This window comes from Capricornis sumatraensis, chromosome 7 (genome assembly GCF_032405125.1).
Source record: "Capricornis sumatraensis isolate serow.1 chromosome 7, serow.2, whole genome shotgun sequence".
In the NCBI taxonomy this organism is placed as follows: Eukaryota; Metazoa; Chordata; class Mammalia; order Artiodactyla; family Bovidae; genus Capricornis; species Capricornis sumatraensis.
The window spans coordinates 74,587,616-74,648,563 of NC_091075.1; the positions used below are offsets into that span (position 1 = coordinate 74,587,616).

Here is a 60,948-nt window from a genome sequence, read left to right on the forward strand (position 1 = left end):
TGCTTTTGAACTGTGGTGTTAGAGAAGACTCTTGAGAGTCCCTCAGCCTGCAAGGAGATCAAATCAGTCAATCCTAAAGGAAATCAGTCCTGAATATTCATTGGAAGGACTGATGGTGAAACTGAAGCTCCAATACTTTGGTCACCTGATGCAAAGAGCCAACTCATTAGAAAAGACCCTGATGCTGGGAAAGATTGAAGGCAGGAGGAGAAGGGGATGACAGAGGATGAGATGGTTGGATGGCATCACCAACTCAATGGACATGAGTTTGAGCAAGCTCCAGGAGATGGTGAAGGACAGGGAAGCCTGGCATGCTGCAGTCCATGGGGTTGCAAAGAGTCAGATACCACTGAGTGACTGAACAACAACATTAAGGTTGCTTGGTCATAGTCTGCTGTCTGAATACTGGGTGGGCCTAACTGCTAGTTGCAATTACTAAGTTTTCTTTCTAAAGTTAATCTTGGAAAATTAGTTAACTGCCGCAGTCAATAATAAAATAATCATAAAAGTAAACTTTTGAATTTTATTTAAAATGTAAAGATATTTCCAACAGGAACATTAATTAATTGTGGAAATGGAGATGGGGGAAATTTTGTTTAATAATTGAGATGTCACTAAACACTAAGACTTTGAAGCAGACTTCTAATGAAAGCTTCTGTATTATGATTCCTCCTCGGAAGAAAGATTGGTGTTCCCAGGATTTAGAATTTTTTTTTTTTTTTCGCGGTAAGAGGAATGGTTATTGGTTGCAGAGTTTAGGTAGGGTTTACTGTTCCTTTACCTTTCTGGTAGTAAGTAAGGCATTGATGAAATAGCCTTTGCTGAGTAATTCAGGAGAAGGGTGCTATCTGACATCTGGACTTTGATACGTCTTTCACGATGATGTGTGTGGACTCATGCCAAGTGATTACCCATATAACATGCAGCACAAAGTGCTAGGCTGATTGGTTTACAAACAGTCCTTAAATAGCCAGCTCTGCAGAACAAGTCACCCGAAGGGGGCCTTTCTGTGTTTGCATGAAGCCCACCAAGTTTTCTGAGCTAAGGCTTCCATAGCCTGGTGTCCTCTCCCAGACTGTTCACTTTCTGTCCTCCCCATCAATATGACCAATGCAGCCAATATTTTATATGGTGGCTGCCACCATTCAAGACACTGAGGCATTACCAAAGCCCTCATCAGCGTTCTTGCCTGACCATGTAGGCCAAGTCACCCATCAATTAAATAACCATTCAAGAAACTGTCATTTAATTTGCCTTTAATTATAGATAACTCCCTTGGTTCCAGCTCAATTGAACCCCATCAAATCCACCTTAACTTCAGAGCAAGGGATGACTTTTTTCCTATCAGTAAATTCTAAAAATCTTAAATTTTCTACTTAGCTTAAAAGCTTTATTTGTGGACCCAGGCATCATAACTGATATTTTTAGAACTCTACTATGGTCTTTTAGAAATGGCAACCTACTCCAGTATTCTTGCCTAGAGAATCCCAGGGACGGGGGAGCCTGGTGGGCTGCCGTCTCTGGGGTCGCGTAGAGTCGGACACGACTGAAGCGACTTAGCAGCATGGTCTTTTAGAATATTTCCAATTAGAAAACTTGAGGTTAGGTATTTCTACAGTGGGAAGAGAAGCAATTGATATAAAAGGAGAATTTTACCTCCCAAATAAATGAAATATAGCATAAATTGCTGTTTGACCATTTACTAATGCAGTCGACCTAGAAATTAGATGTGATGTCAGTTACATATTTTGAACCGTGGACAGTCATGGAGAAAGTACTGTACTCATTTATTTCATCAGGCAGTGCCAAAGACCAGTTATATAGTAATGTAATAATACTTGTGGCACCTTACAGAATGTTATTAGTTTAAATTTTTAAATTGACTCATTTTATATAGAGTCAATTCTTTTTTTAAAAAAAAAGTTTATTTTCGGCTTCCTTGGGTCCTAATTGTGGCATACGGGATCTTTTGTTGGGTCTCAAGTTTCTCTCCAGTTGCAGTATGTGGTCTTAGTTGTCCAGCAGCATGTGGGATCTCAGTTCCCTAGCAAGGGATCCCCCCCGGAATCCCCTGAATTGGAAGGTGGATTCTTAACCACCAAGGAAAACACATGAAGTCACTTCTTCTAACACTTACCTAATGTTCTGTGATGGTCTTCAAAATCTACTGATTATAATTTTTTAAATTAGCCATTGGAGACTTTACTGATGGAAACCAAAAGTAGGTTTGTGAAAATCTCTGACCTATATGCCTGAATAAACAATCACTGAAAACATTTTGAAATTAAACCCACCCATTTTTTTTGTTTTTACCATTTTAAAATAATGTTATCTCAGTTATATTGCACATTTCCTTGTCTTTTAAACAGTTTAACTCTTTTTGAGGACTACATGCCTAACAGTGCTTTATTTGCTATGTTATCAATCTCCTTTCCTTTTAAGGGGGATACAGTATGTTATTTCAGGGATCGATGAAGTTTGAAGGTGTGTTTGCATCTATACTAAGGATCCCAGACTGTTATCTTTTTGTAATTGGTAATTATTCTTTATGCTTCCCCACTTTCTCTCACCACTGCTTAGGGCAAAGTAGTTTAAACCACTTCTTCCTCACATCAGATTTTCTGTGAACTCTTAGTAAGGCCAGAACTGCAGATCACGAGAGGAAATGAGATGACCGTCTTGAACATCATTAGCCTTGTTTTGGGACACAGATCTCTGGACAGCAGAGGTCTGGGGACTTGATACCCAGATGAGGGCTCAGTCCTGTGTGCATTGTGCAGGTACTTTTCCATACATATGATGAACGTTCATCTCTCCTTTCCCCTCAAAGCTCCTGACTCCAGCTTTCAAGATATGTTTCCCATGACACAGACATGTAATTTCATCTCTCTGGGCTCAGGTTTCTCATCCAGAAAACAGAGATGTTTGCAGTATCTACTTCCCAGGTAGTTTTGAGGATAACTGAGGTAATATCTGTTAAGTTCTTACAGCAGTCATACGTGTGTCAAATACGTGCATGCTCAGTCATTCAGTCATGTCCGACTCTTTGCGACCCCGTGGACTATAGCCCACCAGACTCCTCTGTTCATGGAATTCTCCAGGCAAGAATACTGGAGTGGTTGCCACTTCTCTAGGGGATCTTCCCAACCCAGGGATCGAACCTGCATCTCCTGTGTCTCCCGCATTGCAGGCTGATTCTTTACCTGCTGAGCCAGCAGTCATACATAGAGAGGGTTAAATAATTAAAAAAAAAAAAAAAAAAGATTGGCCTCTGGATAAATGACTCTTTAAGCTTTTGAAAGGAGAGATCTGAGAGGAAGCTTCTGCTAGGAGAGGTTGATTTACACTTTCTCTTCTGGGGTGTAGGAGTGGAGAAATTTAGAGGAATTTGTATATGAAGGAGCAGAACTGAAAGGTATTACCTAAAATATCTGTAGAAAGTGCTGGCAGTAAGACTGGGTCCTGACTGGATCTAATAATATATGGAAAGATATTCATAACAGCTCCTCTGGGGCTCTTCATAGTATGTCTTAAAAGGAGACAAGAGGAATAAACTGCAAATATATGGGGATGGAGGGAATTGGGGGCAAAGCTTATGCCAAGAGTTAGCAGTTATCTTCTATTACCTAATAAAGGCTGAAAGAGAGTGATTCTCAGGGAAGATTATGTGTTTGTGTGTGTGTGTGTATAAGTTATATGTGTCTCTATCTTATCTATCTATATCTATATATAAAACCTTTTAACCACCTGTCTAACTTAGGTGTTTTTCTCAGCATCTCCCACGGAAAGGGGCCCCGGCCATCTGCTTTGTTAAAGAAAGCAGGCACTGGCGTCATGTAGCACACAGGGGATGCCCTGCTGGCCAGCATGAAGCTTGGAAGCCCTTGGTGGTGTCCGTGGGGCAGAAGACCCTGCCCAGGGGCACGTTGCCCCGGCAGCTGTGTGGCCCCGCTGCCTGAGGACCGTGCTGGCGCCGGGCCAGGTGGCTGTTGGCTCCGACGGCCGCCCTTTGCCCCGGCTCGCAGCCCCGGTCATAATTCGCTCTAGGCTCAGAGGTGCAGCCTTGTCCAGCTGCAGCGTGTTTATCTTGTAACCCACAGACAAGAAGAAAGGAGGCAAATTCCAGCCTTTTAAGAAGTTGTTCGGCAAAAGGAAAAAGAAAGGCACGTCGGTATCCCAGGAGGCGTCTGTGGGGCGCAAGTGTTGCTCTCCCCCAAGTGTCAGCAATGGAACCTTCTCTTCCGACGAGGAGACCCTGGAGAGCAGTCTGAGGTAATCACTCACACTTTTTACCCCCAGACCTTCTGCGGAGTTCCAGGGTGGGGAGTGGAGTCCCAAGGGAGGCAGGGCCACCTCACCCGGGTTCCACCTCTGGGAAGGTGGAGGAGTGGGGTGCATGGGGGGCTTGCTCTACGCAGACGCCTCGGGGAGCTGGCACTCGGGTCTCACTTGCCGGGAGAGCACCAGAGTCTAAGGCTCCCTCTTGCTGCCCTCGCCCTGAGGACAGTGGCAGCTCACTGCCTTAGCTCAACAAGCTTTCTTGGATTGAAGGAGACTGTGTCCCCTGTCCCACTGCCTGGCAAGGAGAAAGGTTTCACACCCATGTTGAGTACACAGACTGCTGGGGCACAGGATGTCACCCTCATGCCCCTGGCCATCTCTTGCAACTTCCAGAACCTGCCTCCCATGAGCTTTCAGTTTCTGCTCCTTGTTCTCTCTCCACCTGTCTCCCCTCTTCTCTCCTCTCCTCCATCCCTCCTCCCTCTCCTCCTCCTCTCTCTCCCCCTGTCTCTGCTCTCTCCTCCTTCTCTCTCCCTTTCTCCTCCTCTTAGAGCACAGGCACTATGTCTGGCTGTGACAGTGTCAAGGACTTAGACAAGCAGGGTCAGGCAGTACTTTCTCACCGGAGTGCTGGGAATTGAAGTCAGAGTCAGAGATGGTTAAGCTCTGCTCCTGACAGCTCTGAGGTCAGCTCCTCTGAGAAGCCCTTTCCCACTACCAGTTCTGGTTTGTTTGTCCTTGACAGCATTCCTCCAGCATCGGGAGCCTGGCTCCAGCAAAGAGCTTGTCGCTTTCTCTGGATGTTATTGATGGGCTTGTCTGTCTTTCTCACTCACCTGTCAGTTCTGTGAAGTCAGGGGCTTGGTTTTATTCAGCCTCATCTTGGGCTCTCAGAAAGTGTTTCCTGTGAATGCTTGGCAATGCATAAGTACGTGTTGATGGCATAGATGATGTAATCTGTGATATTCTTACTGTGTTTCAAGGACAAAAACAAAAACATCCTCAGTGGTCTGTCTGTGGGTATAGTGTTGTCAACTGCAGTTGAGCCCAGATTACAGAATCCTCAAGCAAGCCATCCACGTAAGCTTTACCGTGCCCACAACATCTGTTAGTTCCGAGTAATGCCAGCTCCTTTTCTCCACAGGCCCCTTATTTGTTTGCCATTGTCTTTAGTAAGGAAACTACTGACCAAAGGAAACGATCTCACTGAAAGAGAACACAGCTAGCACCAAACTAAACCCAATTGTTGGAATGTCAGTACTGATGTAGAATTGAGTATTGTTCAGCATGAATCAGTTTTGATTTTACCTCAGTTTCTTCCTTTGCAAAGTAAGACTGTGAAACTTTTTGCTTCACACATCAGAATGAGGTACAGATGCTAAAATATGACTGAGTAGCGGTTTAATGCAAAATCTGAGCTCAAGTCTGGAAAGTTCTCCTATAGAAGAACTGTCCTATGAAAGCACAACTTATCCTTTTCATAGCTCTGTCAAGTCTCTGATTTCTTGTTGAACTACATTAGACTCAGAAGACCCTAGACTCTGGTTCTCATCCCACTTAATTGGTATTCCAATTACCCTTTAGGTTTTTCCTTAAGGTTTAAAGTTTTACAAAGCCTTGGGGAAATCTACATTGAAGCTAACAGCTACATTTCCATTAAATATATGTAATGTTACCTGTTCTTATTAATAAACCTATATTTATGAAATATATGCTGTATTTTAATTGTTTAACACATTTGTAGAATACAGGAAGCTAGAAGGATAAACTTGGGCCAGTGAGTTTTAAAATGGCTCATTAAATATCTTTAAAATTAAAAAAATAGGAAAATAGAAGTTTCTTAAAATATATATATTCCTGTTTTCATCTCAGAAATTTTTTTTAAATTATTAAATTATTTATATATTTATTGCTGCTTTGGATCGTCATTGCTGCAGGCAGGCTTTTTCTAGCTGTGGCCAGCAGGGGCTGCTCTTTGTTGCGGTGCCCAGGTTTCTCATTGCGGTGACTTCTCTTGCTGCAAAGCACAAGCTCTAGGTGCTCGGGCTTCAGTAGGTGTAGGCACATGGGCTTAGTTGCTCTGGGGCATGTAGAATCTTCCCAGACCAGGGACTGACCTCACCCCTGTGTTGGGAGGCATATTCTTATCCATTGTACTACCAGGGAAGTCCCAGAAATTTCCAATTGAAAAATAATTCCACCCATGAAGTAAATATTACATGCATCATTTACAGTATAGCTGAACTTCTGATTATCTGCCCTATTTACAGAAGGAGAAGATGAAAAATGCTGCTTCTAACAATTCTTATTTTCAGTTCACTGCTCAATTAACAGATACGTTGTATAGGATTCAAAAAGTATTTATATACGTAGTGTATTTTATTTGTTAATCTCCAAAACAGGCAGCTAGTACTAAAATACAAAGCTCAAAATTCTGTGAACGTGATCTCAGGTGGAGGCTGCAAGGAGGCAGACTTCAGCCCAGTGTGAAGGAGAATTTCATAATTACTAGAGCTGTTTAAAAATGGAGAGGCTGGGTGTACGCCAGGGGGATTGGAACTGATGAAGGGCAATTTCTGCACCGGGTAGGAATTAAAAGGAGCTGAACTTTAACATGCTGTCAAACTCCAAGAATCTGTAATTCTAGAAATGTCTCCATGGCCAAAAATAGCTCATTATTGATCTGCTCCTTCTGCCTGAAATTTCTCATTTCCTTTGGGTCTTAAAGCATTCTGTTCTTTCTCTAGGTTAGAAGCCTTATTTCTCCTAGGCTGCTACTTCTAAATTATACATGCCAGTGGGAAAAGCAAAACAGTAAAACATGATCAGTTTTTAACAGTTTAATATGACTTCCTTTATTAACTAAAGACAGCTAATACGGTGTTTCCCAAAGTGTGCTAAATAGATTTTAAATTTCAAAAGAGGGAGAGAGTCATTTTGACAAACAGCTCTGGGAAATCCTGGACCGAAACGAATTAAATAGAATTCTTTACATAGGTAAAGAATTTTTACCTATGTAAAAAGCTTTTACCAGGAGCTTTTACTCAGAGCTTTTACTATGCCATTGGACCCTGGGAATTTCCAAGAAGAGAGCTGTCGTTTGCAGCATTTCCAAGATTCCTTTAACCACAATTTTTTCCCCCTCAGAGAATATCCATTGGTGTATATTAAAGTTACCACGTGTTAAACTTAATGCAAATGTGTTTTACGTAGGTGAATTCGTGTAATATTTACCATGACTCTCTGAGATTGACATTATTCCTCCCATTTCAAAGATGAGAAAACTAGAGCTAGAGAATGACTTGCTGGTAAGTCGCTCAGGCACTATGCAAACAGTAGTGAGTGCACGCGGAACCATCCATTGCTCTGCCGGTCACTGGTAAGTCACTGAGGCACTATGCAAACAGTAGTGAGTGCACTCGGAACCATCCATTGTTCTGCCTCTGTCCTGCTGCAGCTGTGCTAGGAGCTAGTCACGTGGCCCCAGGTTGTCCTGCTGGCCCTGGGTCACTAAGCTCGGGTATCCTTTGGCCCTCGGCTGCCTGACGGAGGTTCTGCTACTTACAGGGACAGCATTTATCCTACTTCCAGTTTCTACTTAACACCTGGCATTGACTATATCACACACAGCTACAGCACTTTACAGTAAGTGCCAGCTGCGTTAAGAGCTGAAGGGGCTCCCTGGAGGGTGAGCTCACCCTGGGGCTGGAGCAGGACAGGAAGGGGCTCAGGCCTTGAGCTGTCATCTCCCAACAAGTGATAGGACTTGAAGTGGCTGAGAGACAAGGCATGGATGTTTCCAGTCAGAAATGGCATAAGCAGAGGCTTCCACTTGAGAATGAATGTGGCAAATAGGAGGAAACTTTCTAGCTCATTCTGTGAGGCCACTGTTACCTTAATACCAAAACCAGGCAAAGACATCACAGAAAAAGAAAATTACAGACCAATATCTCTAAGGAATCAAGACATAAAAATCCAAAACAAAATACTAGCAAACTGAACCTTAACAACATATAGAAGGGATTATACGGCATGACCTAATGGAATTTAAGCCAGAAATTCAAAGTTAGTTTTAGGTCCAAATCAATCAATATAATACACTATATTAAAATAAAGGACACAAACCACAACATCTCAGCTGATGGAGCTAAAAATAACAAAATCCAATACCCTTACATGATAAAAAACACTCAAAATTGGGAGTGGAAAGGAATTTCTTCAACTTGATAAAGGACAGTGATGAAAATCCACAGCCCTGGGATTTCTTTGGAGGGAATGATGCCAAAGGTGAAACTCCAGTACTTTGCCCACCTCATGCGAAGAGTGGACTTATTGGAAAAGACTCTGATGCTGGGAGGGATTGGAGGCAGGAGGAGAAGGGGATGGCAGAGGATGAGATGGCTGGATGGCATCACTGACTCCATGGACGTGAGTCTGAGTGAACTCCGGGAGTTGGTGATGGACAGGGAGGCCTGGCATGCTGCGATTCATGGGGTCACAAAGAGTCAGACACGACTGAGTGACTGAACTGAACTGAACTGAATATTTTGCTTAATGGTGAAAAAATGTGTTTCCCTTGAGATCAGGAAAAAGACAAGAATCACTTTTTAACACTGTACTTATTGTAGGTTGTAACTAGGACAGATAGGCAAGAAATAGAAGCTTTAATTTTGGAAAGGAAGAAATAAAGCTATCTATCTGCAGCTGCCATGATCTTATATATAGAAAATCCCAAGGAATCCACAAGAAAACCATTCAGCTAATAAAGTTGAGCAAGATTGCAGAATACAAAATTCAGGTTTTCTAAATGTCGATTGACAGAGGACTAGACACAGAAGATGTGGTGCAGATATACAGTGGAATATTACTCAGCCATTCAAAAGAATGAGATAATGCAATTTGCAGCATCTCTCTGGACCTAGAGAGTATCATTCTGAGTGAAGTAAGTTAGATAGAGAAGGAAAAAAATCATATGACATCCCTGATATGTGGGATCTAAAAAATGATACAAATGAACTTACTTACAAAACAGAAAGAGATTCACAGACTTAGAAAACAAATTTATGGTTGTGGGGTGGGGTTGGAGGGGGCTTGGGGGAAGGGATAGTTGGGTAGTTTGGGAAGGGCATGTACACACTGCTATATTTAAAATGGATAACCAACAAAGACCTAGGTATAGCACATGGAACTCTGCTTGGTGTTGTGTGCCAGCCTGGATGGGAGGGAGTATAGAGGGAGAATGTATACGTGTATGGCTGAGTCCCTTCAGTTTACCTGAAACTACCATAACATTGGCAATTGGCTAAACCCCAATACAAAATAAAACATTTAAAGTTTGGGGAAAAGAAGAAAAAAGATTAGGGTGTTATATTTCAGTGTGCCCACTACTCCTAAGAAAAAAGTCCAGGCTTCCCAAAGCCCTCCTGTTAGTCCCTCTGACTGGCCCTCCAACCAGCCACCGGGGCTCGTCTTCCCTGCATTGGACCCCAGGACTGGGGTACCCAGGATGTGGCTTGAACCCCTCACTGCCTAGGCAGGATCTCTGCCCATATAGTCTCCATTTCCTTCTGAGTCCTCTTCCTGGGGCACAGGTTCTGACCTGATCACTTCACATCCATTAGGAAGACTGTAGTAAAAAAGACAGAGAATAGTAAGCTTTGACAAGGATGTGAGAAAATGGAACCCTCCTACTTGCTGATAATGTAAAATGACGCAGCCACTTTGGAAAGCACTTGGACAGCTCCTCCAAATTGTTAAACATAGACTTACCATATGACTCCAACTCAGCTGGTTTTGCACATGGTGATTCTTTTGTCTGGAAGACCCCACCCCCCACCTCTACCTCCTTCCTCATCTAATTCCTCTTCATTCTGCAGTTTTCTGCACAAATGCATCTTCCTCCAGGGAGCGTTTTCTCTGACCCCCTGAGCCTAGATCAGCACCCCCGCCCTTGTTCTCACAACTTTCTTTACTTTTCCATAAAAGTAGGCCTGCACACCTTACCTTTCATCCGATTTCGAGCCTCTAGCACTGTGCCTAGCACATATCAGGCATTCAATAATTATTCATTGAATGAATGAATACATGAATCCTCCCCTTTTTACCATACTGACTCTTCCCACTCACTGTACCAGTCAGTATTCTTGTAATTCATCCTTCGGTTTCCCACCATGGTGAAGAGGATCTCTGTCCCTTTGACCTGCTGGAAAAGGAAAATTATACGGTTGGTGTAGTGAGACAGCATGTCACCAATGAAATTACAGTGAAGCTCAGTCTCTCTGATTACTGTGTGTGCTTCAGTTCCTTGGCCTTACTGCTTTTCAAAAGATGAAGTCAGAAAAGACTATTTTACTTGATCATTTATCCTCTATCCATGAGAACCTGGGATGTGCTAAAATTGAACAGAGAGTAGAGAAGAGGTGCAAAAAGCATTAAATGCATGAAAATTAGGACGAAGCAGGAGAACTCATAGGCCTGGGCTGAATAAGTCTAGGAGAAAGAAGGTTGATGATCAGTTTCAGTAATTATTAGAGTTAGAAAATGTGGAAGGGCAATAGATTGGAAGCCAAGATCCTCTTGTGAATCCAGGTGTTTTCAGAGCTGTGTGACCTTAACCAAGCCAGCCTCTTGATCTGTTAAATGGATATGCTGTCTTCCGGGATAATTATGAGGACAAAAAAATGCATGTGGGGGCTTCCCGTGTGGCTCAGTGGTAAAGAATGTGCCTGCCAATGCAGGAGACATGGGTTTGATCCCTGGTCTGGGAAGAACACACTTGCCGCTGAGCAGCTAAGCCTGTGAGCTGCAGCTGCTGAGCCCATGCGCAGCAATTGCTGAAGCCCATGTGCCTAGACCCTGTGCTCCACGACAGGAGAAGCCACTGCAGTGAGAAGCCTGAGTACCACAACAAAGAGTAGCCCTTGCTCACTGCAACTAGAGAAAAGCCCAAGCAGCAATGAAGACTCAGCACAGCTGAAAATAAATCAATCAAATAAAATTATTGTAAAAATTCATGGGACCTGACACTATTTGCTATAAAAAAGTACTTTCCAAATGCAGGGTAATATTACTACTGAGATGAACAGGATGTTGATAACTAGTTTTCTATTTCCAAAGCATAGACCAAGACTAAACTGATTCCCACGGTGGCTAGAGAGGTTTATGAAAAGACCTTACTCCAGGTGGGGCACCTGAAGAGTGGAACAGGTAGCGTGGAAGGCTGAGGAGTCCCTGCAGAATGTTAGAGGCAGGCTGGATGGTTGATTGTCCTACGTAGACCAGGGACTGAGCCTAGAGGCTGGAGTAGATGGTCCTTTGACTTCCAGTTCTCAGTGTCTGTGTTTTAAGACTCCAAACTTTCTTCCTCTTCCTTGAATTTTTTTATGACGTACCCTGTTGCTCCTGTAATTATAGGTGATTCAGTACCCTTTAGCCTATTGAGAACTATGTATTTTCACAGAATGTCAGAGTCCAGGATGAGTCTCCAAGATGTCACACAAAATGTAATCTGACTTCAGTCTCTTCCAGCAACTCTAGTTTGTTTGATGATGATAGTTAATTGCTCTTCAGCATTTCATTTAAATGAGACTCACGGCTCTGTTTAGGAAGAAAAGTGCTGATCAATTACAATTGCCCCTGTTGTCATGGAAACAAGCTGCAATTGGACTATAATTATATTTCCTTATTCCTGAAGTGAATCCCTAATCATTGCCATGGTAATTACCCAATATCTATGGTCCCAAATTACATGATGCTTGTCCAAAAAAGACAAAGGAGAAGGAGTAGGAGGGCTGGCCTGAGACATGTGTTAACTGTGCAGCTGCAGAGAGCCTTCTCCTTTTTTGGGTGGGGAGAATTTCCCTCTGTAGGCTCTTACTCCAAGGTTAGATGATGTCAGTGAGTCTTAGATGTGCCCAGAGTTTAGAGTAGTGGCTAGAAGACTGTATCAGGCATTATGAGTTAACAGAAAACACATCTACTGGTATCTTTCTGCAATGGTAATGAAGTATATTATCTGATTCCTGATAGTCTAGATGACTTTCCATGTTCCAAGGCCCATTGATGCAGCAACCTAGCAACATAATCAAGATCCAGTCTGATTCCTTTTCTTCTCTGGCATTTTCAGGGAGTATGGCTATCCCCAGGCTTATTTCCTCATGGCTCCAATATGGCTGCCTCTGTTCCAGCTATCACATGCAGATGACACAAACCAGGAACAAAAAAAGAGATCATCCCTGTCTTGTGTCACATTTTATTCACAAGGAGACTTTTCCCCCAAACACCTCCACCAGCAAACTTTCTCTCCCTTTTCATTGTTCCTTTGACGCCAGACCCCGCTGGAAGCAGTAGTTCCAGACAACACAACTTAAAATGGAGATGGCTCTGCTTGAGTCCTCCCTGTGCTGCTTAGCACTCACTGCCCAGTGGGTGAGGGATGCAGTGGTATGTCTAAGGGATGACTTTGTTTTATTTTCCTTCTCACCTCCTATCTCTACTGTCCCTTTCTAGGGCCTAAGCCACAGGCCCATCACGCACCTTCTATCTGATCTCTGCCACTTCTGCAGTTAGGCATGGGCATAGGGCACTGGAGCTAGGTGTGGACATCCAGGAGCATGGGGTGTGGCATCCTTTGCTCTCAGGTCACAGCATGGGCCACCAAGAAGAAAGGCAGCCTCTTGGAGGACAAGTGGAATCCGAACACCAGAGAGCTAGCTGTTCAAATGACTGGTCTGTGTGGATGGGCTGAATGGGAGACGAGAATCAAAAGGGGATCCCAAAGCATAGTGTGGTGGCTGGTTTGGGTCATTCAGCTATTAGCTTCTGGTTCTCCTTCTCCACAGGCCCCAAGTTTCCTTTCAGGGAATCAGTTTTGCTGTGTGCCCTTCTGACAGAATTTGGTGCCTGCTTCCTAGGACAGAAGCCAAAAGGCCCGGATCTTCTACTTGCCCTCCTGCTGAAGCCTGGCCTGAACATGTGATCCAGCCTGGCCAATCAGCCTTTGTCTCCTAGGGCTTTGACTGGGCAGGTGGATCCAGGAAGTAAAGACGCAACCAGGAGAGCAGGCTGTAACTGGGCTCTTCGAGCGCTGTGTGACAGCTGCTGTGGTTCCTGATGCCTTGACCTCTAGAGCTCTCTTCACCCCTGTCTTTCTCCAGGTTTTCACTCTAACTTTTGTTGTCCTTTGAGCCCTCACTGTTCATCTAGTAGCTTTTCTTTTCTTTTCCTAATTAATTAATTTATTATCATTATTATTTTAATTTCTGGCTGCACTAGGTCTTTGTTCCTGCGGGCAGAGGCTATTCTCTCTTGTGGAGCATAGGCTCTAGAACTCTGAACTTTGGACAATGAGTTTAAAAATGGCTCTTTAAATATTTTTAAAATTGAAAAAATAGGAAAATAGAAGTTGTTTAAAGTATATATTCCCCTTTTCATCTCAGAAATTTCTTGTTAAAATTATTTATGTATCTATGGCTGCACCTTCATTGCTGCACACAGGCTTTCTCTAGTTATGGCAGGTGGGGGCTACTCTTCATTTGGTTCATGGGCTTCTCATTGCAGTGACTTCTCTTGTTGCAGAGTACAGGCTCTAGGCACTAAGGCTTTGGTAGTTGTGGCACTTGGGCTTAGTTGCCCCCATGGCATATAGAATCTTCCCCATCCAGGGATCAAAGCCATGTCCCCTGAATTGGCAGGTGGGATCCTAACCACTGGACCACGAGGGAAATCCGAGCAGCTTTTCTCTTGGTTGAGTGAGACAAAGTTGGTTTCTCTTACTTGCAGCTAAGAACTATAACTGACACAGAATGAAACCTGGAAAACTTGGTGAGAGAGAGATGGGAAACAAAACCAGACGCAGTTTGCTGGTTTGAGTTGAGAAGGAGGCCTAGAAGGAACCTTTGAAAATGCTGATCATCCTAACTTGCCCACTTTTTGCCTTCTCAGGACTTTCACTCCCTCAGTGACCTCTCCATTGAAAACCCATCTGACGAACTCCGGTACACTGTTAATCCTTTACTCATCCACTGAAAACAACTCACAGCTTTTATTTTGTAAAGTGCTGTGGGAGAAACTGGGCTTCCACTTCCTTGGTATGGGCTTCCCTGGTGGGTCAGATGGTAAAGAGTCCACCTGCAGTGCAGGAGACCCAGGTTCAATCCCTGGGTCAGGAAGATCCCCTGGAGAAGGGAATGGCTACCCACTCCAGTATTCTTGCCTGGAGAATTCCATGGACAGAGGAGCCTGGCAGGGCTATAGTCCATGGGGTCACAAAGATTCTGACACGACTAAGTGGCTTTCATGGGAGAAACAAAGATAACAGTTATGATCCCTGCCCTCATGCAACTCCCAAGTGCTGTAGTGAAAATATAATGCATTTTACAATGTGAAAGCACTTTTGTTTTCCTTCTCATTTAAGGCATGGTTTTAGTCATCATAACATAAACATGTATGTAACGAGAAGTGCATGCATAGGACTTTCTGAGGGAGAAAAGATCCCCTTCTTCCAGCAAAACAGGCAAGGCTGTGTGGGGTTGATAAGGTGTCAGTTGGACTTTGAAGGGTAAGTAACACCTGCACTGAGAGATTGGCACTGGGCAGTCAGGCATGGGGAGGAAGAGCCCATGCAGCAATGGAGCCAAGAGAGGGTATTTGGAGGACTGAATGGTTGGCTTTGCGTTTCTGGATGTTTGAAGTGGGGTAACACTTGATAATAATAGGTAATATTTATATAAACACATCACTCCGAGGTTTTTACCAATGGAGGCTCAGTTAATCCTAAATAAGCTCCACGTGCTGTGCTTAGTCTCTCAGTCATGTCTGACTCTTTGTGAACTCATGGACTGTAGCCCGCCAGACTCCTCTGTCCATGGGATTCTCCAGGCAAGAATACTGGAGTGGGTAGCCTTTCCCTTCTCCAGGAGTTCTTCCCAAGCCAGGTATTGAATCTAGGTCTCCTGCATTGCAGGCAGATTCTTTACCATCTAAACCACCAGGGAAGCCCTAAGCTGCATGAGGTAGGTCGTATTATCATCCTCATTTACAGATAAGGAAACCGATGACCCTGGAGGTTTAGTGATATGCCCAAGGCCACACAGCTGTAGGTGACAGAACCAGGTTTCATAGAGAGGCACACTGGCTTCAGTCTGAGTACTAAATCTCTGCATTGCAGGGCCTCTGCTTCAGAAAGCCAGAGTGCTTTAGGGTCCCTAAATGCAATCATGAAGAGCCTTAAGTGCCAGGCAGCCATTGCAGCTTCATCTGGTAGAATTTGGCAAAAAAGGAAACACTAGAGGTTTCTGAGCTGGCAAATTAACTGCTTAAAGATGAATGTCAGGTTTGAGAGGAAGTGGAATTGGAGGAGACTTCAGTTGGAGATCGTTTACAGATGTCAGTCGTATTACAGGAAATAAGCAGAGGATCTGCTAAGGGCAGTTGAAGGGCTAGTGAGCATTATTGTCACTGTCCCTCCTGGTTTCAGTTCTTTTTAAAAAAGAAATGTATTTGGCTGCGATGCATCTTAGTTGCAGCACATAGGATCTTTGATGTTTCTTGCAGCATTTGGGTTCTTGTAATTGCAGCACGTGGGATCTAGTTCCCCGACCAGAGTCAAATCCAGACCCCCTGTGTTGGGAGCACGGAGTTCTAGCCACTGGACCACCAGGGAAGTCCTTCAGTTCTGTCTTGATAAAGCCTCTCTGTTTACCTTTGGGGCCTCAGCTTCTTTGTCCAAAAGGACAAATCATGCCTTGGTGATCACAGAGTCAGCAGAGACTGCTGGCTGGCAAGAACTGCTGCCGCCCTGGGTTCGCAGCTCTCTCTCCTGGTGCTGGTTTCCATTAGGGACCCACTGGAGATGGGGCACGGAGCTCTCCAGGACTCCAGGCACAGCCGTGGAGGACTGTAGCAAGCAGAATCCAGTGCAGGTTTAAATGGGTCCCGGAGCTCAGGATTTGCAGTCTTACTCATTGATTTCAATATTGTTTTTGAAGGATTTCTACCTGTGAAAGGGCAGATAATGTTACTCATTAAGGCCTTTGGTACAATAACTTGCCCCTAACCTGGATCTGACTTCACTTACAAAATATTATGGCACAGAACCTAACGGATGATAGTAACAAAGAAATAGGAAAGATTGGAGTTTTGTGGGAAACGCCTAAGTTTGCTTTCGTTTGTGTCAAATTTGTAGAGACAATGGGCTAGCCAAGTGGTAGGGTCCACTGTAGTATTAGTCCAAGTAGTAAGCTTCCCTAGTGGCTCAGTGGTAAAGAATCCACCTGCCAGTGCAAGAAACGCCAGTTCAATCCCTGGGTCAAGAAGATTCCCCCTGGAGAAGGAAATGACAACCCACTCCAGTATTCTTGCCTGGGAAGTCCCAGGGACAGAGGAGCCTGGTGGGCTACAGTCCATAGGGTTGCAAGAGTCTGACACAACTTAGCGACTAAACAGCAACAGTGGGGTCCACTAGTGTAGCTGGAGACAGGTGGGTAGAAGAGAGTGTAGTATTAGAGTTAGTTATTATAAGTGATTATTGGGACTTCCCTGGTATTTCAGTGTATGAAAATTTGCCTTGCAATGCAGGGGACATGGGTTTGATGCCCAGTTGGAGAGCTAAGATCCCACATGCCAGCAACTAAGCCTGCACGCCGCAACTACTGAAATCCTCATGCGCTGCAACTGGAGAGTCTGTTTGCTGGAAAGAACCTGCGTGATTCAGCTAACCTGACAAAGCCAAATAAATAAATAAATAGTTTTTTAAAAAACTGATTGTTAAGGCCCAAAGAGTAGTCCCAGGCCATTCTACTGTCTCTGCCTTTGGAAGGATAACCAAAGGAATCAGTAAGATGTTGAGGGGAAAGATGAACAGTGGTCTCCATGAGCTGATTAGAAGCTTCTGATAGATGTTTGGAATCCCAGGCTCTCTGCGAATAACAGTATTATCAACGACAACAACAACAACAAAAAAAAAGAACAGAAATCTAGAGATAAGAGTTGCAAGCCCTTTCTTTTTCTATAAGGCCCTAGGAACTTCTCTGCTCTTTGGACCTCTGAGTCCAAAGGGACCATTTTTGTGGTATCTGTATAAGTCACGGCTCAGTGATTCTTCTCTAAGCTTATGAAAATGGTTCCTCAGGGCCCAGTGTTGTTCTAAATTTCCCAAGTGGGCCTCTCTTCCTGTCTTTCTAGAGTTTGCTTTTCCCCCATGCGCTTTACATTTGACTTCAGATCTTGCTTAAATGAAGATGACTGTTAAATGACTGTATTGATAATCTTTCAGTTAGAAGTTAAAAATCTGGTGAGTTTTAGACATCTTTATACATCTCACAGTTGATTAAGAGAATTCTAGGTATTCTAAGCATCACAAGAGAAGATTGCCACAGCAGGTCCCACTTCCTCCATTTAAACAGATACTCCGAGGGTAAGTTGCAGCACGGAGGCACAGAGACCCCTCGCCTCTTGGCTCACTCTTAATAAACAGAAGGGGGAGAACTGGCCTACTTTGCAATCAGTCATGAAAGATCTGTAAATGTCAAGAATAAAGAAGTCCAGATGAACTTGGCTAAGGTGCAATTTGTGGTAAACTGCCCCTCCACCTCCTAATCACGTAATTCATAGTTCCCAGCTGGTTAAGGACAAAGATTCCCACCAAGCTCTTTGTTCATTAGAACATAGTTTCAAGCTGAGATCTCTGCACGTGGGCTATTCAGTTTCCAGTCCAACCCTGTCTCAAAATCTGGAACTTTGGACAACATTCTTACCCACTCTTTGTGTCAGCTTCCTCTTCAGAGAAAAGAAAATAATCTGCATTGTAGAGTTGTTTGGAGACAAAATTGGTAACCATGATTACCAAAGAGCTAAAGTTACACAAATTGCCAAGGATGTAATGTTAAACTCGCGTTATGTAAAGTGAATTATCTAGAAGAGAGTGTTCATCAATGTTACTAATAAATCAGTGACCTCTGCCGTTCTCCTCTGCCGTTTCTTCTCAGGGCTTTAAAAAAGGCACAAAAACAGATATGAGAGAAAGGTACGAATGTTTTTCATCACTTTGTCTTCCTGCCTGTGTTCTGGGAGGCTGGATACCCGCACTGGAGGACTCAGGGCATTGCCAAGTGACTCTTTCCTTTTATGTCACAGCTGCTTCTGTGTTTATCCTCAAGTTAAATTTTGGAATTATCATACTAAAGGGCAAAATAAACTAATTTGTGTAACAGAAAAAGTAAAGTAATTCTCATAACAGCAGTAGCCATATCAAAAAATAGATTCTGATGTGTGTAGAAACTTAATAAATATTAAAAAAAATAGTTCTTTCACTTTTGGCTGTGATGAAGTAGCTTATAACAAATCAGTCCTCTCACCAAGAACAACTGAAAATACAAATAAAATATTCTAACAGGGATGTCTGTTTGAAGGTGTCAGATTGCTGCTGGGGCACCAGACTTGAGCAGTGAGAGCCTGGAGAGAAGGGAGATCCACTGAGTTGAGCCATACTTTCTGCATATTGCTTCTTTCCAGTGGGCATTAGTTGACTCTTGAGTACAGGCCAAGAGACCAAAAATGTTCAGGGTGGCCACCAAGATGAGGAGAAGGCAGAAGAGCTGTAAGCAAACTCATGGGGCTGGAACACAAAAATTAGAGTTTGAGACAGCCAGGATTTGAGGGACTAAATTCCCCAAGAGGAGAGAAGCCCAGAATGAAATCTAAATCTAAGTAACAGTTTTCCTTTTGAGGCATTTGTTGGTAAAGCTGCACAAGAATGAAGGCTGAAAAACAGCAGAATTTTTGGCAATCTTTGGTGCTGGAAAGACAAAAATTGTAGTTTGAGATTGTTGCCAAAACTCAGCCTCTGTTCACTGGTGCCTCACAGAAACATGGAGACAGAGTTTTGGGTGATGTAGAAAAGAGCTTTTATTGCTTTGCCAGGCAGAGGGGGCCACAGTGGGCTAATGCTCTTAAGACTGTTTAACCACCCTGCAGAGGGTAGTCAGGAGTTTTATAGTGTTCAAGGAGCAGGGCATGATCAGTTCTTGGACAATTCTGGGATTGGTTGGCATCAAGGTGGAGTTTCAAGCTTCATCAGCCTTCTGGTTTCAACCAGTCTAGGGTCTGTGTTCTGGTGGTCAGCAGTTTTCATCTGGAGGGGGTCTGCTTCCCATAAAAAACAACTTAGGAATGTGTGTCAGACCTTTATCTGTATCTTTCAAGGAACTGTAAGTTCGATCATTCTGCTAAGTGGCAGAATTTTAGTCTAAATTGTTATTAGTTTCCTAGTCCAACAGCTGTTCTTTGTTTCTACGTCTTCACACATCCCAGTCGTTAACTCTTTTTTAATATAATTTTACTCAATTTTTTCTTTCTTTTTAAAATAATTTTTATTATTTATTTTTATTTTTGGCTGCAGTGGGTCTTTGTTGATTTGCGGAGCCTTTCTTTAATTGCAGTGAGCAGGGGCTGCTCTTTTCGTTGAGGTGCGTGGGCTTCTCGCTGCCATGGCTTCTCCGCTGCCGTGCACAGGCTCTAGGCGTGGGCTTCAGTAGTTGCAGCACGTGGCCTCAGTGGTTGCCACTTGCGAGTGCTGAAGTTTGGGCTCAGTAGTTGTGATCCAAGGGCTTAGTTGCTCTGTGATGTGTGGAATCTTCCTGGACCAGGGATCGAAACTTCGTCTCCTGCCTTGGCAAGTGGATTCTTATCCACTGCGCCACCAGGAAAAGTCTCCAGTCATTAACTCTTGAATCAGCATTTTACTTCAAAAGACAAGGACACAGGGGTTTGTACACAGTTTCAAGACTCACCAACCTACCAAGGAGAAGGACTTTTAGGAAATAACCCATGTGTTTTTTTTTTAATTAATTTATTTTAATTGAAGGATAATTACTTTACAATATTGTGGTGGTTTTTGCCATACATCAACATGAATCAGCCATGTGTGTACATGTGTTCCCCCATCCTGAACCCCCCTCCCATCTCCCTCCCCACCCCATCTCTCTGGGTTGTCCCAGAGCACCGGCTTTGAGTGCCCTGCTTCATGCATTGAACTTGCACTGGTCATCTATTTTACATATAATAACCCACATTTTTATCTGAGACTCCAGGAGGCCTATACGCTAGAAGCAAGGACAAAGCAGAGGTAGCCTGAGCCTACAAAGGTTGCTAATCACTGTGATCATCCTGATTGGACTGATGTGATCTACTCCTTAACTGCTTGCTAGAGGGACCAGCAAATCCTCTCTGGAAGGAGAGGACCCAGCCTTTACAATTTTTCATGCAAATGTGTTGAATTCAATAAAAAACTACCAGGCATTTAAGAAACAGACTATGAGGAAAACAAGATAATAGAAATAGACCCAAGCCAAAAAATAAAAATAAATATTTTTTCTTAAAAAGGGACTTTTTTGGTGGTCCAGTGGTTAGGACACTGCTTCTACCTCAGAGGGCCCAGGTTTGATTCCTGGTCTGGTAACTAAGATCTTGCATGCTGTGCAGCAAAAAAAAAAAAAAAAAAGAAAACCCAAAGGGACTAAAATATTGCTTTTTCAGACAGAGCTTTTCAAATAATTGTAATTAATATATTCAATAAAATAGTTGACAAGATGGATAATTTCATGAGACAACTGGAATCTATTAAAAAAAGAATCAAATGGAAATTCTAGGTCTGGAAAATGCTACTGATAGTAAGAACTCAGTAGGTAGTTTTAACAGCAGACTGGACACCGCTAAAGAAAACATTAATGAGCTGAAAGTTAGGTCAGTAGAAAAATCCAGACTGAATCATATTGATTAAAAAGAATGATGAATACAGAAAAGACCATGAAAGATGTGACTTATATTGTAAAGGTCTAACATTGCAGGATCAGAGGAGGAATGGGAAAAAATGGGGCAGAAGCAGTATTTGAGGAAACAATGGCTGAAAATTGCCCCAAACTGATGAAAGACACCAAGCCATGGGTTTGAGGAGTATTATGTACCCTGAGCTAGATAAAGCAGAAGAAATTCACACCTAGCCACAACAGACAATAACTGGGAAAACCAAAGACAAAGGAAAATCTTAAAATCAGTTGTAAGAGACAGATTGCCTATCTTTTCAAAGAAACAGTAATATAACAGAAATTCTATAGCTAAATCACTTCAGTCGTATCTGACTCCTTGCTACCCAATGGACCATAGCACACCAGCTTCTCTGTCCACGGGGATTCTCCAGGCAAGAACACTGGAGTGGGTTGCCATGCCCTCCTCTAAGGGGTCTTCCCAATCCAGGGATCAAACCCACGTCTCTTATGTCTCCTGCATTGGCAGGTGGGTTCTTTACCACTGGCGCCATCTGAGAATCCTAGCGAACATCATAATTTATGGAAAAATATTGAACGCTTTTTTGGTCAGTTTGGGAACGTGATAAAGTCTACCATCACCGCTTCTGTTTAAGTTCCTGAGAAGATCCTAGCTAATTGCAGTATGGAAGGAAGGAAGGGAGAGGGAGATTGAAAAATGAACAAATAGGGTCTTCCCTGGTGGCTCAGATGGTAAAGCGTCTGCCTGCAATGTGGGAGACCTGGGTTCAATCCGTGGGTTGGGAAGATCTCCTGGAGAAGGAAACGGCAACCCACTCCAGTACTCTTCCCTGGAAAATCCCATGGACAGAGGAGCCTGGTAGGCAACAGTCCATGGGGTCGCAAAGAGTCGGACACGACTGAGCAACTTCACTTTCACTTTCACTTTCCCTCATGGTCCAGTGGTGGACTCTGTGCTTCCACAGTAAGGGGCCCAGGTTTAATCCCCAGTCAGAGAACAAGGCTCCCACAAACCATAGTGCAGCCAAAAAAGAAGAAAGAAAGAAAATGAACAAATAAAGCTGTCTTTTGTCACAGATGAAATGATTGTATACATAGAAAATCCAAAAGAATCAACAATCACATTATTATAATTAATAAATAAATTTAGTTAAGCCTAATTATTATGTCAGTAATCAATAACCAAGTGATACTTTAATACTCTTCCAATAAACAATTAGAAAAATAAACATTTTAACCTATACTATTTATAATAGATTCAGAAACATCAAATATGTAGGACTAAATCTATGAAAATATGTAAAAGACCTCTATACAGAAAACTACAAAACTTTATTGAGAGAAAGTAACGAAGATCTTAGTTTTCTGAATGTTGAGCTTTATGCCAACTTTTTCACTCTTTCATTTTCATCAAGAGGCTTTTTAGTTCCTCTTCATTTTCTGCCGTAAAGGTGGTGTCATCTGCATATCTGAGGTTATTGACATTTCTCCCGGCAATCTTGATTCCAGCTTGTGCTTCTTCCAGCCCAGCGTTTCTCATGATGTTCTCTGCATAGAAGTTAAATAAGCAGGGTGACAATATACAGCCTTGATGTACTCCTTTTCCTATTTGGAACCAGTCTGTTGTTCCATGTCTAATTCTAACTGTTGCTTTCTGACCTGCATATAGGTTTCTCAAGAGGCAGGTCAGGCGGTCTGGTATTCCCATCTCTTTCAGAATTTTCCACAGTTTATTGTGATCCACACAGTCAAAGGCTTTGGCATAGTCAAGAAAGCAGAAATAGATGTTTTTCTGGAACTCTCTTGCTTTTTTGATGATCCAGCAGATATTGACAATTTGATCTCTGGTTCCTCTGCCTTTTCTAAAACCAGCTTGAACATCTGGAAGTTCATGTTTCACGTATTGCTGAATCCTGGCTTGGAGAATTTTGAGCATTACTTTACTAGCGTGTGAGATGAGTGCAATTGTGTGGTAGTTAGATGGGGAAACAGTGGACACAGTGTTAGACTTTATTTTGGGGGGCTCCAGAATCACTGCAGATGGTGATTGCAGCCAGGAAATTAAAAGACGCTTACTCCTTGGAAGAAAAGTTATGACCAACCTAGACAGCATATTCAAAAGCAGAGACATTACTTTGCCAACAAAGGCTACGGTTTTTCCAGTGGTCATGTATGGATGTGAGAGTTGGACTGTGAAGAAAGCTGAGTGCCAAAGAATTGATTCTTTTGAACTGTGGTGTTGGAGAAGACTCTTGAGAGTCCCTTGGACTGCAAGGAGATCCAACCAGTCCATTCTGAAGGAGATCAGCCCTGGGTGTTCTTTGGAAGAAATGATGCTAAAGCTGAAACTCCAGTACTTTGGCTACCTCATGCGAAGAGTTGACTCATTGGAAAAGACTTTGATGCTGGGAGGGATTGGGGGCAGGAAAAGAAGGGGACGACAGAGGATAAGATGGCTGGATGGTATCACCAACTAGATGGATGTGAATTTGAGTGAACTCTGGGAGTTGGTGATGGACAAGGAGGCCTGGCGTGCTGCGATTCATGGGGTCACAAAGAGTCAGACACGACTGAGCGACTGAACTGAACTGAAAGTGGATCTAAATAAATGAAGGAATATCCAGTGTTCATGGATGAAAAGAATGACTGTTGTAAAGATATTAGTTATCCTTAGAGTTTATTTACAGATCCAGTAAATAAATCAGTTTATTTACAGATGCCATCACAGAAGCAATCCTAGGAGTGTTGAGTGTGTGTGTGTGTGTGTGTGTGTGTGTGTGTCTTGTATATGTAAGTTTATGTAGAAATGCAGAGATAAGTATAGCCACTTGGGAAAAAAAGCTGGAGAACATAAAATTGCTAGATACCAAGACTCATAAAACAGCTATAAGACTTCCGTGATGGTACATTGTAAGAATCCACCTGCCAGTGCAGGAGACACTGGTTCAACCACTGGTCCGGGAAGATTGCAAATGCCATAGAGCAACTAAGCCCTTTTGTGCCACAGCTACTGATACCCACGTGCCCTGGAGCCCTTGGGAGAACCCACTGAAGTGAGAAGCCTGCACACTGCAATGAAGAGTAGTGTCTGCTCACCACAACTAGAGAAAGCCCACACACAGCAATGAAGACCCAGAGCAACCAAAAATAAATAAATAAATAATTTGGCGGGGGGGAGAAAAAAGCTATAGTAACTAAGACAGCATGGGACTATTGCTATAAAAACAGACAAATAGACCAGTAGAACACAGGCCAGAAACAGGTTCACACATATACAGTCATTTAATTTATGGCAAGTCGCTCACTGTCTTCAAGCCTCAGTTTCCTCATCTATAAATGGGCTTAATAATAGTTCCTATCACATAAGGTTTAAACAGTATATCACAAGGATTGAGATGTTATATTAAAAAAGTTATCACATATGGAGGGGACATAGCAAGTGCCCAATAAAATTTAGCCAGTATTAATATTACTACTTTGACTATACTAGTATAATTATTACTACTACTCCTATTACTGTTCATTTTCTCTATTTTGCAATAAGATCATCTAGAAGTGGGGAATGTGGGGACAGTGAATCCTGGCTAGCAGCAAGGAACATTTGGGACAAACACAGAAGAGCAGGAAACTGTTGGTTCTTAGTTTTTCTGGAAAAAAGGAATTGGAGCTGTTAAACTTCATGATTCAAGGACTTCCCTGGCTGCCCAGTGGTTAAGACTTGCCTTCCAATGTAGGGAGTGTGTGTTCATCCCTGGTCAGGGGCTAAGAACCCATGTGCCTCAAGGCCAAAAAGCCAAAACATTAAACAGAAGCAATATTGTAACAAATTCAATAAAGACTTTAAAAAAATGGTCCGCATTAAAAAAAAAGAAAAATGTCATGATTCAGCCAGACAATTGACTTGGAAACTGGAAGAGAACTTGGCCTTCCAGTGTCGGCCTACTATGTGCATACAACTGTGAGACACTATAAACATTTATTAAGCATCTAAGTTGGACTTGTGCATATATGTGTTTATGAGAATCTCTGAGAGCCTATGTGTATACATAAGCCATTTGTAAAAACACTGTGTAGAAAATGAAGTTAGTTACCTCTTCTTTCATCTGAATCCTAGCCAGGGAATCTGAGAAAAAAATTTAGACAGGATATTAAAAGGCTTGACTCCATAACTTTGAATGAAATTTTAATTCCTAGCATCTTTGGGTGAATTCGGAAGTTCATTTTGTAGCATAGGTCACAAAGTTTCTGAGGAACGAGGACATAATGGCACATTTAATTTCCTCTCATATTCATATGCTACAACAGTGCCTCATATTTCATAGCGTGGGTTGCTACTCCACAGTGTTTTGTGCTGTGTAGCCGAAGGCTTACCGATTATTCCAGCTATTTAGTATCTCCAGCCTTCCCATATTCCAGCCCACATGACGCTGGCGTCCTGTATTCCTCTCTCACTGCTCCGCCCAAGGGAAGGACTACTAAAGACCTTCTACCACTTTAAAACACTTCAGCTGCCTGCCCTGGGATTGTGTTCAGCTGTTCTGAATCCTGTTTCTCATGCTACAGCTTCTATTTAGGTGACTTTGCCTACTTGTGTACTAAGTCGCTTCAGTCGTGTCCAAATCTTTGTGACTCCATGAACTGTAGCCCACCAGGCTCCTCTGTCCTTGGGATTCTCCAGGTAAAAATACCAGAGTGGGTTGCCATTTCCTACTCCAGGGGATCTTCCTGACCCAGGGATCGAACCTGCGTCTCTTGTGTCTCCAGCAGTGCCAGCCAGATTCTTTACCGCTAGCACTACCATATAAGGCTATTTACCCCCTGAGTTTTATTTGCAACGATAAGTTGGTGATGAGATCACTAAAGTAAAGCTTTCAGCACAGTGTTTTCATCAAAGTCGCAATTGGTAGTTATTATTGTTTTTATTATCACACAGCCAGGAGGCTTATGTCCAAGTCTTTTGTCTCTAAACTTCATATGCTTTGTTACCATGCTGCTGGTAATTTGGCCAATTTGATGATATAATTTGGTACTCAGTCTTCCCAAGAAACTTGGTCGGGACCCTGCCTGCAGCATTTCTGTAATTCAGCTCAGAGGTACCATCCAGAGACCCCTTTCCCCCAGTACTGGCTCTTCTTTCCTGCCCTTGATCACTGATAAAACCTCCCGATGGGACCCCTTTCTGTGGGGGAGGAGAGAGGGAGAAGTAGAGCTCTCAGCTCTGGGATAGCTGCCTGTGTGCCTGGCATCGTGGAAGTGTGCCTGTCTTGCCTTACAGAGAGTGTGTGATTCTGTCCCTGCGTATTCCTTCCCAGAAATAGCTTAATTTCCCAGATCAAGTGAGGATCAGTTGGCATCTGCTGCCCCGTCTTCCTGCAGTTCACCCAACCTATACCTCACAGTCAGGTTAGAAGTCTAGAATTCTTCTGAAGTCCAGCCTTTCAACTGAAGCGTTCTTATTGTTAGGAACCTGGCACTGTCAAGCTGCCCCCAATGCATGACGCCCATTTAGAGTCTCCTTAGCACATGTGCCCCCACCCCTCTGAATTCCTGAGGCGTCTCGACAGAGAGACTCTTTATTCCGATAGTGCCCATCAGCAGTTCCAGTCCTCATCAAGTCTTTGTTTTAGATGTATTTTTCTTCCCAATGTGATTATGAGAGAGAGAAATTCTTGCCTCATACTTCGAGATCTTCATGTTGCTTAAAAAGGACTGCTGGACATACTTGACAGCTCATTAGGAGGAGGGCTCCTGCAGCTAAAATTTCTGCAGTGCTTTCTGTCCTGGGTCCTCCACAAACAGGTAGCAAGCACGTGGAGCTCTCCCAGTGGGTGGCTCTAAAACATGTTGTGTAGGAGACAGGCTCTTTTATTCCCAAGGGACATTTCTGTCTGCCCAGCTACTTGGCTGACCCCTTGCAGAAGAGGACAGCGGGCTGGAAGCACTTTCTGAGTGAGATTGGGGATGTGGGTGGAGTCCCCTGAATCAGGAGGAACAGGAGATGGAATTGCCAAAAGAAGTCTTATCATCCTAATAAAATGAAGCACATGATTTGCATTCCAGGTCCTTCAACTATTCTATGGGAACCCGGGCATTTTCCCATGACAGTATTTTTATCCCTGATGGGGGAGCAGAAAGTGAGCAGACAGTTCAAGCAATGTCACAGGACAACATCCTGGGCAAAGTCAAAACTCTTCAGGTAAGACAGCTTGAAGGTCAGAGGCATAGGAAGGGGGAGGGGGGCGGCCATGGAGGGAAGTGGGAAAGGTCCCTGGCTTGGCCTTGAGTCATGGATTGGGAAGTCCAGGGGTAACTCCTGGTGAGAATGTTTGCTTTCTCAAACCTGGCTTAGTTCTCTGGAAGCTTCTGTGCACCCATGAGAGGTACACTGTCATGTTGTACCCACCTTCAGAACACCCCCTTCTCCTTTTCTCTCAAGTTGTTCCCTCATTTTTAACTGGACTTAATGAAGACAGATACCCTAGAGAAGCTGCAGAACTTGGGTGGGAGGAGAGCACTCCTTACCACTAAGTGTTGGCCGTAATCCCTGAGCACAGGGTTGACTGTCAGCTGAAGGCATGCACAGCAGGCTCACCCTCTCTGAGTCTCTGTACTTGGATAGTGAATGGGTGTCACGGGTTCTGTTGTGTTTCTGACCCTGGCTTCCCCGAGCCACCCTGTCCCAGAGGGAATCTGTGAAGCTCTTCCGCTTCCCTCCTGTTTGTGCTGCAGAGGTGGGCAGTTTTCCTCCATAAAACTGACTCAGGTGGTAACTCCTTTAATAATGAAGATAAAATAATTCTTCACCGAATGAGATTGAAATAATGGGAAATCCAGGAAAAGCAAGGGCAGCGAAGACCCCTGGGATCTGACAACGTAGGTTTGCCCGAGTGCTCAGTAGAACTCACTCACCCGGCAGAAGTGCCTAAGCAAGCACTTCTCTGAGCTTGGGTTGCTTGGAGGCGATCCAGACTGTGTACAGGGGACTCTGGTGTGCTGGTTTCCATCTGTTTGTAAGTCTGCAACAGTGAATGAACAAATTAATGAATGAACCAAGCGAAAAAATAATAAAGGAGACAGCTGGCTTGAGTAGCTATTGACATGATGAAGCACGGTACTCAGAGTTTTCTACTTGCTTGAAATATTCTTGTTTCTACCGAATATTAAACTATGTATTTTGTGACCTGTGTTTGGTTGCATATTCCACATGTACTCAGCTAAATATAGCATATGGCAACTGGGAAATAGCCAACACCCTGGAACCACACCCAGACTTGCCTAGATCTTTATACCTACCAGCTCACTGCCCAAGGCCATAGTCCTGCCCTCAGAACTAACCTAGGCACTTCCTTCAAATTCCAGCACATCTTGACTAGCTCCCATTCTTGGTTCTTGCTGGCCGTACTGCTACAGATTTTATAGACTCAGAAGGGAAAGTTAGCCTTAGTCGCTTCTCTTCAGTTGGAGAAAAGGAAAGGGCAGTGATGGCCGAAGAAAACCTTAACCACCCCCCACTTACCTTTCCTTCTTGAAGTTTCTGGCTCCTGGATATTATTCCTAAGAAGCAATGAACCCTCATAATATTCCCTTTCTAAGGGGAGTGACCTGCAGGTCTCGGTCTACAAACCAACTGTATTTCACAAGGGCTTTCAAGGAGTTCTTTAAAGATTAGGTAATAGTCTGTTGTCTTAAACGGTAGCACCTGTGTTACACCACACCACATGCCAGCACCACTCCATGAAGTGGATTTGGAGTTGTAAAAAATAGATAATTCTGCAATATTGAAAATGTAGAAACTCAGTAGAAATATGTGAATGCCTGTTGTTTGTGTTAATGACATAAGGCCTAAGTTTAAAGAATCTGATTTCATAATTAATAAAATGTAAAACAACTAACTTCTCTGAAGCAACAGTTCTGTTAATGCAGGAGGAGAAATGTGCGGGAAACAGAATAGCTGTCTAATTGAACGCTCTCCTCTGGATGACATGTACTCACAGGAGGTCTGCCTAATTTTGCTTCCGCTGCATGGATATGCATAAGCTTCCTTACAGCTCTAATGCTATGTTTTGAAACAATATAATAAGAGACTTCTGCTATTCAAGGAGGGAAATGGGGACCCTTATCATAGCAAATGTGATTTTTAGAGTGCCATAAGATATCACTGTATCACCCCCAAAAGACTGTGCTTTATTTTTCAGTCGACTAAGCAGTATGTTCCTGGTAAGTCATAGAAATAGTAGTTAACTTATTAACTTGCATGAATGCTTTGCATTTTTCCATAAAAACATTATGCTGGTATTGATGCTTAGTAAGCAGCATAAAAGACCACCCCTTCGTAGACTCCAGCATGGAATGAGGGTGTTTATTTATGTCAGACGCATGTATGTTTTTTATGTCTGGAGTTGTCTTTGTGTATGTATGTATGTATGTATGTATGTATGTTTATTTTAAAAAGAGAGAAGTAGTGGATAACACCTATTGACAGTAAATGTCCTAGCAAGCTAATTTGCCACCATTATTAAGACATTCTTTTGAAATGAGATTTCTACTGAAATGCCATTAAAAAAAAAAAAAAAAGTGTTTGTTTTTTTTTCTGGCTCAAGAAACTTCCCAGCCCATGGAAACCAGAGCTGCGCCTGTAATGACTGCATTTGGAAAGGTTGCCCCCTAGTGTCCACATGTAGTCATCTCAGCCAGAACTGTCCTAGGTTGTACCAGTGATGGTTAGTGTCCGTCCGCTGAGCACAGAATGACTGAATAGAGCATAAATAAGCCTACTCTTTCCTGAACAGTGTGAATCTACCACCTGCCAAAATTTCTGTAGCAAGCGATTGAACCTTTAGAAGAAAAATTACCTTTTTTTCCCTGAGTATAAAGATAATGCATGTGCATAGAACAGATTTGAATATACAGGATAGTTATAAAGGACAGAAATAACAGTAGCGTCCTTCTTAAGGACCCTATACATAACAGTCAGTTGTTCTGTGGCCAGTAGTGAAATAAAAAAATGCCTGACAGGCCTCTGCCGTCACCTGGCTTTGTGGCCTCAGGGCAAATCATTAAAGCTCTCTGACCCTCATCTTCCTCATCTGAAAAACAAAGAAGATGTGTGTGATGGCTGATCTGAAGAGCCCCTCCAGTTGTAAAGTCTGCCATTTATAGAAAATCACTGTTCATCTGCTAGAGCACGGAGTGGCTTTGTAAGCTTTGCACTGCAATGCATTGGACTACAGTGACCTTGATGTTCCCAGAGCACATATCAGGGAGGTGCCTATTTATTTCAGAGCAAACCAGGCTGTGAAGTATGTATGCACCTACTGATGATAGGAATCAGGAATATCACAGACCAAGCCCGCAGGTGATTTTTAGAATAATACCAGAGCTTTGTCAGAAAAGGCTCAGTCTATTAGTCCACGGACTGTTTAGCTCAGGAGGAAGAACCTCTGTCTTCAGTAGCTGCTGTCTCCTGCCGGGCTGGATTTCACTTTAAAATGCCAAAGTGTCTTACCTTTGAGGATTTGAGCACCTCGTGCAGCTGTCAAGGACACAAAGAATAAATACCTGGTCTTCACCGCTTCTGCACAGAGCAGATGTCTTTAAATCTGTGTGTGATTTTGCTCATTGATTTTGCTCATTCTCTTAAATTCATTTTAACTATGGGAGTATCTGGAGTTCGCTCGAGAAGACAGCAATTTTATTTTCTCTCTGCCTTGTTCTTATAGTCGTAGCATGAAGGATGGCTATGAAAAATCTGGGGAAATCTAAATTGGCAGTGTGAGAGCTACAGAATATGATGTGCTTGGAATTTCTACACCATAGGAAAAGAGCCTCATAAATATAGATGTGCATTCCTATAATATCATTCTCCAGCATTCCATTTTACAGCCAAATGGCCAAATTTGAATGAATAAAATATCGCCCCTTTAGCTCACATTCCAGTCTAACAGTAACTCCATTCATTGCCATAAGTAACACGGACTCAGTTTAGGCACAGAGGTTCCACTCTCCCCTCTGGTTATTATCTCAGTGCATATAAAGAATCCGTGGATATGTAAAAATATACATATCTATTAAAATACATCTGTCTGTAGATGGAAGAAGTGGTAATAGTTTATTTCCCTGGAAGCTTAAGGGCAAGCTCATCTTAACGGTCTGGTTTTGAGTGACTGCTTGTGTCACAGTTCTTCCCAGGACAATGCCTGAGTAGTGGGCAGAAAAAAAGTCACCAAAAAGCCATATTTATCCCTGTATTCAATTCATTCGACATCTGAGATGGCAGATAGGTTTGGACAGTCATCTTTTAGTTGTCAATAAATCAGACGAAGTGTCCAGCAGCCCCGTCCCCTCTGAGTCAGCTGAGGGAAAGATTTGGAGTGGGAACCACAGATCAGGTACAAGAGCCTTGCCCTTGAGAGCCTGGGGCTCAGTCACCGTGGCCTTGGCCCTGCAGCCCTGCCCTGGCCTGTGACCACTGCAGGGTGTGTCTGCGAGGACAGGCCTTTGTCTGGACAGAGAGGCTGCCTTCCTGTCCCTGGATGGTGGCCGTCACTTTTTGCATGACCTGGGTCCTCCCCTCCTCCTTCCCTCGCCCTCCTCCCAAGCTCCCTAACCAGCAGCCTGAATTTGGTTTCTCCGGAGGAATTTTAAATCAGCTGCTTTATGGAGATGCTCATTGTCATTCTCAAAGGCAACAGCATTGTGTTTCTTTTGCTAGGATGAACGTATCCGTGGCATAAATCAACCCTCAGATACACACACATTCTCATTCCCGCCCTCTCCCTCTCCCTCCTTTCCAATCTCCTCCATCCTGCCCCCTTCAGCTGTTGTACCTGCCGTCAGGGCTGCAGATTCTCCTCCCTGGGCCTCCTGTCTGCCCCCTTCACCCTCCTCTCAATTTTCCACTTTAACTCTCAACTTTGTTTCTTAACGTCATGCTCTCCATTTCCCCAGCTTTGTCCTGCGTACCTTATTTCACCTGTTCTTATCACATCTAATATTTTTCCCCCATTTTCTCTTTCATTTTCCTTTGGTAGCCACGATAACCATCCCATCTTTGGAGTTTATTTCAATATAAGTAATGTGAACTTGACATCCATGTTCTAAAAAGGACTCTAACAAAAACAAACAGAAAAGTCAGCACGTTCATTCTTTTTGTGATGGTGGCCAAAATCCTAACGAAAGAGCATTAATGTATTAAGCTTAGTCTCCTTGGGAACTCATTAAAGAATTATTCTTTCCATTCTGAGTAGAAGAAATACCCTCATTTTAGATATTCAAGAACATTGGTAGATGGCAGACCCTGACACAGGAGGTCTCATTCTAGGGTGATTGGATAAAAGCTTTTAGCTCTTTACCAGCACACTTAGAGAAGAGATAACTGGTCAACCAAAGGCTGGGCTGGGAGTTGCAGAGGGAGCCCCTGCGCAGACTGTGACTAGGATGTGGGAGCTCTTCCTGCCCCTCCTGCCCAGGCCCCCATGCATCTCCCACAGGGCAGCAAGAGTGCCACAGGGCCTGTGGCTTTGTTACACCATGTCCTCTTGTCTAACACCATCGGCTGTTCTAACTGTGCCTGCTTATTGATCTGCTTAGAGTAGACACTAACTGCCGCTTCCTGCTAAACTCATTTTAGAAGACACCCTATTGCAGCCTTCTCCTCCCTGAAACCCCTCTAGGCTGTTCAAGCTGTACTTCACTGGCTGAACTTGGGCTTTGGATGTGTGTTCCCTCCCCGTGGTGTCAGGGGGAGCTGGGTTCAGGCTGAGATACAGCAGATCGAATCTGAGTCCTTGTCTCTCTGTGCCCCTGACTTGGCATGCTGGGGTGCCTGGGGTGCGGGGAGGGGACCTGGGGCTCATCTCTTTCATGTCTCTGCAATTTCACCGTCCGCCATGTAAAGCCGAGGGGGAGTTGGGTGAAGGTGGATTTGATACTCTTGAGTTCAGAGAGAGAAGGGGCATTTTCCTCAAGGGAGGCCACCTTCAGTAAGGTGGTAAAAATGCCAGATCCTCTCTTTCTATCCCAGTAAGAGGAGGGAAGTGCAGTGTAAATTTATGAGAACCAGTGGAGCACAATGAAAACAGCACTGAATATGTTTTAGAAGATATGAATTCAGGTCCCTTTGGTACCACTCATTCATTCCATAAGCTTGGGCCAGTCACTGGACCTTGACTTTTTTTGGTAAAACGAGGGGTTCAGATAATGTGATTGCTAAGGCTTTTTGCAGCTTTGTGGGATTAAATATTAGCTACATTAAAGATAAAGATCAGATGATGTATTGTTTTTTTTTTTTTCTTTTGAATCATAAAAGACCTAGGTATAGAGCAGTAGTTCTCACCCAGAGGCGATCTTCCCCACGAGGGGACATTGGACAACACCTGGAGGCATTTTTTTGGTTGTCCAGACAGAAGTGAACAGGGGTTGCTGGTATTGTCTGGTGAGGGGTGATGCTAAACAGAGGGCAGGGGTGATGCTAAACATCCTATGATGCGCAGGAGAGCTCCCCACAACAAAGAATTATCTGGCCTCAAATGTCAATCGTGCCAAGCTTGAGAATCCCCGATGTAGATAAAGGCAGTAATTTCTACAATATATTCGAGTCATTACAGTCTTCTTTCAGATGACCACAGCTTACCTCTTTTTCTTCCTCAATGTCATTCATTTTCTATTAAATATTTTATATCTAATTTATCAAGCCCATTAAATATTTTGCCTTATATTAAAAACTATTGTGTTTATATATTTTAAAATAATTCCCTTTTTAATCCAGCTTTTCTTTAATTCTAAATACTATTTTTCTTCCTAATTTCTGTCCTTACCCTCCTGCCACCGTCCATTCAGCTCCCTCGCACCAGCGATCAGTCTCTCTCTGGCCCTTACTCCAGCCTCCTTCTCTGACCCACTGTGTTCCTTCTGGCCTGTGGGTCACAGCGGGTAGCTGTGGCAAGGCAAAGAGGACATCCTAGTGGCAGAACAAGATTGCTTTCATCTTTTCCGTGTGTTAAGCATCATTCATGGAAAGACTTATTGGCCTGGGCCTTCTTCCCTCTGGCCGTGGTACCCACTGTAACCCAAATAGGATGTTCAAGTTAGGGGCTGGTGAAGAAGGTAGATGAAATAAATATTCAAGGGGAATGTGTCCAAAAGGGGCTGGAGGGTTCCTTTGTTTGTGCAGCCACAACAGTCTTGATTTCCCGCAGTGGTTCTTGCAGCTCATGAAACTATTTTCTATATAATTTTTGTACCTTTCAAGTACTTTTGTGCCTTTGAAAGACTTTTGATTTTTTGACAAAAATCAAAAAATTTCTGTCATACCCAACTTTTTTGATCAGAAATATGATCTCTCTACCCCCCTTGGAAATGTTGGCATCTCCATGAAAGAGGTGGCTGAATGAAAAGGCTCATGGCTCGAAGGTGGGAAAAAAAAGAAATACTGGGAAGGAGACTCAGTAATTACAGGACTGCATCAGGGCTTTCTGGCTTGGTGTCTAGTCTAGAAACCAGTCATGTAGAGAATATGCCTCAGTGCCTGCTAGCTATGCTGAGGAACCTGACCGTGGTTATTGTGAACCGCTTCACCGCTTCAGAACGTCCTTCTTTTGTTTCTCTCCAGCGACAGTTGGGCAAGAACATCAAGTTTGGGCAGCCACCACCCAACGCCATTCCCATGAAGAAGGCAGACAGTGGCGAGGCTCGCTTCGAAGAGGACCCATTCCTCACCAGTCCTGTGGAAGTTGTGACTCAGCAAGACCTCATCCTCTCAGACACCGAGAACAAAGTAAAGCTCCTCCAGGGAATGACTTGATTGCTCACAAGGCCGGGAGGAGGCTGGGCAGTGGGAGGGGGCGTCAGTAACCCCGGGGTCTGCAGGGTGGGGAGAAAGGTGGAAGAAGCTTTCCTGATGAGTAGCCCAGCACCTCCATTACCCCTTGAGCTGCAGGGGGGCCAGCCAGGAAGAGGGGGAGGCGAGGGAGACGAGCCCTTTGCACCCCCTCTTCCCAGCGTCTTCCGCTTAACTCTTTGGAGACTCGGGCTGCCCTCACCCCCGAGCTGCACCGTCCCCCCTCTGCCGTCGCTGTGCATCCTGAGTGTTTCTTACGTGTCTGCTCTGCATCTGTGACCATATAACTGTTTGTTCTCCATCTCCAAACTGTTGAGCTCCTTGAGGACAGACTGGGTCTTACACATCTGTATGCCCAGGATAGCATCACTGCCTACTTAGGAGCACTGAATAATTACTTGTGGAACTGGACTGACTTGAAATGAGAAAAGAATGAAGTAGGTGCTGCACAAGCATAGAATATTCAAACCGACCAGCTTGAAGTTTACTTAGTGTGGAAAGTCGCATTGATCCAGCACTATCCTATCTAAATTTTGTCTCTCTCTTTTTTTTTTTTTTTAAGTTTAGTTATGGTTGTGCTAGGTCTTTGTTGCCGTGCATGGGCTTTCTCTAGTAGTGGCGAGCGTGGGCTACTCTTCGTTGCAGTGCGAGGGCCTCTCACTGTGGTGGCTTCTCTTGTTGTGGAGCATGGGCTGTAGGCACACAGTCTTCAGTACTTGCAGCACGCAGGCTCAGTAGTTGTGGATTGTGGGCTCTAAGGCTCGGACTCAGTGGTTGCGGTGTACAGGCTTAGCCCACAGCATATGGGATCTTCCCAGAGCAGGGATCAAACTCATGTCCCCTGTATTGGTGGGCAGATTCCTATACGCTGTACCCCCAGAGAAGTCCATTCTTTTGACACTTTGAAAGAATCACTCTGAGCAGATCCTGAAATAAAAGTCCCTTTAGCAGCAAGGCAATGGCACCCCATTCCAGTACTCTTGCCTGGAAAATCCCATGGATGGAGGAGCCTGTTAGGCTGAAGTCCATGGGGTCGCTAAGAGTCGGACACGACTGAGTGACTTCACTTTCACTTTTCACTTTCATGCATTGGAGAAGAAAATGGCAGCCCACTCCAGTGTTCTTGCCTGGAGAATCCCAGGGATGGGGGAGCCTGGTGGGCTGCCATCTTTGGGGTCGCACAGAGTCGGACACGACTGAAGCGACTTAGCAGCAGCAGCAGTTAGCAGCAGCAGGAGAGCCTTCGGACCTCTTATGGGAAAAGGAGAAACAGTCCTACTGGTAGGTAGATAGGCAGTTCTTAGCTGAGGCTCAGTCTTCCCATGCTTACAAGAAAGCATTCTCTGTGCTATGCCTACCGTGGTGCCTGAAATGATGTTGGGTGTTACTAAAGTGCCCCTGGAAAAAGTCATACTTATTATCAGCTAATGCATCATAAGAATAGTAAGAAAGCTAAGTGCTCTCCAAGTTGTAGAGCAAAAGAAGGAAGGAGATAAAAGACGACAATCTCCTTTGTTGTCTGTCTCTGCCTGGGCCCAGCCCTGATGCCTCTTGGTGCCCATGCGTGTGGGTGGTAGGTGAAGCAGGCACAGAGAGGGCCCCTCTCTCTTGGCTGATCCAACAATCCTCATCTCCAGTCTCTTGAGTGCTGGGCAGGAACATTAGCCATTGGCCTTGATTCAGGGATTCCTATGGACCAGAGCAACTGTCTTCCCTGTCACTGAAGATCTGATAAGCACAGGGCACAGTGGTCTGGGGGACAAGGTGGGTCGTTCATTCAGTAGGTGCTCAGCTGAGGGATCACAGTGTAAACACAGGACTGCCTTAGTGCAGTTTACATTCTAATGGAGTGTCACACAACAAACAACTCAGCAAATAGGTATCATAATTTCGGATTAATAAAAATGCTGCCTAGAAAATGAAACGGTGACACAAAAGTGAGCAATGTGGTTGGAGAGGGCTTTGCTTCTTTAGACAAGGAAGTCAGATGGCCCTGAGAAGGCGTGGAGGGTGTTCTTGGCGCAAGGAAGAACAAGTACAGACACCCAGAGACGGAACTCAGTGTTGTCCTGAAGGAGGCACAGAAAGCAGGCTAGTGTGGATGAGGGCGAAGGGTGGCTGTGGATCACAGTGTAGACGCTGAGTCATTTAGACCACGGGAGAAGGGGCGAATTGTTTGGAAAGTGATCAGAAACTGCTGAGAAATTTTTGAATTTATTTTTTATTATTTTTACCTTAGTATCTTATTTTCCTTTTTGACCGTGCCATGAGGCATGTAGCATCTTAGTTCCCTGACCAGGGATTGAACCCTCGCGCCCCCGCATTCAAAGTGTGTAGTCTTAACCACTGGACCGCCAGGGAAGTTCCCCTCTGAGTAGTTTTCAGCAGGGCAGTGATACAATCTGACTTATGTTTTCTAAAGATGCTTCTAAGTGTGGTGCAGAAAATGGACTGAGGTAGGGCAAGGTGATGTTCTGGATCCGGAAGGGGCAATGAGACCCTTTTGTAAACTTAGGTGACAGGAGGCAGAAAGTATACCTGGTGCACGTGACGTGATATGCATGTACCCAGGACCTGCAAGGTGACTGGGATGTGAACCGTTAGCCTTTTTCTTCCTCCTCTTCCTCTCTTTTCCTCTCTCCCTCCCTCCCTTCCGCCAGAGTTTTCTCGCCTCCTCTGGTCACCTACCTCCTCAGCCCAGGCCTGTGTGTGCCACTAGAAGGGCCCCCTTTCTTTCTCATGGAGAAGAGGTCTGGCAGGTGAAGGGGGTGGAAGGCAGCCAGCCAGGCTGAAAGCTGTGAGGTCAGAGTTCTGCCTGGCTGGCGACAGGGCAGTCCCCGATTCTCTCAGCAGCGGGGAAACACATCAGGGACTGAGGTTGGAGCCCACCCAGATGGGAAATGAGTTGAACTCTAGGGAGAGGGGAGTGAATACTGAGCCTCCGGAGCCCTGGTGGAATCTGGACACAGCAGAGTCTCCACCGTGAACCTGCCAGCGCTCTCTGCTCAGGGAGGGGGTGGCCCTCCGCACAGACGCTGGCTGCGTTTGCCCAGGACTTCCTGTGCTCCCGTTTGACTTGAGCACTCTCTCTGCCGTTCCAGTCCAGTGAGACGCCAAGTTCTCCAAGTCCTCTGAATCTGCCCGGAGCCAGAAGTGAGATGGAAGAGAAGGTAACGTGATTTGAACTTGTGTTTGTAGCTTCCTTACTCTTTAACTTCTGTTTTTCTTTTTGTTGGGCAAGCTGCTGCCTCATTTTTCCATTCATAAATGCTGCCTTCATCTATTACTTTAAATCTCTTCAAAATGCAACCAGTGGTAGATGTTGGCATCTGTTTCCATGGCGATGCAATGGCTGGAACTAAACCCTGCTCTGAAAAACTGCCACGCTCTCACCAAGTCTGTTTGGAGTCTCAGATGTCGGTAGTTTTCCTAAAAACATCATGTATTAATACTTCAAGACACTGGTAAGCCATTGAAAAAGACATTCAAGAATACCTGCAGGTGAAGAGTCTGTAAGGAAAAGAGTATCCTTCTGTTTGTTGTTGTTTAGTAGCTAAAGTGAAAGTGAAGTCGCTCAGTCGTGTCCGACTCTTTGCGACCCCATGGACCGTAGCCTACCAGGCTCCTCCATCCATGGGATTTTCCAGGCAGTAGTACTGGAGTGGGTTGCCATTTCCTTCTCCAAGTCATGTCCAACTCTTTTGCGAGCCCATGGGCTGTAGTCCGCCAGACTCCTCTGTCCATGAGATTTCCTAGGAAAGAATGCTGGAGGGGGTTGCCATTTCCTCCTCTCGGGGATCTTCCCAGCCAGGGGGTGGAATCCACATCTCCTGCTGTGGCAGGCGATTCTTTACCATTGAGCCACCTGGGAAGCCCCTCCTCCTATTTAGAGATGCCCAGGAAAGATGATAGCATTTCTTCACTTATGTGTATTTCTGGTTTTTAACTTTTCTGCATTCCACTGAAACCTGGGATATTGCCTAAGGAGCCCTATGGCGATCATGGGCATCTCTTCAACAGGGGAGTGTCCCCAGGTCAGGGGGTGGCTCAAGACAGTCCCACCACCCAGATGCAGAGGCCCAGCCTGAATAACTAGACATGAAACACTGCATTTAAATCTCAGCTTCAAATGCTTCATCTGTGTCTTCGGTCTATCACATTTGGCTCTAACTCCCTTTATTCATGCATTCATTAGGGGATAGAAATGTTTAATTCCTGTCTCTTCAACAGAGGTTTAGAATTTGACACCTATCATAAAGATAAGCATAAATAAATAAAGTCTTAGGAGACCAATGACTGGAATTATTTTTCCTTACTTCCATGCTTCTTGTAATAAATTATTATTTACTGAGCATTTACTTTGCTCTTGGAGCTAGCTATGTCTTTTATCTTTGTGCATAAATATGAAGGATAATTGCAAAGAACAAAGCCATTGGCTAAACCCACCGACTTTGCACTTAACAGCACAAACAGTCAAACAGGTGAACCCTGGCCTCCACGGATGCTGCGGAGGAGAAACGTAGGGCCGTGCGCGCCCCCTGCTGCCCGGTGTGGCCAGGAGCCCTTGCCTCCCTGTCTGCCTGTGAGTTCTCTGAAGTTACAGGCCTGGTTTTGGCTCAGCCTGGCTTCTGAGCCTGGATCTCTCTGACCTACTTAAATGTTTACGATTGGTCTCAGGTTGTGGTTTTTAAGTGACCATACCTGTGGTACAGAGCTGCAAGCGGTTCTGCAGTTCATCCTTTGAAGAACTGCCCTTCACGTTCTCACCTGGGGGCCTCCTCCTTTTCCCTTTCAGTGCGCCAGTGCCCCGCGACTCTGGCGTGATTGTGCCAAAGCATTTTTTGCCGATAACACATCTGATGACCTAGGTGGAGAACTTATTGTTCCTTCTTTCAATAAATATTTATTGACCACTTAACAAGTGAGATTTGCTACTTGGGCATAAAGAGGATTGACACAAAGGTGAAAAAAAAGATGCTATGCTATGCTAAGTCACTTCAGTCGTGTCCGACTCTGTGTTACCCCATAGACGGCAGCCCACCAGGCTCCCCTGTCCCTGTATGTCCCCTCTAAAGTAAGAGCTGAGGCGTGTACACGTCTGTGGCAATGGAAGGCCCTCAGAGTTACAATGTTCTTAGCATAGCGATGAGCTTGTCCAGGGCTTAGCAAACTACTGCTTATTTTAGGCCCTGTGGCCATAAAGTTGCAACTACCAGACTCTCCTTTGTTCTGCTCTTCCTTTGTAGTACAAAAGCAGCCACGGGCAATGGTGTTGCTGTGTACCAGCAAGACTTTACCCAGACAGGACCCCTGACTATGTCTTACTGACCCCCGATCTAATCTAACCCACATATCATTCACAGTAGGAAAATTAGTCCCTGAGAGATTAAATGGCCTTTACCAGTTAATACAGATATCACTGGTGAAACAAATGCTCAGTGTCTTTTGGTTCTAAAAGCAGTGCTCACTTCACTATGCCCGTGAACCCCCTGCGCTTGGCAGCATCTCCTGGGCCAGGCTGGGCCAGGAGCAAACTCTAACAAGGGCCGCCATGCTAGATTCCCTGAAAGCTCTTCTCTCATCTGGACTGACTTCATATTTTCAATCTCCACTGTAGGCTGCTCCAGTTAAACCGTCCCGGCCCAAGAGGCACCTTTCTTCTGCTGGCACCATCGAAAGTGTCAACCTGGATGCCATCCCCCTGGCCATCGCTCGACTGGATAACAGTGCCGCCAAGCACAAACTGTCCATTAAGCCAAAAAACCAGAGGGTGTCAAGGAAGCACAGGCGACTTGTCGGGGTATGTATGGCCTGGCAGACATCCTGATGCTGCCTAGTGGGGTGGTGCTGTGAGGGGCCTATGGAAGGAACTTGGTCTCTCCCTGTCGGGGATATGGCTCTGTTGCTGGCACAAGAGTGAATGGGCCCTTTTCTCTTCCACCACCCTTTCTGACCTGTTGCCCCCCATCAGTGGCTGGTGGACCTCAGAGAGAGAGGCTCCCTTCCGAGGGGCTCCAGACATTTTGCTTTGCAGCAGACAGATGGCTCACTTTCCTATGCCATAGCCTGAGTCAAAGGTTCTTCAGTTTGATTAGACTTCTGAGTCATAAGTTTCAGGGGACATTGATGACGTGCTCATCTTATTTTTCCTCACCTTTCTAATGCTGGGCTACTGGTTTTCCTATGATTACACATGTGTATTAAGAAAAAAGAATTTGAGGATGACATATAGAGAGGAAACCCAACGGTTGAAGTTCTTCCCTGCCTGCGGTGACCTGTGTCTGTGGTGGGAACGTGGTCCCTCTTTCACGATAAGGAGGGCCACCCACATCGGTGAATGAGATTGTAAATAAAGGTGGCCTGGGCACAGGGAAAGCTAATTCTCTTTCCCTTACCCACGTTAGGATCGACAGAACGAGCGCGGTGGCCTTCTGCATCAGCTGTCCCTGGACCAGAACGGACACCCTGGAGAAGACAAGCCAATCTGGCATGAAAGAGAGCCGGAGCCGCGGGACTCGGAGGAAGAGAAGCGACGCCAGGAAGAATACTGGCGAGAACTTGAGGCCAAGTGCAAACGGCAAAAGGCCGAAGCTGCGGAGAGGCGACGCCTGGAAGAGCAGAGGCTCCAGGCTCTGGAGCGGAGGCTTTGGGAGGAGAATAGAAGGCAGGAACTCTTGGAGGAAGAGGAGGAGGAGGAGGAGGAGGGAGAGGAAAGAGAAATACAGCTAGAGGCAAAGAAGAGGCAGCGTGAAGAAGAGACACGGAGCCTGGAAGAGCCGGGTTCCCAGGGCCCAGAGCAGAGGGAGGAAGAGGAAGGAGGACTCCCAGAGGCCGAGGAGCCCGTGTGCCCGGAGGAAGAGGCGCAGCACCTGGGGAGATGCTTGGTGCAGGAGGAGATGGAGGCTCAGAGCTGGCAGGAGGCCGAGAACCTGCGACGGGAGGAGGAGGAAAGAGAGTTGGAGGAACTCCGAAGACTGGAGGAGCTGGAGGAGCAGGGGCGGAGGGCAGCCGAGAGGCAGCGGCTGGAAGAGGAGGAGAGGCAGCGGGAGCTGGAGGAGGAAAAACGGATGGAGGAGCTCAGGAGGCAGGAGGAGCTGGAGGCCCAGAGAAGGCGGGAGGAGGAGGAGGTGAGGAAGAGGGAAGAACTGAAGAAGAGAGAAGACTTAGAGGCCAAGAGGAGGCAGGAAGTGGAGAAGAAGCTTCAGGAAGCACCGAGAGTGGAAGAGGAGACTCAGCCGCAGCTGGACCACAAAAGCGGCTTGAGGAGCCCATTTCAGAGCGACTTAGCAGAGAAAGGAGAAGACCAAGATCACCCGAAACTTGAAAAGCTGAGAGAAAACTCCGAGAAACCGAGTATTTGGGTGAAGCAGAGCCAAGAGGCCACTGAGACATCGGGGGAGCAGCCCCGAAGGCAGGAGGAAGTTCCTGGGGATCGTGATTGTGGACGGCAGGAAATGAGGGAAAAAACCAACATGCAGCCTCCCCAGAAGCAAGAGGCCCAGGTGGAAGAGATGCTGGCGCCAGGAGAGAAGAAGGAAGCTGCCACTCCAGAAACAGACAGAAAGGTGGAGGAACTCAGATGGCAGGAGGTGGAGGAGAGGCAGACCATGCCCAGACCGTACACTTTCCAGGTGTCATCAGGAGGGAAACAAATTCTTTTCCCCAAAGTCAATCTGAGCCCGGTGAAGCCCATGAAAGATGAGGGGCTCACCTCAGCTCCCCAAGAGCCCAAGGCCCCCAAAGCCAGCCCAGCCTCCCACGCCCTGCCCTCGACCCTGAGCATCCCCCACACGGCCATCCTGGTCACCGGAGCCCAGCTCTGTGGCCCGGCCGTCAACCTGAGCCAGATCAAGGACACTGCGTGCAAGTCTCTCCTGGGCTTGTCGGAAGAAAAGAAGCTGGTGGATGTCCCAGCCCTGGAAAACCCACCCCGAGCCCTGGGGGAACCCCGGGCAGGCAGTGCAAAGACCAGGCCCCTACCAGAGTCTCCAAGCAGCACAGCCGCGCTCGCTGAATGGGCTTCTATTCGATCCCGAATCCTGAAGAGCTCGGAGAGTGACCAGCGTGGTGAGAGAGAGCAGTCTCGGGCTGGGGATGAGCACATGCCCAGGGGCCGGTGTGATTCCCGTGGAAACCTCCGGAGGACCCCGCCCGTAAATGCCAAATTCTCCATTAAACCTGCCTGGCAAAAGTTCTCTGATGGCGTCGGGGAGGGCTCCAGACCCAGCACGGAAGGGGAGAGCATCAGGAAAAGATCTGGGCCGGGACCCAGCGAAGAGGCCGTGCCCCAGCCCCCTGCTGCTGATACTAAAGAGGCCCTGAAAGATGCAGAGAAACCCAGGGCGCACCAGGAGCCAACGGACACCACAGAGGGGTGCAAATTTGCCAAAGACCTTCCATCTTTCCTCGTTCCAGGCCTCCCTTACCCTGCACAGAAAGCAGTGGCCCTGGTGGAGCCCGTGACCACTTCAGATGGCCAGACCACAGATGGAGCAGGAAAGTCAGAGTCCACGATGCCAGGTGGGGAGGATAAAGCTTCCCTTTTCGGAATAAAATTGAGAAGGACCAACTACTCCCTGCGCTTCCACTGCGACCAACAAACAGAACAGAAGAAGAAGAAAAGGCACAGCAGCACAGGGGACAGTATCGATGGGGCGCCGTCGGCCCCAGGGAGCACACATGGAGAGCCAGAGATGGAGGCTGCAGCCCTCAAGCCTGGTCCCTTGCTCCCTGCAGAGAGGAAGCCAGCCCCAGCCCCCTGGAAGGACTCCTCTGAAAGCCCTCCCAGCCTCTCTCCTCCTGCGGCCCAGCCCGGGCCCCCACTGGCCGGCAGCCAGCCCCCGGCTCCGGAGCAGGACAAGGTGGCCAACAGGTTGCCCCTGGCCCAGAAGCCAGCCCTGGCTCCCAAGCCCGCAGGCCAGACCCCACCACCCTCCCCGCTCTCCAAGGTGAGCAGGCCCTACTTGGTGGAGTTGCTGACTCGCCGGGTGGGGAAGCCGGAGCCGGAGCCCAGCGAGCCGTGCAAGGAGGGCCGGGACAGCGGCTGGCCGCCCTCGCCCCCACCGCCTGAAGAGAGAAAGGAGCAGAAGCGGGATAAGGAGGAAGAGGTGGAAACTGAGAGGAAACCCGCTTCCCCGGTGCCATCCGCTGGGCAAGAGAAGCCTGCCCCAACGCCCGAGGCAGGGAGGAAAGGTGCGTAGTTGTAGATCGCAAAACTCTGCCCCTGTCCAGCCTCCTGAGTCACAGCTACAGGCACACCTGCCCAGGGCTGGAGGTAGCCCCTGGAGCTGTTGTTGGAGCACTTCCCTGGTGCCCCGTTCCCCAAGGGCTGTGACTCCTGAGTCAGAGTGAGGCTTTGTACTTGTCTTTACAGTTTTGGAAATGTGGACTGACTTGTGTCAGTCACACCCATTAGTGATCCTTACTTACACAAGTAGTAAGTTAGAGGTGCTGCACAGACTGATATACTTTAGGTTGACAGTGAAATTGTTAGTTGTGTCCAACTCTGTGGGACCCCATGGACTGTAGCCCACCAGGCTTCTCTGTCTATGGGATTCTCCAGGCAAGAATACTGGAGTTGATCGCCGTACACTTCTCCAGGGGATCTTCCCAACCCAGGGATCCAACCTGGGTCTCTGCATTACTGGCCAATTCTTTACTGTCTGAGCCACTAGGAAGAAGGTATCATTAATCTTTAGGAGGGGCCTGTACAGTGACGATAAAGACTAGTTTCTTACCCCAGTGTGTGCGCTCTGCTTCTGGGCAGTAGCGACAGAAACTGAGGAGGTGGGACCTCAGGGGACTTTTAACTAGCCTGCAAGGAGCCGCAGTGTGCCTAATCAACTTTGTCTGTTTATGCACAAGGCCCTGGGCCCTGGCCCCACCAGCTTGCTTCTGTGAAGCCCTCTGGTAAGGAAATTTTAGGGCAACCCTTACTCCTGGCTGCCCCTCGTGTTTCTTCATACTGGATGTTTGGGGCAGTGTGGTGATCACTTGGTTTGACTTTGGGGCCCCAAAAACCTCCATCTGATACTTTTTGGTTTTGCAGAGTAGGTGGTCAGGTGTGGGTCATAGCCCAAAATTTGCTCCTCAGGTTTCTGTAGGGAAAGTTTAGGTAGTTGTTTAGATTTGGGGTGGGTTTTGCAGAGATAAGAACTCCCTCAGGGACACTGGTTTGGCTACTTGCCTTACGGAAGACCCTGTCGTCCTTTTTAAGCAGGCTTTCCTTGGCTCCCTAGCCTGGCGCATTGATCAGCAGCACCAGATCCTATCTCCCTATTGGTTTCTGTTTGTCCTCCTGAAGAGGAGGTGGTGGTTTTACCTATGCTCTGGGCTCTAGGCATTAACTGCAGTCAGTCCCCACAAGCCTTTTAAGAGCTGTGCCTTAGATTGCCTATGGTCTGTGGACATAAGCCCCATTGGCTTTCAGAACTAGGTGTTTTGGGGGCTGGTCACTGAGGTAGAAGTCTTAAAAGCTGAGGTCCAGAGGTGGGGGTCCAAATCCTTTGCTTCTCAGAGAGAGAGAGGGCGTTGCGCTGAGTTCCCTCCTGGTTGTGGATCACTGTGCCTGGGGACGGGGTTTATGGTGAGATTGTGTCTCAGCCTCTCCTACCCACTTCGATGTATGGTTTTTGTTTCTGTTCCCCTGATGTGCTAGAGTCAGTCAGCTAGTTTCTGGATCTTTTTACAAAGGAATTGTTCTGTATGTGACTGTGAACGTGGTTGTCTGTGGGAAGAGTGGAGTTCAGGCTCTCCCTGCGTCACCGTCTTGAAGCAGAACCACTGTTTTCAGTTTGGACTCTAGCTTTTGTGTTGTTCCCTTTTATGGTATCATCAGCGCTCCTCTCACAGCTGACCCACTCTCTGATTCTCTTATCTTCTCCCAGAGAAACAACGTCCTGTTTTCTGCTGCTCTCTCTTAGAGAGATTCTTCTAACTTTTACCAAAACCTGTTGCTGCCCCTGTTTTCTTTCTCAGTATTGAGATTCTGGGCTGACAGTCTCTGCTAATTGACTTTTTCTTTATTTGGTAGAAAAGTGTGAGAGCAAGGACCGCATGGTGGTCTCTACCTGAGACTGTTGGGGTTTTAACACTACAACTCCAGGCTGACCAAATTCTTTAGCTGGATGCCTATCTGGATAAAAGTATTAAGCCTGGACCTCCAACTTATTTGTTAATTGTATGTATATAGTACCATCACTAGCTAAAACCGATGGAGCACCACAGGTACTGAGGCTGAGATTCACTGAAACAACAATGGATGTAAATCCACATTGCAAATCATGGTGCAGATTTTTATTTTATTGGGCCAACTTCTTGTCAGATCTGATTTCTTCGTGGAGTATCAGGCAAAGAACGTGACAGCTTTGCTGTGTTCTTAGGCTTGCATTATCAGTAGTATGTTTAATCTGTTTGTTTGCTGGAATTTCATTATACCATCTGTCCATTTCATAAGAGATAATTTGGTTCAAAGAAGATATGTCCTAAACTCACTGAACTGCAGATCCTCAGTACAAGTGAGCAGAGCAAGTGAGGACACGAGTACAGGGCATCACATCACATCACAGGGCTTCCAGCTTCCCTTGAAGCTGTCTTTATTTTCTGTTTTTTTCAAAATTGAAGTGTAGTTGGTATACAATATTGTGGCAGTTTAAGGTGTATAGCCTAGTGATTCATTTTCTGTGTATTTTGTTTGCAGATTATATTCCATTATAGGTTATTACAGGATATTGGGTATAAATTCCCTGTGCTGTACAGTAGATCCTTGTTGCTTCCATATTTTCTGTACAGAAGTTTGTATCTGTTAGTCCTTCCAATTTATCCCTCCCACCTCCCTCTCCCCCCTTGGTAACCATAAATTTGTCTTCTGTGCCTGTGACTCTGGTTCTTTTTGGTATAGTCATTTGTGTTCTTATTTTTTTTAGGTTATGCATATCATGTAGTATTTGTCTTTCTCTGACTTTTTTCACTAAGCATAATATTCTGTAGGTCCATTCATGTTACTGCAAAAGGCAACATTTCATTTGTTCTTATGACAGTCATATTCCACTGTGGCTCCTCTTCCATAGGACAAATAGAAACCAATAGGGACGTATGGTCTTTACACTGCTGATCAACATGCCAGTCCAGGAAACCAAGATGTGGTGTGTGTATGTATATGTGTGTGTGTGTACATATGCGTGCCAAGTCGCTTCAGTTGTGTCCGACTCTTTGCAACCCTATGGACTGTAGCCTGCCAGGCTTCTCTGTCCAAGGGGTTCTCCAGGCAAGGATACTGGAGTGGGTTGCCATGCCCTCCTCCTCTATGCCAGCACAGGGATAGAACCAGCATCTCTCACATCTTCTGATTGGCAGGTGGGTTCTTTACCACTAGCACCACCTGGGAAGGCTGTGTATACGTGTGTGTGTGTGTTGTGTGAGCCCATATATAAACATACAATATATACACACTCCACATCTTCCTAAGTCAGTTATCTGTTGACAGGCACTTAGGTTGCTCCCACATCTGGACTATTATAAATAATGCTTCTATGAACATTGAGGTGCCTGTATCTTTTTAAATTAGTTTTCATTTTTTCCACATATATACCCTGGAGTGGAATTGCTGGATCATGTGGTCATTCTATTTTTAGTTTTTTAAAGAACCTCCATCAGTTCAGTTCAGTTCAGTCACTCACTCGTGTCTGACTCTTTGCAACCCCATGAATCGCAGCACGCCAGGCCTCCCTGTCCATCACCAACTCCCGGAGTTCACTCAGACTCGCGTCCATCGAGTCAGTGATGCCATCCAGCCATCTCATCCTCTGTCGTCCCCTTCTCCTCCTGCCCCCACTCCCTCCCAGCATCAAAATCTTTTCCAGTGAGTCAACTCTTTGCATGAGGTGGCCAAAGTACTGGAGTTTCAGCTTTAGCATCATTCCTTCCAAAGAAATCCCAGGGTTGATCTCCTTCAGAATTGACTGGTTGGATCTCCTTGCAGTCCAAGGGACTCTCAAGAGTCTTCTCCAACACCACAGTTCAAAAGCATCAATTCTTTGGCGCTCAGCCTTCTTCACAGTCCAACTCTCACATCCATACATGACTACTGGAAAAACCATAGCCTTGACTAGACCGACCTTAGTCAGCAAAGTAATGTCTCTGCTTTTGAATATGCTATCTAGGTTGGTCATAACTTTCTTTCCAAGGAGTAAGTGTCTTTTAATTTCATGGCTACAATCACCATCTGCAGTGATTTGGGAGCCCAAAAAATAAAGTCTGACACTGTTTCCGCTGTTTCTCCATCTATTTCCCATGGAGTGATGGGACTGGATGCCATGATCTTCGTTTTCTGAATGTTGAGCTTTAAGCCAACTTTTTCACTCTCCTCTTTTACTTTCATCAAGAGGCTTTTTAGTTCCTCTTCACTTTCTGCCATAAGGGTAATATCAAGGGAACATTGCATGCAAAGATGGGCTCAATAAAGGACAGAAATGGTATGGACCTAACAGAAGCAGAAGATATTAAGAAGAGATGGCAAGAATACACAGAAGAACTGTACAAAAAGGATCTTCACGACCGGGATAATCACGATGGTGTGATCACTCATCTAGAACCAGACATCTTGGAATGTGAAGTCAAGTGGGCCTTAGAAAGCATCACTACGAACAAAACAAAGAACCTCCATAGTGGTTCTTTATAAAGTTCTCCACAATGATTACACCAATTTACATTTCCACCAACAGTGTAGGAGGGTTCCTCTTTTTCCATATCATCTCCGATATTATCTATAGACTTTTTGATGACAACCATTCTGACCTGTGTGAGGTGGTGTCTCATTGTGGTTTTGATTTGCATTTCACTAATAATTAGCAATGTTGAACCTCTTTTCATGTGCCTGTTAGTGACCTGTGTATCTTCTTTGGGAAAATATCTACGTAGGTCCATTTTTTAAAAAAATTTATTTGTGGCCACACTGTCTTTGCTGCTGCATGTGGCCTTTCTCTAGTTGTGGTGAGCAAGGTCTGCTTTTCATTGCTGCTGGCAGGCTTCTCACTGCGATGGCTTCTTTTGGTGCGGAACATAGGCTGTAGGTGTGTGGGCTTCAGTAGTTTTGGCTCGGGGGCTCTAGAGCTTGGACTGGGTACTTGTGGTGCATGGACTTAGTTGCTCCACAGCACGAGGATTTTCCCGGACCAGGAATCAAACCCATGTCCTTTGCATTGGCAGGTGGATTCTCAAGCACTGGACCATCAAGAAAGTTCTTCGGTCCATTTTTTAATTGGGTTGCCCTTTTTTTCCCCCTTATTTTTTTGGCCATGCTGCATGTCATGCAGAATCTTAGTTCCCTGATGAGGGATCAAACCCGTGCCCCCGGTAATGAAAGCATTAGTCCTTTGACATTTAACATAAAGTAATTATTGATAAGTATATACTTATTACCATTTTAATCTTTGTTTTCCAGTAATTTTTATAGTTCTTTGTTCTTTTCTTTTTGTTTTTCCTTTCATGGTTTGATGCTTTTCTTTTGTAACATGCTTCAGTTTTTATTTTTGGTTTTTGTGAATCTATTATATGTTTTTGATTTGTGGTTATGATGGAGTTCATGTATGTTGACCCATGACTATATCTGCTTGCTTTAAACTGATAGTCACTCAAATACATTTTAAAAGATCTAGTTTTATACTCTCCTCCTACATCTTCATGCTTATCCTTTTACTGTTTATTATAGTTATAATTGCTTTTACACTTTCTTGTTTGTTTTTTGATCTAAGTACTGGATTATTTGGGGGGCGTCCCTGATACCTCAGTGTTGAAGAATCCACTTGCAATGAAGGAAATACAAGAGACTCGGGTTTGATCTCTGGGTCAGAAAATCCCTGGGGGCGGAAATGGCAACCTGCTCCAGTATTCTTGCCTGGGAAATCCCATGGACAGAGGAGCCTGGTGGGCTCCAAAGGGTCACAAAGAGTCGGACACAACTGAGCACACACACTGAATTATTTAGGTGATCTTCAGTTCTTATTATAGGTTTGCCTTTCCTATCATGATTTTCCCTTTCCTAGAAATTCTTCTTTTCTATTTAGAGAAGAAACTTCAGTATTTCTGTTAGAATAAATTTATTATTGCTGAATTCTTTTTAGTTTTTGCTTGTTTGAGAAATTCTCTCTCCTTCTATTCTAAACGATCATTTTATTGGGTAGAGTATTCTCAGTTTCAGGTTTTGACCTTTCAAGACTTTAAATGTATCACTCCACTCCCTTCTGGCCTCCAAAGTTTCTGCAGAGAAATCAGCTGATGACCTTACTGGAATTCCCTTGAAAATAACTGTTTTTCTCTTGTTGCCTTTAGAATTCTCTCTTTAACTTTTTCCATTTTAATTATAATATGTCTTGTTGTGGTTCTGTTTGGATTCGTTTTGTTTGGGACCCTCCAAGCTTCTTGTACCTGGATTCCTGTTTCCTTCTTTAGCTTTGGGAAGTTTTCAGCCACCGTTTTTTCGAATACATTTTCAATCTTCTTTCTCTTTTCTCCATCTTAGAACCTCTATTATACACAGGCTTGCAAGTTTTATATATACCATAGATCTTGTATGTTGCTTTCATTTTCTTTTTGTTTTTCTGTCTTGTGTTTGATTGGGTGGTTTTCATTATTCTATCTTCCAGGTTGCTTATTCTTTGTCTTTTAGCTGGCTATTCATTGCTCTTAGATTGCTTTTTTTTTTTTAATCTTGGCAGTTGAGTTATCTATTTTTGATTGGTTCATCTTTACAGTTTCTAGTTCCTTGTTACAGTGACCTGAATTTCTATTAGTAATCTTTCTTAATTCAGTTAGCATTTTTACTATCACTGTTTTGAACTGGGGTTGGGTAGACTGGTGAGCTCTGTTTCATTATTTCAGGGAATTTCTCTTGCTTTTTAAATTGGGAGTAGTTCCTCCGCCTTTTCATTTTATTTTATGAATTTAGGAGAAACATTATCTGTTGTGGTCTTGGAGTATTTTTACATGGGTGCATCCCTGTATGGATTATGTGTGCCCAGTGTCTTTGGTATGAGGGCTGGGTTGATACAGATGCCAGCCATGTTTTCCCTCAAGTTGTGCTGGCCGTTATCACCTTGAGGAGGGGGTGTGTACTGGGGGATCTAGAGCCTATGCGGGGTGTGAGATAGGACTTCCCCTCTGCTCTGTGGCTGTTGCCACACTTTCAGCAGGGCACTCTGATCCCCAGTCATTAGAGTAGCCTTGTGGGTCAGGCTTGATCAGGCTCTGTTCTCCTTGAGTGCATGCCCTGCTCCAAAGGAGGGGATTGCCCAAACAAGTGAAGCCTGTGCATTCACAGAGGACCTACACACCTATGTAGGTGCACTACTCATACTCAGCCCGGGGTTCTGTCCCTTCCTCGTGGTGTTCATCCCAGATCTAGTGTGTGGCTGTGGAGTGGAGAGACTGTGGCTGCAGGAATTGAGATGGCCACGCTGCCACCAGAAATCTGGCTGCCTCTGTGGCACTTTCTCCCAGGGTGGTCTGCTCCAGAACCAGCACTGAACTACAGTGAGGAGTGGGTGGGGCTTTCTTGTTTGGCCGGGAGACAAAACTGGGGCAGGCTTCTGGGGGGCCACCCAACCACATGCTAACAATGGCCACCACCCCATCCAGATCACATCCAAGGGCCCCCAGTCTGTCTCTGAGTAGCTAGACTAAGTCTTTTCCCAGGGGACAGTTGGCCCAGGTCACATGCCACTGTGGTGTAGAGTAAGGCTGAGGAGTTCACCCAGCTCAGACTGGAGAGTGCAGCAGGCTGGCAGCCACCAGGGCAGAGCTCTCTCCACCTTGATTGTTGACAAGCCAGTACATGCACCATCCTCATGAGTAGGTCTCTGCTTCTCCAGCCCTCTGTCCCAGAGGTTCTCCCAGCAGCCAAGGGGACTTGTCTCCTCCACAAAAGATACTAGGACTGGGGTGCCCAGTCTGTGGCTCAATCTGTTAGCTCCCCAGGGTGAGGGTCCCTGAATAGGGATCAAACCCATGCCCTCTGCAGTGGAAGTGCAGAGCCGTAACTACTGGATCACCAGAGAATTCCCAAGAACCTTACTTTTGTAGAGCAGTTCAGTTCAGTTAGTCGCTCAGTTGTGTCCGACTCTTTGCGACCCCATGAATTGCAGCACGCCAGGCCTCCCTGTCCATCACCAACTCCCGGAGTTCACTCAAACTCACGTCCATCGAGTCAGTGATGCCATCCAGCCATCTTATCCTGTCGTCCCCTTCTCCTCCTGCCCCCAGTCTCTCCCAGGGCATCAGAGTCTTTTCCATTGAGTCAACTCTTCACATGAGGTGGCCAGAGTACTATACTTTCAGCTTTAGCATCATTCCTTCCAAAGAACACCCAGGGCTGATCTCCTTTAGAATAGACTGGTTGGATCTCCTTGTAGTCCAAGGGACTTTCAAGAGTCTTCTCCAACACCACAGTTCAAAAGCATCAATTCTTCGGTGCTAAGCTTTCTTCACAGTCCAACTCTCACATCCATACATGACTACTGGAAAAACCATAGCCTTGACTAGACAGACCTTTGTTGGCAAAGTAATATCTCTGCTTTTGAATATGCTATCTATTTTGGTCATAACTTTTCTTCCAAGGAGTAAGCGTCTTTTAATTTCATGGCTGCAGTCACCATCTGCAGTGATTTTGGAGCCCAGGAAACTAAAGTCTGCCACTGTTTCCACTATTTCCCCATCTATTTCCCATGAAGTGATGGGACCAGATGCCATGATCTTCGTTTTCTGAATGTTGAACTTTAAGCCAACTTTTGCACTCTCTTCTTTCATTTTCATCAAGAGGCATTTTAGTTCCTCTTCACTTTCTGCCATAAGGGTGGCGTCATCTGCCTATCTGAGGTTATTGATATTTCTCCTGGCAATCTTGATTCCAGCTTGTGCTTCTTCCAGTCCAGCATTTCTCATGATGTACTCTGCATAGAAGTTAAATAAGCAGGGTGACAATATACAGCCTTGAGGTACTCCTTTTCCTGTTTGGAACCAGTCTGTTGTTCCATGTCCTGTTCTAACTGTTGCTTCCTGGCCTGCATACAGATTCCTCAAGAGGCAGGTCAAGTGGTCTGGTATTCCCATCTCTTTCAGAATTCTCCAGTTCCACACAGTTAAAGGCTTTGGCATAGTCAATAAAGCAGAAATAGATGTTTTTCTGGAACTCTCTTGCTTTTTCCATGATCCAGCAGATGTTGGCAATTTGATCTCTGGTTCCTCTCCCTTTTCTAAAACCCAGCTTGAACATCTGGAAGTTCACGGTTCATGTATTGCTGAAGCCTGGCTTGGAGAATTTTAAGCATTACTTTACTAGTGTGTGAGATGAGTGTTACTATATGCCAAACACTGTTCTAAAGGTTTTCACACCCAAGACCCCTTTTAATCTTCACATCAGCCTGATGAGGGCTGTGCCATTATTGACTCTAGTTTATGGATTAGAAAATGAAAGCTTGGAGAGGTTAAGTAGCTTTTCTGGGGTCAGATAAAGTCAAACTCAGGTCTGCTCAATTCCAGAGCCCAATTACCCAACCTCTGATCGTCTCCACCTGGGAACCTTGTTGCCCCAACTTGCACAGGCAAGACAGTCCACCATGGTAAGAGCGCAGACTGAAAGTCAGAAGTCCTCGGCTCAGGCTTCAGCTGTGCACTAAATGACCATGGTCACTGCCCTTGATGGCTTTGGACTCAAGTACTCACATCTATCAAATGAGGGCAGTGGGCCAAAACCACCGTTTCTCACTGTCTTCCTCCAAGTCCTGGTGCCCTTAGCAGCCCCACTAAGGAGAGCAGTGCCCCCTTTCCCTCTTTTATACATTTGGTCCACTTGTTTCATCAGGGGACAGTGTGGGGTTGGGGCAGGGGGAGGAGGAAGTTCCATTGAAAAAATAAACTTTAAAAACCAATAAAAAAAAAGAACAATCAAATAACTACCTGGGTCCTCTGTAGGCCAGATGCTTTTTGACAGTGGAGACGATTTTTTCTTCCATTTTGAGGAAAGAGAAATGCTCCTGTTTTTTTCCTTTGAAGATGCTACTTTCCCACCCAGGGTAGTCACCCAGGCATTGGCACATTGTGTGTCAGAAAGGGATAGCTGACTGTTTCTTGGGCTGATTAATATGTCACAGTTTTAGGGGATGAAGGACTGAGATGAGTGAGCAGTTAGTTTCAGGGCAAATCTGCTTTTTGTCTTGACTGATTCTGTTGCGGGGTGGTGGGGTGTGGGTCCCACATAGCCAAGCTGATGTCAGTTCAACTCAGTTCTGATTCTCTACTGGAGACATCATTAGAGTCCACAGGTTATGAGCTCAGTCCTACCAGACTGACCCCAAACTGGATGCCAATTGCAAATCCACGTTGTTCAGTTAGTTTGCTAGAGGATCTCACATTTTACTTACTAGGGAAACATTTTACTTACTAGGTTATTGGCTTAAAGTTTATATGTGTGCTGTGCTTAGTCATTTCTGATTCTCTGTGACCCTTTGGATGGTAGCCCACCAGGCTCCCCTGTCCATGGGATTTTTCAAGCAAGAATACTGGAGTGGGTTGCCATTTCCTTCTCCAGATGTTCCTGACCCAGGGATCAAACCTGCATCTCGTGTGTCTCCTGCATTGGTAGGCAGATTCTTCACCTGCTGAGCCATCAGGGAAGTCTGTGTGTATACACACACACACGCACGCACACATACATAAAAGTTTATATATATATATAAAGAATATAACTCAGATGGAAGAGATAAAGAGGGCAAGGTATGGGAAATGGGCATAGCGCTTCGATACTTTCTGAGCTGGTCACTCTCCAGCACCTCTGTGTGTTCTCAGCTCAGAAGCTCTCCAAACTAGTCCTTTTGGGTTTTTATGGACGCTTCATTACAAGTTGTGATCAATTAAGTCATCAGCCACTGATGACTGAACTCAGCCTCCACCCCCTTGCCCCTCCCTAGAGCTTGAGGGTGGGACTCAAAGTTCTAACCCTCTGATCACGTGGATACTACCAACCAGACTCCATCTTTACATGCTTCCCAGGAATCACCTCATTTAGCAGAACAAGAGAGACCTTTATGCTCTCATCAGTTAGGAAATTGCAAGGGTTTTAGGAATTCAGTGCCAGAAACAGGGACAAAGATCAAATATGTATTTCTTATATCACAATATCAGTCTTTTTTTCCCCATAGAAAAGCCGATGCTTCAGAGCAGACACTCCTTAGATGGCTCCAAACTTGTGGAGAAGGTTGAGACCGCGCAGCCACTGTGGATAACGCTGGCGCTGCAGAAACAGAAGGGGTTTCGGGAGCAGCAGGCAACTCGGGAAGAGAGGAAGCAGGCCAGGGAGGCCAAACAGGCAGAGAAGCTCTCCAGAGAACATGTAAGTAGCCTGGTCTTTGGCTTTAACTCTGAGCTTGGCTCGCTCTCTCTTTTATTTTTTGAGCACCACAAGGCTCGTGGGGTCTTAGTTCCCTAACCAGGGATTGAACCCAGGCCCTGGCAGTGAAAGTGCCAAGTCCTAACCACTGGACAGCCAGGGAACTCCCAAGCTTGGCTTTCTTTTAGTTCACAGGATTTAAAACAACAGTAACGAGAAAAGGCTGGCTGGGAATGGTGGAAAATACTTAGAGTAGAGGAGTAAATCAGTTGACCACTGTTAAGCCAAAGAGGTATTTTCAGTTAGAAATTTGATTTGGTTTCCTTATGCTCTTAGGTTAACCTGATTTGGCAGAATCCTCGCACACAACAATTATAAGAAAAATACGAAAGTAACTTTATTTTAAGCAGTGGGTCGAGAGGAAATTAGGAGTCTTGCTCTGTGGCTCTGATTGTATAGTTTGATGGGACTCTTCCAGGAAAGCATGTAGCATCCCCTCTTCGGGACATCTGACTGAGCTTCTCCTTGGCTGGGGGCCAGGGCTGAGCACACACTGCTCCCTGAGCAGTCTGGCTCCTCCTCTGGGAGCAGAAGAGGGGGGCCAGCTGGTGGAAACCTCCAAGCAGCTTTGCCTTGCATGGTCAGTCCTTCTCTGCCTTTAGGATGGATACATGCTTTCCCTGACTTTCTGTCCTTGCAGGTCAGTGTCACCCCACAGCCTGGAAGCAGCAGCGTCAGCAGAGCTGGTTCCCTGCACAAGCCCACCACTCAGCCAGAAGAGAAGAAGCCAGAGACACCAGTGTCCAGGCTTGAGCGCAGAGAACAACTCAAAAAGGCCAACACTCTTCCTACATCAGTGACAGGTAAGAGAGAACAGGTCCATTTCTACTTATGTGACATTGAAGGTTTTTTTCCCTTAAAGCATGTTTTATTTCCTCCAGTGTAAAAGCTAGCACAGCATTTTAGGCATTTCAGAGCACAAGCTGTCTTCCCACCCTATTCATAAACTTTGACATGAATAAATATCATCAGAAACATACCCACTATCAGTGGGGTGATGATACACATTTAACAGTCAGGTCTTCAGGGATTGGAGATACCTGTGATTTGTAGTATTTGTCCTTTTCTGTGGTGTAAATACTCCCAGCCATGGCTAATTTCAAACTACCAATGTGATATCAAGTGGCTTGTTAAATTCCTGAGCCTTTAACAAGGTGATATGAGCCTTCTCCGCCTCCACTGCCTGTGGTCCAACAAGATGAGGTTTTTTGACTTCCTGTATCAAGAAAGACTGCATACCACAAGAACCATCTAAACAAAAGAAGAGACAAGATTATATTAGGATGTGGGGAAAGGGTGAATTTTAGGTAGAATTTAAATGGAGCCAGTGTTTTTTGATAGTCTCAAAGCCAAGTAGTTGACATCAAGCCTGAGCTGAAAAGCAGACTCAGGAGCCTGTTTCCTTTGATGCCACATATTTAAGACCAGTGTGAGAAAGCTGTATGAGAAATCCCCTACCTGGAGCTCTAACCTGGCTGGAAGTGGAAACTGCTTCTCTGAATCATGGTGATCCAAGTGCCTCAGATGCTCCAGGCAAAAGTGGGCTGGCCCCTTCTTACCGATGTGATTTCAGATAGCTAACTTCTGACCCAGGTGTGACATTAGAGAGCACAGTTGTTCTGCTCTAAGTCCCTGATGTTAATGAACCACAGCAGTGTTCATACAAATTCATGACATGTAAGAGATACGGCAAGTTTAAAAAAAAGTCTTTATCCTGTTAAAAGATAAAATGATCCAGTAATGTTTATGACTTTCCTTATTGCAAGTCACTTGGAGGATGGAGAGTTTGAAAGAGCTTCCTCTCGGGGGCTGTTCAGTCAGTGAGTTCAGTTGCTCAGTCTTGTCCGACTCTTTGCAACCCCATGAATCCCAGCACGCCAGGCCTCCCTGTCCATCACCAATTCCCGGAGTTCACTCAGACTCACGTCCATCGAGTCAGTGATGTCATCCAGCCATCTCATCCTCTGTTGTCCCCTTCTCCTCCTGCCCCCAATCCCTCCCAGCATCAAAGTCTTTTCCAATGAGTCAACTCTTCTCATGAGGTGGCCAAAATACTGCAGTTTCAGCTTTAGCATCATTCCTTCCAAAGAAATCCCAGGGCTGATCTCCTTCAGAATGGACTGGTTGGATCTCCTTGTAGTCCAAGGGACCCTCAAGAGTCTTCTCCAACACCACAGTTCAAAAGCATCAATTCTTCGGCACTCAGCCTTCTTCACAGTCCAACTCTCACATCCATACATGACCACAGGAAAAACCATAGCCTTGACTAGACCGACCTTAGTCGGCAAAGTAATGTCTCTGCTTTTGAATATACTATCTAGGTTGGTCATAACTTTTCTTCCAAGGAGTAAGCATCTTTTAATTTCATGGCTGCAGTCACCATCTGCAGTGATTTTGGAGCCCCCCAAAATAAAGTCTGACACTGTTTCCAGTGTTTCCCCATCTAGTTCCCATGAAGTGATGGGACCAGATGCCATGATCTTCGTTTTCTGAATGTTGAGCTTTAAGCCAACTTTTTCACTCTCCTCTTTCACTTTCATCAAGAGGCTTTTTAGTTCCTCTTCACTTTCTGCCATAAGGGTGGCGTCATCCGCACATCTGAGGTTATTGATATTTATCTCGGCAATCTTGATTCCAGCTTGTGCTTCTTCCAGTCCAGCATTTCTCATGATGTACTCTGCATGTAAGTTAAATAAGCAGGGTGACAATATACAGCCTTGACGTACTCCTTTTCCTATTTGGAACCAGTCTGTTGTTCCATGTCCTGTTCTAACTGTTGCTTCCTGACTTGCATACAGATTTCTCAAGAGGCAGGTCAGGTGGTCTGGTATTCCCATCTCTTTCAGAATTTTCCACAGTTTATTGTGATCCACACAGTCAAAGGCTTTGGCATAGTCAATAAAGCAGAAATAGATGTTTTTCTGGAACTCTCTTGTGGGGACTGTTAGGGTCCCTGTTTTCCCCAGTAGGCAGCCCTGTCTGTTCCTCAGAGGACACCCACCTTCTAGACACAAGATTTTTTTTATGCCTTAAGAAATACCTGCTAGCTGAGGTCTGGAAATGTAAAAAGGTCTCACGAGGAAAGCTATATTTACTATTTGGTGTGGAGGAAAAAACTTTACATTTGAAAACCACTTTGGAAGATTTTCTCAAGGACTTCCAAGGGACTTACTTCATTTGATCTTATACCCAGGAATTAAGGATTCTAAACATCATATTGATAAGGGTCAAGAGAGAATTCTTTCAGAATTCTCCAAAGTCAACAACGAGATCAACCTTTGCCTGCCTGATTTCTTAGAGACACCAAAGGGTAAATGCAGTTCAGAGTTGGCTTCACCTTAATAAAACAAGCCTTCTTCTGAAGTTTTGTCTTTTTATTCAGTATTTCCAGAGTTCTGCATAACTGTAAGGCCACTGCCATAGGCACTATGTATGACCCGAAGATAAGATGGGAGCCCTCACCATACCAAGCCTCTGAGGTCTGATAAATAGTGATAGGAGGCAAAGGAATTTGTTAGACAAGTCTGAGTCATAAGAGCAGGCAGGATCCATAGGGTTTGGAGGGAGGAGGGACGCAGGGCATGCTTGGAGGAGGAAGTAGCTTTTAACCTTACCAGCTAACAAGTTCAAACTTCAAACTGAAAGGTTGTTGTTGAATTACGACGCCGGGATTCTTGGCCTCCAGAGGAGAAGAATTCAATCCGGGGCCAGAGATGAAGCTTGCTCGCTCAGAGCTTTTGTGTAACAAAGTTTTATTAAAGTATAAAGGAGATAGGGAAAGCTTCTGACATAGGCATCAGAAGGGGGCAGAAAGAGTACCCCCCTGCTAGTCTTTAGCTGGATGTTATATAGTCATCAGCAGTCTGTTAATGAAAGAAAGGAATGTCTCAAAACTTAGAATGGCACCAGGCCCCTCACCCATAGGATGTATTTTGGGATAATCTTGGCTCCAAATGGTTCATCTTGGGCCATAAAAGGATTAACTTGCATCTTGAAGAAGGGCAGAGCACCATACAAATAGCTTCATTTACACAGATTAGAGGAACAGTATCTGAGTGTAACATACTGGTTTATCAAGTAGGTTCTGAGCCAAAAGGCGGAACTGACTTGAAGACAGAGTTTCGGATACATGCATAGCACATTAGCATAGCTTAAGATAAACATTTCCATAAGAAAAAGGCATTGGTTAACTTCAGGTGAAACCAGGTGTCATGGCAACACAGAATTTTAAGAGAAACCTCCTTTTAAATTTGTATAGAGAAGGAAAAAAAATATCGGTAGTTTGTTTCTTCCTGCCGTTTAAGGGAGATAAAAATGTCTGACACTTGCAGGCTATTTCCTCCATTTGGAGACCCCTGGCCTTCCTACCTGTTACCCTCTCAAAACTACTGGTTTAATCTTTTTCTTCATCAAATTGACTAGTTGCATGACTTAGAATCACAAATTTACCTATTATTACTATTATTGTGCAGGTATAGCTTCTGTGCACAGAGAAAACTGGGTTTCTAGAAATTCTTTGAAATTAAAATTGACTGCACTGTGATCACTGTAATTCTGTATGCAGCCGTTAGGATCACATAGGTTTCTTTCCCTAATTTCTTCTTGCCAGAGATGCTCAGTACTTCAGTGGGTTTTGCTTTCTTAATCTCATACTTGTGATAAATCAAAAAAATGTGGCTCTGACTTACATTCCTTCCTCCTTTTCCTTCAAAATCTAGTGGAGATCTCAGATTCAGCTCCCCCAGCACCACTGGTGAAAGAAGTCACAAAGAGGTTCTCCAACCCAGATGCTGCCCCCGTGTCAACAGAGCCAGCCTGGCTGGCTTTGGCCAAAAGGAAAGCCAAGGCCTGGAGCGACTGTCCACAGATTATTAAGTAAAGAGTGACTCTTATCCATTCTTATTACAGTCATTGGCTCTTCTCTTGCCCTTTTTATTTATTTATTTTTTATATGAGGTAAAGAAAACCAAACTAGGAAAAAGAAGCATGTTTTATAGGCTCTAAAATAATGTTTAGAAACTGAACTGGTGGTGTTCCTTGTAAAGAGTGTATTTGCACAACCCTAGGTCCTGGTGCCTTGAGCTCCTCCTAGTTTTGAAGAGAAAATTCCGTCCGAGGGACCACATGAAGTAAAATCTCTCGACTAAGACCTCACAAGAGCCTGCCATGGCCCTTCCACACACACACACCCACACACCATTCAGAACATGCCCTTTTGCCAACCTTTGTAATATTAATGGTTTTCTTGATTCTTTACTCCAGTTTCTTTTCTCTGAACCATTTATTTACCATGTGCTTGGGGATTTCTACCGTTTTCTAAAGTCTTAGTGAAAGGACAAGGATGCCTATTCTCCTGAATGCAGCCACTGGAACAGCAAGTTAAAAGTCTGGTTTCCAACTCTGTGCCCGTCTCTGCTTCTCATGATTTTGCCCTGGCTGGAAACTGTAACACAGCAAGTCCGTTCACTCTTCTGCTGTGCTGTTGAGCTACGGGCCCTGTTATACCAGAACTCTCCTTAGGGACATGTTAACCATTTGGCCCAGCTGGCTCCTAGGGAACATTTTTATTTAAATGTTTAAATAATAAATGATTAAAAAAAAAACCAACTACA

The 60,948-nt window shown here is 45.0% G+C and overlaps 1 protein-coding gene across 1 annotated transcript; it reads left to right on the forward strand.

The window, feature by feature from the left end:
* Positions 1-29,270: 29,270 nt before the first annotated feature.
* Positions 29,271-60,215, forward strand: CRACD (capping protein inhibiting regulator of actin dynamics). The gene is made up of 8 exons (XM_068974949.1): positions 29,271-29,279; positions 34,672-34,836; positions 38,001-38,069; positions 40,517-40,699; positions 41,304-44,091; positions 55,089-55,279; positions 55,977-56,139; positions 60,055-60,215. The coding sequence occupies exons 1-8, from the start codon at positions 29,271-29,273 to the stop codon at positions 60,213-60,215; spliced, it is 3,729 nt and encodes a 1,242-aa protein (XP_068831050.1).
* The last annotated feature ends 733 nt before the right edge of the window (positions 60,216-60,948 follow it).

What these genes read in the sequence shown, in the direction of transcription:
- CRACD (XM_068974949.1), top strand. An exon ending in TCTCAGACACCGAGAACAAA is followed by an intron (nt 34,837 to 38,000) that starts GTAAAGCTCCTC and finishes CTGCCGTTCCAG; the next exon opens with TCCAGTGAGACGCCAAGTTC. An exon ending in AGCACAGGCGACTTGTCGGG is followed by an intron (nt 40,700 to 41,303) that starts GTATGTATGGCC and finishes TACCCACGTTAG; the next exon opens with GATCGACAGAACGAGCGCGG.